This window comes from Phasianus colchicus, unplaced genomic scaffold (genome assembly GCF_987193195.1).
Source record: "Phasianus colchicus unplaced genomic scaffold, bPhaCol1.hap1.1 HAP1_SCAFFOLD_48, whole genome shotgun sequence".
NCBI classification, from domain to species: domain Eukaryota; kingdom Metazoa; phylum Chordata; class Aves; order Galliformes; family Phasianidae; genus Phasianus; species Phasianus colchicus.
Window position 1 is genome coordinate 816,379 of NW_028325226.1, and position 70,220 is coordinate 886,598.

General features: G+C 49.8%; 2 protein-coding genes and 2 long non-coding RNA genes across 38 annotated transcripts in view; 1 reads left to right on the top strand and 3 right to left on the bottom strand.

Moving 5' to 3' along the window:
• Positions 1-12,663: 12,663 nt before the first annotated feature.
• Positions 12,664-17,934, bottom strand: LOC149911988 (zinc finger CCCH domain-containing protein 11A-like). Its single transcript, XM_090132905.1, has 7 exons — positions 17,118-17,934; positions 16,350-16,540; positions 15,938-16,061; positions 15,451-15,513; positions 14,512-14,826; positions 14,108-14,181; positions 12,664-13,650 (listed from the first exon to the last, which is right to left on the bottom strand). Exons 2-7 carry the CDS (start codon positions 16,401-16,403, stop codon positions 13,594-13,596), a joined length of 687 nt encoding a protein of 228 aa, XP_089989031.1. The 5' UTR covers positions 16,404-16,540; positions 17,118-17,934; the 3' UTR covers positions 12,664-13,593.
• Positions 17,935-17,953: 19 nt separating this feature from the next.
• Positions 17,954-23,702, bottom strand: LOC149911989 (uncharacterized). Its single transcript, XR_016462601.1, has 3 exons — positions 21,878-23,702; positions 21,101-21,409; positions 17,954-18,833 (listed from the first exon to the last, which is right to left on the bottom strand). It is a non-coding gene; the product is annotated as an uncharacterized LOC149911989 (long non-coding RNA).
• A 7,015-nt stretch (positions 23,703-30,717) lies between these two features.
• On the bottom strand, positions 30,718-48,312 carry LOC149911990 (uncharacterized). 16 transcript variants are annotated; one of them, XR_016462563.1, is made up of 7 exons: positions 47,062-48,312; positions 44,699-44,995; positions 41,246-41,743; positions 39,754-41,040; positions 38,985-39,108; positions 31,394-32,283; positions 30,718-30,875 (listed from the first exon to the last, which is right to left on the bottom strand). It is a non-coding gene; the product is annotated as an uncharacterized LOC149911990 (long non-coding RNA). The 16 variants fall into 16 exon arrangements; XR_016462568.1 differs by lacking the exon at positions 31,394-32,283; XR_016462561.1 differs by lacking the exon at positions 30,718-30,875 and having other exon boundaries at positions 31,155-32,283.
• A 19,279-nt stretch (positions 48,313-67,591) lies between these two features.
• LOC149911991 (uncharacterized) overlaps positions 67,592-70,220 on the top strand; it is a 17,180-nt gene continuing 14,551 nt past the window's right edge. For 9 of the 20 annotated variants that reach the window (XR_016462534.1, XR_016462535.1, XR_016462543.1 and 6 more), the window contains exons 1-3: positions 67,655-68,227; positions 68,992-69,144; positions 69,795-70,025. The gene's annotated coding sequence lies outside the window, so the exon portion shown is untranslated. The other 11 variants (XR_016462539.1, XR_016462537.1, XR_016462541.1 and 8 more) reach the window with 3 other exon arrangements.

Here is a 70,220-nt window from a genome sequence, read left to right on the forward strand (position 1 = left end):
TGTTGGAGTGGGTCCAGAGCAGCACCACCAGAGTGCTGGAGCACCTCTCATGTGAAGATAGGTTGAGGTCAGTCTGGAGAGAGTTCTAGAGAAGCCTCACTGCAGCATTTAAATAATTAAAGAGAGCTTATAAACAGGAGAGAGACCAACTTTTTGCTTAGGAAGAACGTGATACAAAATGGGGCAACATTTTAAACCAAGAGACAAGACATTTGGATTATACAATAGCAGGAACGTAGTTACTCAGGGAGTGGGAAGGCACTGGTACAGAGAAAGAGGGCAATCTGGAGGTCCTCAAGGCCCGGCTGGATTCAGCCCTGGGCAACCTGATCTAGTGGGAGGCAACCCTTCTCTTGACGGGTAGTTAGGAAGGAATTGTTAAGGCCCCTTTCAACCCAAGACATTCTATGGTTTTATAATACCAGAATAAATGCCACCAAGAAAGGAGCTCTTGGTTCAGCACTCAATCACTTCCAGATCACCTGGGCCTCTCAGCCTGTGTCCTTCAGTCTGTGGAGAACGCCAGCAAATAAAAAAGAAAAGAGCAACTCTGCAACCACAGGACTGCCACTGTGAGATGCAACAGGACTGTTGTGAAATGACATGAGACCCGAGGGCTACCAGGAGTGTAGAGGTACAGCATGGGTACAGGAGTGTAGGAAAGCATGGGAGTGGAAAGACCAGCACTCAAAAGACCACCTCCTGCCCCTGCCCATCGCCATGGCCCCAGCAAAGAAGCAGCCCCAGCTCAGTGGGCACAGATAGCGGGAGACAACCAGGCAGTGAGGAGCATCACCCAGGGACACCAGGGCTGCTGTTCCATTTGGCAGCTGGGCTTCTGGTCCCTGAAATCCTCCTGCATAACAACTTTGTTCCACCAGGTCCAGAGCAGAAGGAGAGAAATGGCTGCTGGAAGAAATGAACTTCTTCTGGCTCAGTTATAGTGTTTATCTACAGAGGAACCCTACCTCTGTAGGTACATGAGATGACTGGGTCAAAATAAACAACTAACAAGTGGGAGGCTTAAATTCAAAATCCAAGTTTTAAGAAATAGCAACAAAGAAAAATAACAAAATATTGTTATAATAGTTTCTGAGCTACTGTGGGATTCTTCTAAGAGTCCGCAAAGCGTCCTTGAGCTCCTGGTTCCTCATGCTGTAGATGAAGGGATTCACAGTGGGAGGTAACACTGAGTACAGAAATGAAACCATCAGGTCAAGGGATTGGGAGGAAATAGAAGAGGGCTTTAGGTAGGCAAAAATCACAGTGCTGACAAACAAGGTGACAACAGCCAGGTGAGGGAGGCACATGGAGAAGGCTTTGTGCCGTCCCTGCTCAGAGGGCATCCTCAGCACAACTCTGAAGATCTGTGCGTATGACACAACAATAAAAACAAAACATTCAAGGACTACAGAAAAAATAAAAGCAAGAATCCCAGTTTCCCTGAGGATGTCTGATTCTGAGCAGGAGAGCTTGAGAATCTGGGGGATTTCACAGAAGAACTGATTGATGGCACTGCCTTGGCAAAGAGGCAGGGAAAATGTATTGGCAGTGTGCAGCAGGGAATAGAGAACCCCAGTGCCCCAGGTAGCTGCTGTCAAGGTGGCACAAGCTCTGCTGTCCATCAAGGTCCCGTAGTGCAGGGGCTTGCAGATGGCAACGTAGCGGTCATAGGACATGATGGTGAGAATGAAGTATTCTGCCGATATCAGAAAGACAAACATAAAGGTCTGTGTAGCACATCCAGCATAGGAGATGTGTCTGGTGTCCCAGAGGGCATTGGCCATGGCTTTGGGGAGAGTGGTGGAGATGCAGCCCAGGTCAAGGAGGGTGAGGTTGAGGAGGAAGAAGTACATGGGGGTGTGCAGGTGGTGGTGGCAGGCTACGGCTGTGCTGATGAGGCCGTTGTCCAGGAGGGCAGCCAGGTAGATGCCCAGCAAGAGTCAGAAGTGCAGGAGCTGCAGCTGCTGTGTGTCTGCCAACGCCAGCAGGAGGAACTCACTGATGGAGCTGCTGTTCGGCATCTGCTGCCTCTTGGGATGTAGTTCTGTGCAAGGATAAGACATGAAGATTGTGGAAAAAGTCTTCAGAAGAGTCACTCTTTTCTAAATCTCTCGGGACCTGGAGGTTTCCACCAGAGTCTTCTAGATTTGAAGGGGATGTTTTCTGCACCTGGATCCCTGCTTTGAATTATTCAGTTTCTCTCCAGTGGCTCTGTTTATCACGAGTCATGAAATTGGCACATTGTCCATCAGTCTGCGTAAGAAAATGAGATGGGATTCTTCTTATCCTACTTTTCTATCCTTCAGAGATGGGTCCATAGAGTTAGAATCACAGAGCTCATGCTGATATGCTGGGAAAGGGAGAGAGAGATGCTCATGAGATCAGCACTGAACGAAACCTCTTCACATTTTGCGATTTTGATACGGGAAAAACCTGACTTCAAATCAATTTGCAGAATGCAGATTCTTCAAATTCTATATGAGTAATAGGATGAAAAACCTTTGTTGTGTGCAGTCTCCAAATGATTAAACTTCACACCTGTTTTTGGATTAGGATTCCCCACAAAATAAATTGTGAAATTGTTAAATCAGTTTGCTTTCCAGGTGTAAGCATAAGTCAGTGCACAGATGTAAAACCCCCTCACTGTCACTAAGAGAAGAGTCAAGCTGCTCTGTCCATCAGGCTTGTTCCTACCTGCCCCGTGCTGCCCCTTGCTCAGCTGGAGGATGGCTGCACACACAGGTTGCTCTGGAGAAGAGCCCGGGCTGTGCAGAGGGCCAGTGCCAAACTGCTGTCTCTCAGCTCAGCTCTGTGGGGGAGGAGGAAAGGGAGATGGTGAGGCTTCTGATTCACATCATAGGAGCAAAGGCTCTCAGACTGGAGGATGGGAACACAGGAGCTGTGCCCATCTTGGGGCTTGCGGCAGCTTTCCAGGGCACCGCCACAGTGGTAGCCTCGAGCTGATGTCTCCTGCGGAGAACAAGCTCATTCCTTAATCAGAAAAAATCTCACTGCACCAATCGTCAGAAGTGTTAAGGGGAGGGGCAACATGGTCTTAAGACAACTCCCCTAGGACAGGATCTGTAGCAGAACTGGAGCTTAACATCCCCCATCAGCAGTGCGGTTACAGGGGGCACTCCAGGAAGCCTGCTCCTTACCCAGCTGCACACACACCTCCCAAGCAGCACAGTCCAAAACCGCATTGCAGAGCCTTACTTCAAAAGTTCCCTATCTGTCTGTGCCCATATTTACATTCTGAAGCTGTTCCTTACAGGAGCTGCTTCAAATATCTCCTTCTTGATGCAAGAGCCTCAGTGATTAATTCAAACACATTTGTGCTTTCATTTAGGTGAAAAATAAAACTCATACTCCGCAAGGTCCTTATGTGAAAGATGGATACATGGAAAGTCTCCACAGAAGTGTCAAGAGCCCCTACCTCAGGCAGCAGCTGTGGCAGCAGAAGGCTCCTGCCCTGCCCTGCCCTGCCGGGGGCTCCTTCCCCCCCACGTCTCCCCACAGCGCCCTGGGCAGCTCCCCGGGCAGGCTGAGTGCTGAGTGCTGAGTGCTGAGTGCTGAGTGTGGAGTGCTGAGCCTGGCAGGTGGCAGAGTCCCTGCCCCGGCACACAGCCCCTGGGGCACAGCAGGGACCTGCTCTGCAGGACAGCCCTGGGCACCCGGCTGCAGCCCCGGCTGCACAGCCTGCAGCCGTCCTGGGACACGCAGCCCTCAGGGCTGTGCTCTGATGCTGCAGCACCGAAGCCCTCAGCTGGGCAGGTCCTGCTCTGCAATAAAGAAGCATGGAGTGCCTCCTGACTGATATGCTGGTCTAACAGGACCAGGAGAGATTGCATGGTCTTGTGTACTTTGCCCTGCCAATGTAGACTTACTGTGTTAAGGTCTGCGAGCATTGATCCTTCCGTGAACTCAGCCTTCTCCCTTCTACACAGCGTGTTGCATTTCTCTCCCTTCTGTCTCCTCATTGTCACCTACAGGTCATGTCTTCAAAGTCCTGCACTGTGCAGAGAAGCTGCTCCTGTACCAGCAGCTGTATGAGCTCCCTGTGTCCCAGAAGCCCAGCCCAGCTCAGCAGCAGAGGCATAAGGGATCCCTTTCTCCATCCCTGTGGGCTCCCTGCAGATGTCCCTAGGGCTCCACAGGATGATATGTGGAAAAATACTGAAGGAGTCCTTGATGTTCCTTTCCTCTGTGTGGGAGAACACTTTCCTTCCCAGCAGTGTCACTGCTCCTGTCAGAGACAGAGTTAAGTGGAAAAGCCACCTTCCCTTGTCCCAACACAGACAGGACACCTGGGCAGTGACAGGCAGGGATCACAGGTGCCCAAGCAGAAGAAAATTACTCAGATGAGTTGACTGAGGTACCTCGTTCTGAATCTGGAGATATTCTTTTGGTGGGAAATCTCTATAAGTTAAGTGAAAGATACCTATGTGGAGTCAATTGAACCTCTTCTCTACTCATTTTGTGCAAAACAGCACCCAGAAATACAGAGCTGAGAAAATGGATTCATGTGCCATAAGGAGAACTAAGTCTCTCTCTCTCTTCAGCCCAAGCTGTATTCCCCAGCTGCCCTGGGGGTAAAATGGTCTCTGTCTCATGTACATCCTTCATTGCCTAGCCATATTCAGGGTGGCTGAGTATAACACACATGCCTAAATACTGTTCCATATTGCCCCTCTGACTAAAAGCCAAATATGGCCTGCACTCTACTGCCAGACGGGTGGAGAAAAATGCGCTGCCATTGTCATTGTGACATATCACTTGGCTGCCTTTGACTCCAGTTCATACTGGAATTCTAGCATGCCTGGCACAGCAGTGCTTAGCAAGGGCGTGACTTCATTCCGGCCATGATAGTCCTCTCATCCTCTATTCCCCATTAGACTATTGGGCCAAATAGGACATTAGTGAGTCTAGACGACCAAATGGGTGAGTGAATCTTGCTGATTACTCCTTGATTCTGCAGGTGGTGAATCAGATGATGAATGAGAAACAGGGAGTCCCTGTTGATGCAATATTGACGTCAATATGCCATTTCAGCAGCGATCGGCACCTGCTGTTTTTCTGCTCTTAGCAATCCTGCAACAGAAGGGTCCTCTGAGAGACCAGACAAGCTATACAGCTGTTTAATGCCCTCCATCTCCAAGGCAGCTGTACTGAAAGCCCACCAATACTCTTTTTGGGTCCTTGAAGTGCTATCTCCCAAAGCAATCTGGAGCAGGGATGCACAGAGCCTCTGGGCCAGTCACAATGGTAATCATAAACATTCTTTTGCCACTCATTTAGTTAGGCTCACTTTGGCCTCTAGCAGAGTTAACTCTTGTGTTCCCCTGTCACTCCTGAAATACAAATCGGTTTTGTTCCTTTATAACTTGATGGCATTAGAGTACATTGTGCACCAGTGTCAGCTGGAGCCTCCTATTTCCATGGCCCTGATGTGCCAGGCCATTGAATCCATGCAGTCCAATAAACCCAATTGCCCCTTTCCTCTACCTAGCCGCAGGCAGGGCTCCTCGAGTTCTGATTTATGTATTCATAACTCATCTTTTGTGTGTAGAAACCAGAAGGCGCACTGACAACCTCAGAGATAAGATCAGTCCATCAGGCTCACTGGAAAGTGGAGCTGCCATTTTCCTGGAAGGAGCCTTTCTTGTGATTGTTTTCCTTTGCACTTCACATACCCATGCCTGTAGGGCTGAGGTGGGTTTTGCCATCCCACATCCTCATACCCTCTCCATGGTCACGCAGGTAAAACCACAGGATGGTACATAGCTGTTACCTTGAAGCGTGGGGCGAGTGACACTCTGCACAGTTCCAACGCCATTTGTGCTATCCTTTTTTTTTTTTTTTTGTCAATCATGAAATCCCAAGCTGTGAGGTGTGGTTGACACGACCATGGATGGGAAGCTGGACGTGAGCCAGCAATGTGCCCTCACAGCCCAGAAAGCCAGCCGTACTCTGGGTTGCTTCAGAAGAAGCGTGGCCAGCAGGGTAAGATAGGTGATCCTGCACCTCTACTGTGTGCTGCTGAGAATTTACCTGGAGTACTGCATCCAGATGTGGAGTCCTCAGTACAGGGGAGACATGGAGCTGTTGCAGCACATACAAAGAAGGGCCACAAAACTGATCCACAGAATGGAACACCTCTCTTACGAGGACAGGCAGAGAGGTGAGGCTGTGCAGCCTGTAGAAGAGAAGGCTGCAAGGCAACCTGAGAGCAGCCTGTCAGTATCTAAAGGGGAGCTACAGGAAAGAAGGGGACAGAATCCTTAGTAGCTTCTGTGGCAAGGGCAAAGGGAAATGGCTTCAAACTCAAAGAGGGTAGATTTAGGTTAGATATAAGGAAGAAGTATTTTACAGTGAGGGTGGTGAGGCACAGGCAGACATGGACCACTGATGTGGTTGATGCCCTGCCCCTGGAGATTTTCCAAGTGAGGCTGGATCAGGCCCTGGGCAGCCTGATGGAGCTGTGGTGACCTTGTGCACTGCAGGGGAGTTGGGCTAGATGACCTTCAGAGGTCCCTTCCAACTCTAAGGATTCTATGATTCTACAATTCTAAGACTGGGCCAAGTAGGAAGGGGTTTGTTGGGTATGCCACACTCCCTGCTATTCTCAGGCTAAGGGCATCGCTGAACACACCAACTAGTTGGTTAAGTTTCTTTCAGAAATACTTGAATCTGGGTGGTGTTTGCAATTGTATAATGCTGCCAACCAATTAACTAATAGATGAAGTAGGGGGTGGCTGCCTCAACATGAAAGCCATTTGTCTATCTGTGAATACAACCATCCTAGAAGTTCATACCAAGCCAGGAAAAGATCCTATGGGATTTTGCAACAACCTGTACTGCTGAAAATGCCTCAGATTGGAGCAATATCAGTGGTACTATCTATACCCAAAAATCGCTAAGTGTGAGAAGCAAGAAAGTGTTTGGTAAAGTTATCCTGAATAAGCACCTGATAGATGTCACCTTTTTAATGCTTGCAATCAAATGTGACTGAGTGCATTTTCTTTCCTTTTGTGTCTACAGGAGACTTGAATTACCCACATGTGGACAGACGGACCTAGATTTCAGGATGACCCAGCAGGTTGAATAATGATATTAATAATCATAATAATGATACTATGTTTTACCATGGTGCAAATACAATCCTCTTTCATTTGTGTCCAGAAGGGCCCAGAATGGCCATGGGCCTGTGAGAGGCAGATTGGTTTTTTTTTGCGGTGGAAGTTTCAGTATTTTCTGTATATAGCATAGGATAAGAAACCTTTTACAAAGAAAACTCCTGAACAGAGTCAAGTTGAGACTGGGGCGTTTCAACCTAGGAAGAATTGGTACACGCACTAAGGTAAAGAAGAGACAGAACAAGTGAAAATATTGTCCTTCTATCACAATAAAAAGTCCAGAATATTCCCATAGACAATGGATTGGTAGCAGACATTGTGTGGAAGTGTAAACGTAGCTATGGAAGTGTAATGTAGCTATGGAAGTGTAATGTAGCCATAGTGTTAGAAGATTGTGAGCCTGAGATGTTCAACCAATGAGTGCCAGGAGAGGCTTTACTTGTGTCAGACCCAGGGTACATAACGGGATGGATTTTGCTGACTAGTTGTACAATTTCTCCCTGGTCAATAGGAGCTGTGCGCCCATTATTGCAATAATGAACAAACTGCTCTTCACAGAGATCTTTGCCTGATTAGAAATTGTTGACCTTGAGCATGTTTCTTACAGTATCTAAGCGTAAGATACACTTGCTGCTGTTATGAAGATCTGTTTTGAAACTTGCTTGCCTTCTAGCCAATGGATTTTTAGTGGAAATGTCCTGAATACACGTGTTAGACTACAAAAGCCTTGCATGGGAAAATAAAGGGGAATTTTTGCACAAGAACCCTGTGTCGTGTTCCTAGTCTGTGACAAGCAGCCCCTTGTCTTATGGTGCTGGCAGCAGCGAGACAAACACTGACACACTGGTACATATTGCCTGTTCCTGCCTGCTACCTCATTGCTACTGGGTGCCACTGGATGCCACTGTGGAGACAACAGGACTGCTCTCAATTCATGTGAGACCCGAGGGCTGCCAGGAGTGTAGAGGTACAAAAGGAAAGCATGGAAGTGGAAAGAGAGCAGCACTCAAAAGACCACATCTTGCCCTTGCCTTGATTGCCGAGGATCGCCGCTTCGGAGCTGGTCCAGCCAGAAGCGCAGCGACTGATGGCGAGGTACAAGGGGGTTTCGGTCGCTTCCCTCACTCAGGGATCCCGGAGAGAGCAGAGTAGCCGGGCAGCTCTCGGCCGGGCAGTTCTCGCGAGAGCGGACGTCGCGGCGGGGGCGTTGCCAGGGCAACGGTTCCGCACCCACCCCTTCTTGCTTTAAAAAGCCTCGGGGAGCGACACGTCGCTGCCCACCAGAGAAGGTGTGTGGGAAACACCTGGGCTTATCTGTCGAGGAGATTCAGTAAGCCACTCCTGCACGGAACTCCCCAGCAGGGACGGTTGTCATTGCCAGGGTGAGTGATAAGTGCGGGGCTCCTGTTAACGACCCGGCAGCGGTGCGGGGCAGTGCCAGCACTACCGGCAGCAGGGCGGGCCTGATCAGGCACACCCCGTTAAGGCTATCTAATAGTGTTGGTGTGCCTGCTGGTTGGCAATGCCTGCACCCCGGAGGAAGGCTAATAGCACAAGAATTGTGGAGTCCCAGGCGGAAGTCCCATGCTCCCGCAGAAAAAAGACTGCGGCCAAAAAGAGTGTGGAGACTCAGACTGAGGCCCCAACGCGAGATGCTAGTACACAGGTCGCTGGCTGTCATGAGTGCCAGAGCCTGGCCTTTGCAGTGCTGGGTGATGACAGTGGTAGATGTATAAGATGTGACCAACTGCATGACTTACTCAGCCTTGTGGTTGACCTGAAAGAGGAGGTAGAGAGGCTGAGGACCATAAAAGAGTGTGAGAAGGAGATTGACTGGTGGTGCCAGTCCCTATCGGCCCCGAGATCTGGGCGCATAACTGAGGCATCATGTGGAGCACGTCACCCCCCCTGCCTCGTAAACAGGTGGGAGAGGGGAAGCGGCACATGGGTGAGGGGAGCCGGCGGGCTGACGGTGCTGCAGTGAGCCTCCTGTCCTCTCCTCCTCCTATGAACAATTCAAGAAAGGGGGAGGAGTGGAAACATATACCGGCTCGACAAAGTAGGCGTCCCCCATCCCGACCATCCTCGGCTCCCCAGGTGCCTCTGAGTAATAGGTTTGAGGCCCTGGAACTTGAGGGAGAGGTGAGTGGGGATGTAGGGGGAGGTCAACCTGTGAGGTTGCCTTGGGAAAAGCACTTGGCCCCACGCCTCAAGACTTCCTCTGCCCGGAAGGACAGAAGGGTGGTTGTTGTAGGAGACTCCCTGCTGAGAGGAACGGAAGGTCCTATATGTCGGCCTGACCCTACCCGCAGGGAGGTGTGCTGCCTCCCTGGGGCACGGGTCAGAGACATTTCTAGGAGACTTCCTGGTCTGATTCGCCCTTCTGATTATTACCCGTTATTGATAATCCAGGCTGGCAGTGACAAAGTTGCAGAGAGAAGTCTCAGAGCTATCAAGAAAGACTTCAGGGGACTGGGGTGGGTAGTCGAGGGAGCGAGTGTGCAGGTGGTGTTTTCTTCCATACCTTCAGTGGCAGGGCAGGATACCGAGAGATACCAAAAAACACACCTCATAAATAAATGGCTCAAAAGTTGGTGCAAATCCAGGGATTTTGGGTTTTTCGACCATGGGGAAACTTACTCAGCACCTGGCATGATGGCAGCAAATGAAAGTAGTCTGTCTCTGAGGGGGAGGAGGATCTTAGCTGAGGAACTAGCAGGACTCATTGACAGGTCTTTAAACTAGGTATGAAGGGGGAAGGGAGCAAAATCAGGGATGTCGAGCTTGAGCGGGTCATTCCAGGGCTCGTACCGAACCTGCTGGGCGACGACAGTCAAGTACGAAGGGATGGACTGGGGCAGGGGGGTGTTGGGGATGCTGCTGTTCTAGGGGAACCTAGACCATCTATAAAGGCGGTGCGACGGAAAGCCGAGCTGAAGTGCCTTTATACTAATGCACGCAGCCTGGGAAACAAGCAGGATGAGTTGGAAACTGTGATGTGCTTAGAAAATTACGACCTTGTTGCTATCACAGAAACGTGGTGGGATGGTTCCCATAACTGGAATACCACCATTGAGGGCTATCAGCTCTTTAGAAGAGAGAGGCTAGGTAGGAAGGGTGGGGGAGTAGCCCTCTATGTCAAAGAGTGGATAGACTGTGAGGAGCTTCCTCTGAGAAACAGTCATGATCAGGTTGAGAGCCTGTGGGTTAGAATTAGGAATGGGTCTAACAAAGGCCAGCTGGTGATAGGAGTATACTATAGGCCACCTGATCAAGGGGAGACTGTTGACGAGGCTTTCTTTCTTCAGATGTGGGAGGCTTCGTGCTCACGGGCTCTTGTCCTGATGGGGGACTTCAACCATCCGGATATCTCCTGGATAGATCACATGGCGAGTTGCAAGAGGTCAGGAGGCTCCTGGAATGTGTTGATGATAACTTTCTGGTCCAGGTGTTGGACAGACCGACCAGAGGTGAAGCGCTGCTGGACCTGCTGCTCACCAATGTGGAGGAAATAATTAATGGTGTTAAGGTTGGAGGCAGCCTGGGTTGCAATGACCACACTCTGGTTGAGTTTGTGATCTCGAGAACTGTGGGCCTGGTGAAGAGTGGCATCAGGACCCTGAACTTTGGGAGAGCAAACTTTAAGCTGTTCAATAGACTGTTGGCCGAGATCCCCTGGGATGCTCTCTTTAAAAACAAAAATGCTGAAGAGAGCTGGTTACTCTTCAAGGACGCCTTCCTAAGAGCGCAAGAACTCTCTGTCCCACTGAACAAGAAAGCGGGCAGAGGAGGGAGGATGCCGGCGTGGCTCAGTAAGGACCTGCTGAGGGAGCTGAGGGCGAAGAAAGGTGTGTACAAACTCTGGAAACAAGGGCGTGCCACCTGGGAAGAATACAGGGATGTTGTCCGGACTTGCAGATGTGGGATCAGGAAAGCCAAGGCGCAGGTGGAACTGAACTTGGCGAGGGACATGAAAAACAACAGGAAGACTTTCTATAGGTACATTAGCCAGAAGAGACAGGCCAAAGTGAGTGTACCTCCTTTGGTAAATGTAAAAGGAGAACTGGTTTCAATGGACGAAGAGAAGGCCGAGGTACTGAATGAGTTCTTTGCCTCGGTCTTCACTTGCAGCCAGGACTCCAGTACTCCTTCCGTCCCTGAGCCCTGCATCCCTACACCTCTGGGTGGGGACTGGGGTGGTAAATCCCCCCCCGCTGTGAGGACAGAGCAGGTCCGAGACCGCCTCATGAGATTGAATGTGTACAAGTCTATGGGGCCGGATGGCGTGCATCCCAGGGTTCTGAGGGAGCTGGCTGAGGTGGTTGCCGAGCCGCTCTCCATCATATTTGAGAAGTCGTGGCTGTCTGGTGTGGTCCCAGATGACTGGAGGAAGGGTCACGTCACTCCCATTTACAAGAAAGGGAGCAAGGAGGACCTCGGGAACTACAGGCCGGTGAGTCTCACCTCTGTGCCTGGGAAGATCATGGAACAGATCATCCTAGATGACATGCTTGATCACATGAGGAAAGGGCGTGTGATCCGAGACAGCCAGCACGGCTTCACCAGAGGAAGGTCATGCTTGACCAATCTGGTGGCCTTTTATGATGGAGTGACGGCATCGGTGGACAAGGGAAAGGCGACCAATGTCATTTACCTGGACTTGAGCAAGGCCTTTGACATGGTCCCCCACCACATCCTTCTCTCCAAACCGGAGGGATGTGGATTTGATGGGTGGACCACTCGATGGATAAGAAACTGGTTGAAAGGCCGCAGACAGAGGGTGGCCATCAATGGCTCCATGTCCAGGTGGAGGCCAGTAACGAGCGGCGTCCCCCAGGGGTCTGTCTTGGGACCGGTGCTCTTTAACATCTTTATCAATGACATCGATGATGGAATCGAGTGCACCCTCAGCAAGTTTGCTGACGACACCAAGCTGAGTGGTGTGGTTGACACGGTTGAAGGACGGGATGCCATTCAGAGGGACCTCGAGAGGCTAGAAAGGTGGGCCCGGGTGAACCTGATGAGGTTCAACTCGGCAAAGTGCAGAGTTTTGCACTTGGGCCGGAGGAATCCCAAGCATCCCTACAGATTGGAAGGAGAGGTCCTTGAGAGCAGCCCTGTGGAGAAGGACCTGGGGGTCTTGATAGATGAAAAACTTAACATGAGCCAGCAGTGTGCCCTTGCGGCTCAGAAGGCAAATGGGATCCTGGGCTCTATCAGAAGAGGGGTGGCCAGCAGGGACAGAGAGGTGATTGCTCCCCTCTACTCTGCTCTTGTGAGGCCCCATCTGGAATACTGCGTCCAGGTCTGGAGCCCCCAGTACAAGAAAGACAGGGAGCTGTTGGAGAGGGTCCAGAGGAGGGCCACGAAGATGATCAGGGGACTGGAGCACCTCCCCTACGAGGACAGGCTGAAAGAGCTGGGCTTGTTCAGCCTGGAGAAAAGAAGGCTGCGGGGTGACCTCATTGCAGCCTTTCAGTACCTAAAGGGAGCCTACAAAGAGGAGGGGAATCAACTCTTTGAAAGGGTGAGTGACAGCAGGACAAGGGGAAATGGTTTTAAGCTGAGGGAAGGGAGATTTAGGTTGGACGTCAGGGGGAAATTCTTTACGGAGAGAGTGGTGAGGTACTGGAACAGGCTGCCCAGAGAGGTTGTGGATGCCCCGTCCCTGGAGGTGTTCAAAGCCAGATTGGATGGGGCCCTGGGCAGTCTGGTCTAGCATTAGGTGGAATGGTTGGTGGCCCTGCGTGTGGCAAGGGGGTTGGAGATTCATGATCCTTGAGGTCCCTTCCAACCCTGGCAATTCTGTGATTCTGTGATTCTGTGATTCTGTGAAATCGCTAAATGGTGCTGCAAAAGAAGGCTGCAACAAGGGGCACAGCAATGGAGGGGTTGTGCACGAAGGAAGCAAAGCCTCATGCAAACTGGAGGGCTGCGGGGGGTGGCACGCTACTGGGGCCAAAGCAATGGGGGGGCGGGGTGGGGAAGGGGAAGCAGGAATGGGATCTGGTGGGGGGAGGAGGAGGAAAGCCATGTGGCTGAAGTGTGCAAGATGGGATGGTGCGTTTGCATGGCAGGTGGAAGGGTGGTGGGCTGCACTCGTGTGTGTGTGGCACAGGGGGTGGAGCAGAGTGCAGTGGCCAAGTCCTCCCTAGGCAACGTCAGGTGTCAGCAACAGCAGGAGAACCTCCAAGTTCCACTGCCTCCAAGAAGAACAATGCCAGGATGGCAGCTTGGTGGTCCGAAGCTGCATAGTTTCTACTCTGGACCAGCAGTAGTGCAGCAGCTCATGGAATGCCACTGGACAAATCAGGCCGTGCGCTCTTTGTCAATCTCTAATTGTGACTATTTTTTATTGACTACAACCAAACATGGAGTGCCAAGTTGGGTGGCACTCAGAACACTGCCCTGTAACTCTGCGTGCTGCAGCCGCTGCCTTCTGATGCTCTTCCTCTCAGTCCTTCAGCTGCAGCTTCTGCATCATCTCCACAAGGGTGTTCATTGCGGATGACTGGAAAGAAATAAGGCAAGTATAGAGATAGGACAGAAACAATCTAGGGCGATCTCATTAAGAAAGTCTGATCAGTAAACCTTCCAGAACGGCCCCATGCAGCCCAGCACGTTCCTGCCATTCAGGTCACTGACATTCCTTCCCATAACACGCTGCCTATGGTAAGATTCATGCTCTGCTGGGGGAACGAGGTCCCAAAGGTCGCAGTGCCCGACATGGCAAGGCTCTTTATCACAGAAAAACCCTCCAGCCATTACCAACAGTGTCCTTCTCAAGCCAGAGGAAGGCATCCAAGCTCCCCTAGGCAGCTGTCACTGACAGTGTGATTTCCTTAAACATACAGCTGGGTGTTTTTCTATTACATTGCTTGCCTTGGGATTCTGCAATATCTTTCATGTCTGACAGGCAGAGGCACTGAGAACAACAAGAGCCGTGTCTGTGCTCACCAAGGACTCACCTCTGCACGTGCAGCGGCAGCTCTCAGAGAAGCCTTCTTCAATTCCACTCTTCTCTCTTTTCGTTGTCTTCTTGCTATAAAGCAAGAATAAAACTGAATTCGTTCTGTCAGCAGCAAAACTGCAGAAACATGGGTACCATAAAAACAGATGGCAGAAAAAAGACAAAGGAAATTGGAAGCCTCTCAGTGAATGACATTTCCAGTGGAAAGGTGCAGAAGACTACCATGGAGTTAATGGAGTCGGGGTTACATACTGTGGCACCTCACTGCCTTTGGACTTTGTAGGCTTCAACTCTTTTCCCCTCTGCAGAGAAGGAAAAAGCAAAGCAAACCCTATGCAACTTCAGTGTGCTTGATAAGGGCAGCACCTACCCTACAGGGTGGGTACCACAGCACCTTCTTACCTCTTAGCTTGGAGCTCCGTGCTGCAGCAGGCCCAGGCTGTGCTGCTGGAGCCGGCACGCTGTCTCCGCTCTGACCCCTCGCTCTTTTGGTAGCAGGCAACTGCGCTGCTGTTTGCTGCTCTTCTTCCAAGCCCTTGCGTTTACATCCAGCCAGGGACTTGGAGACAGAGCGGGGGCACGCTGCAGGGGAAGGTCTTCTCCCTGAGCTGGGACCTGCTGTTGTAGGAAGCCCTCCAGCCTGGAGATGAGCTCTCTCAGAAAGGACTTCCTGCACCGCTTTCGTGTAGATCTTTCCATTGGGCTCAGCACCTATCTCTGGCAAGAAAGAAGAAGCAAGAAGATATAACAAGAGTCCAATACTACTTTCGGTCTGCAAAATGGGTCACAATGCTAGCACATCTCATCTGCAGTGTTCACAGTCACGGATCTTAGGATCGTGGATGAACTGTGGGTTTGTATTTCAAATCAGCACAGGAAAGGTAACTATAAGTCCCGGGGATTAAGACCCCAAGCAACACGCAGTGAGAACAGTCCCAGGAAGAACAGACAGAAAGCCTAGTTAGAAAGACAGTGCACCAAACCCAGATGCCTGTTGTGCGTCTGTACCTCTCTTGGGTGCCATGTCATGGTCTGTAGCTTCCCCCTGCCTTTCTGCAAGGCTGCGCTTCAGAGGAAGGCCACTGGCATCAGCTTCTGACAGAAAGGAAACAAGAAAGACATGAAGAACATCTCTTTGGAGGAAGACTTTAGCACAGTCAGACACAAATTTCTGGTCTTCAAGCATAGTTTCGTCCATTTGCCTTTCTGCTGATTCAACACTGTGCCATTTCTGCAGTCAACACAGATCTGCAGTGTCCTTTCCTCTCCATCACACACAGCCCTGCATGCAGCCCTATTTAGAGGCAGGTACCCACACCACAGCTCACAAGAGCTGCTTACCTGCGGAGGCTTTCCGCTTCCCCCCTTGCCCAGCACCATTCCACAGATGCGCAGGCTCCGTCCCTACAACAAAATACAATTTGCTGATTTAACAGAAACCAGTAGCCTGTAGAAGTATTGTCCTGTCAGACCAAATCCATCCCCAAAACAACAAAAAACCAAAAGTCTCATTCTTGCTCAGATGACAGCAGAAGAACCCCAGCCTCCCTGACAGCTCTACATTTGACAGAGCAGAGGTGCATCACCAAACAAAACACTATCAGGTGCAAAAGTTGAGACACATTTTGTGGCTCTAAAAGGAATTCACTCGACTCTAAGCATTTATATGCAGACTTCTGCCTCACTGCTGCCACCAACTGCCGCTGTCGGTCTCTCCAACACTTCCACAGTGGCTTATTTGACATCCCCTGCAGCACTGCACCCACTCAGAAGTAATACTCAAAATTCATTCCTCCATCCTTCATAACAGAGGCCTCAAGAAACTCACTTTTGCGTGGCAGTAAGGACGCTCTGTTCCCGTCGCGTCCCTCTGCGCGCTGCAAGATGCGGTTGGATCTCCGGCAGCCTGCTGGCTGCTGCTCCCAAACACGGGGAAGCGCGCTGCGCTGCTTCTGGGGAGAGAAAGGAAGAAATGTCAGTGGGAACGGGCAGCCAAGGTTTGCAGAGAGGTTCCAGATTGTGCCAGAGATAGATTATCAGAGTGCTGAGAGATTAATTATCACTAAGGGAAAATACAGCCTAAGCCATGTCCACGTCATTAGCCCAGACTGTCAGCAGGGAGCGCAAAATCCAAGTGGTTTTTGAGGTGACAAAGGACCAGTAGGGCTCCTCCTGCTCCACCCCTTCCCTTAAACATGGGAAAAAGAAAGAAACATCAAGCAAAGGAAACCCAGCCATACCTTTCCTCTCACAGAGCAGGAATTAGAACCACGGTCATCTCCTTGCTGAGCCATGATGGCTGAAGTGTCAGAGGAAGACTTGCAAGGTCTGAGGGTTCTCTCCACAGGAACCTCCTTCGCTCTTAGAAGGAGCTGGCTTCACTCGTTCTTCAACTGCCTTGATCTCCGAGTTCTCCTTTTGGACAGGAACCCTTACAGAAAGTATCAGCAAGTGAAAAATCATGAGGAAGAAGCATTTTCCCAGCTTTCTTCTGCTACGCAATGTAGTCTCTTGAGGAGGGCAATGCATGGACCTCAGCTGTCTGCAAGAATTGCCCATCACTAGCTGCAGCTTGTGTCTGACTGCCATGGCTTCTGTCAGCAAGTGCCCCCAGGTCCCCTTTTCCCCCACAGGTGTGCTGACCGTCCATGTGCCCAGCTGAGCACCCGGCTCTCTGCCGTGACTTCAGCGCGGTTTGCTGAAACACCTGCTGGGTATGGCACACCAAGCAATCCATGGAGCAGTGAGACACAAGTTGCACTCTATGAAGTCTGCACTCTGCTTCCCTTTTTAGGTCTGACATGAAGGTGGGGGCCTGGCAGCAATTTTCCAGGGGAGGAATGACATTTCGTCATCCTCACCGAAACATGGGATGGAATCTCAAGAAGAACATGTTTCCTCTGGAAACAGCCATTCAGAAGGGCAGCGCTGGAGCTGAGAACTCCTCCCCAGCCCAGCTTTTCTGCTGAGACACCACTGGCAACCACCCAGCACCAAACCCAGCTCACCTGGTCAGCCTGCTCAGTCTGTGCTGTGCCCAGCTCACACACACCGCAGTGGTGCTTCCAATGGGCTCTCACAGGGTGATCTCTCTCAAGAAAAGCACAGAGCTCAGTCTCCGTGTGCAGCACGCTCACGAGAGCACCAGCTCTGCTCACCAGCTGTGGCACAAACGCTCCCACCCCAGCAACCATTGTGACCTCAGAGAGTGCCTGCATCACTTCTGTGCTTTCATCATAAGCAAAGGGAGTGGTCACCTCCTAGATCCAAATTTTAGGAAATCAACACCAGGGTCACCCAGTGGGGTGAATGGGGTTAACTGAATGGGGGTTAATTGAAGTAAAGCAACAGAGAAGTGAACATGACTCTTATGCAGCCCAATAAAAACTCAATATGGCCTCGTTGTGGTCAGTAGAGTCCCAGAGGAACTAGTAGGAACTGGGAGGAGTGCACACCAGTATAGACCAGAAAAGTCCAGTATGGCTAAGTAAAAACCAGTAAGGACCAGTATGGCCTCAGAGTGGTCAATGGAGTCCTATAGGAATCAGTAGAAACCAATAGGAAGGCACATCTGTGTGCCCTGGGGCCGGAGCTGGCCTGTGCCTCTGGCTTTGGGCCCCAGGGCTGGTGCCGGCCTCTCGGGCTGCAGATGTGGCTTTAGGCCCTTGGCCTGGTTCCGGCCTCTCGGGCTGTGGCTGCACCTTCAGGCCCCGGGGCCGGCGTAGGCCTTTGTGGCTGTGGTTTAGACCCGAAGCTGGTGCTGGCCTCTTGTGCCTGGCTTTAGGCCCTGGAGCCGGTGTCAGCCTTTCAGGCTGTGGATTGAAGTCCTGGGGACAGCGCCGGCTTCTCCAGCTTCGGCTTTAGGCCACAGCAGTGGTGCCAGCCTCTCTGGCTGTGGTTGTGGCTTTAGGACCTGGGGCCAGTGCAGGCCTCTCCAGCTGTGGCTTTGTCTTTAGGCCCTTGGCCTGGTTCCGGCTTCTCTGGCTGTGCTTCAGGCGCAGGGGCTGGTGCCGACCTTTCAGGATTTGGCTTTAGGCTCCACAGCTGGTGCCAGCCTGTTCGGCTGTAGATGTGGCTTTAAGCCCCATCTGGTCTGGTGCTGGCCTCTGTGGCTATAACTGTGGCATTATGGCCCAGGGCTGGTGCTGGGCTCTCTGGCTGGGGCTTCAGACTTCAGGGCCAGCGCAGACCTCTCTGGCTGTGGCTTTATACCCCAGGACTTGTGCCAGCCTCTCTGGCTGGGGCTGTGGCTTTATGCCCCAGAGTTGGTGCTGGCCACTCTGGCTGTGGCTTCAGGTCCTGTGGCCACTGCCAGTCTCTCTGGCTCTGTTTTTAGGCCTCAGGGCCAGTCCTGGCTTCTCTAGCAGCATCTTTAGGCCCCAGGACGTGTGTCAGCCTCTCTAACTGGACTGTGGCTTTAAGCATTTGGACTGGAAAGCACTCTATGGCCAGGCGCTGCTCAAATACTGGGCCTCCATTTCCTCCTGGGCATCCACACGTGCTCTGAGTCTCCTGCAGCTTTCTGCAGGGTTTGTAGCTTCCTGCTGAGGAGCTCCTCGTGTTCTTCTGCAACTGCCCCCCAACATCACTACTGCCTCCCCTGGTACCGTACTGGGAGATGCTTCAGAGTCCATTAGCCTGCACTTCCTTCCTCCCATCAGCAGCTGCTCCTACACAAACCTTCATTCACACTGGGATGCCGTCCACTTCTAGCACCAGCTGACCTGCAAGACAGAGGATTAGCACAAATGCAGAAGCCCAAGGCTGTGCCACCACCATGTGCTGCAGCCTTGGGAAGTCAGCTACAACTGCAAACTTTGTTAAAATTAAAACAGGCACCGTAAATTAAGTATGACTTCTGAACTGAAGTAATTGCCACAATCAGAAATAAATACTGAAATCGCTTACTTAACTGTAGGTGGTTACTTTTGAATTCTTTTGTTTTTGGGAAAATATGAACTTGGAATTGAAGGATACAAGAAAAATGAGGAGCACTTGGCAACTCAGGCAAACTGAGCAGTGCAGGGAAGATTGTTGCATTTCTTCTTCTCCTGGCCCAGAAATGAATTTTCCTAGCTTAAAATGAAAAGAGAAGAAGAGCCTGACATAGAGTAGACACAATACAGTCTCACATCACAGGTAGAAACTGGAGAGCTCTTGTGGCACAAAGCTCAGGACTGTAGAAATTAAGGTTGCCTCTAAGCTTTAAAAGAAGATGAAAGACAAGGTTAAATGCAAAACATTAGCAATTCCTGCAGAGCACATCACACAGCTGTAGGCACCACCTGAGAGGTAACAGTCAGGTGAGAAAGGAAAACCTTACTATGTGAACACAGGGACAAGCTACTCTCTTCTTCTGGGCCTTTGTTCCCAGTGAGGATTTCCCTCAAGAGCGCTGCTCAAGCTGCTGCTGTCTCCAGCTGTTGGTCACTTCTACCTGCTGGACGCTGTGCCCACAGGTCATTCTGCTTTGGGCAAAGCCTGCTGGCTTAACTCCAAACCAAGGTCACAGGCCACGTTAATCCAGCTGGTTTATCTGAAAGGGCTCAGAAGCCATGCATGGGATCCTTTCTGCTGGTGGTTCTTTCCAGGCAAGAACCTCCGCTCTCAGATCAACAGCCAAGAGCTGGAAGGCAGAAAAAGCTTTCCAATTCCCATGGATGTGGCTTCTGCAAAGACAACAGCTGCCTACTCTTCAGCAGGGTGATGCCTACCCAGCAAAGCACTCAGCCAGCAGATGCCTTTCCTTACACTGACAGAACTGTCCCACATTTGTGCAGTCCTTGGCATTGCATTTCCAATCCAAGTTCACATATACCTCAACCATTCCTGCTGTGTTAGTTTACTTGGATCCCCAGTTGGGGCTGTAGCTCAAGAGGTCAACGCAACAGAAATAACACAACATGCAACTGGAAAACACATCTCAAAGCCGAGAAGAGCCAACTCTCTGACCTTGGGCACAACTGGGCACCAAGAGCCAGGCCTTGCAAACTTGGCTGATCTGAGCATGCGGGAGGGGGCTGGCAATCAGACCAGGAGTCTCCATTTCAATTGCAGTTCCATGTAGAGAAGAACACCAAACAGTAACAGGTGTGAATGAATTCATTCAAAAGCTGCACAATGAGTTTGTTCTTTATTAAAAAAAGCATGCATTCCAAGTCAAAAAGTAACCGCGGGAGTTGATATCAATGGAAGCTGTTCTTATTCCTACACCTCATCCTCTTACCACAACTTTCCTTGCCTCATCCCTTACCCCAGCTCCTGGAAAATGCCCACAGACTTAAAGTCAACTCTCAAATCCATAGGACTCCTTTCACATTACTCCATTAATAAAAGATTGCAGACTTGTTTCATGCACTCAAACTGATCGAGCAGTGGTATCACCATCACTCGTAACACACGGAAGCATCCAAACCCTGAGGATTTTTTTCCCCTCCACCACCAGGTTCTTCTTAGCACACAAGACTTCTCTTGCTCCTATCAAAACAACAGCCAGCAGTACAAAGCAAGCAGCCACCAAGGACTTTAAAAACAAAGCCTGATCCACATAGCATATCTGAACCTCACAAGAGGCCGACTGTAGGCAGACCTGGAGGGGTGACAAAGGACAGCAAGAGGCTCAGTGACAGCATGGTGACAACGCAGGGCTTGCGGGGCCGGATGACAGTCGAGTCCCACCCTCTGTGTGGTGCTCAGTGTACAGGGAATAGTGTCATCCAAGACATGGTGACACACAAGTGATGGTGACACCAGATGACGATAACAACAGTGACAGCCAGGGATGGGGACACTGCGTCATGGCTGTTCCACATCGAGGTCACCTTGTGTCATGGTGTCACCTGAAGACAGTGACACTCAGTGACACCCAATGGCATCCAGTGAAGGTGACACCCAATGATAGTACCACCAACGATGATACCACCAACCCCATGTCACACCCCATGTGTCCCCCAACTGTCCCCCGCTCCCTCCCTGTAATCCTCCTCGTCACCTCTTCAATGAGGATGTCACCATGCTGCAGTTGTGCCACCAAGGCAGGGGGGACAGCTTGGGACAGTCATGGACAGCCAGGGTGACAGCGTCACCAGGCTCCAGGAGCTGTAGGACGCTGATGGGGCTCTCGAGGTAGACGGGTTGGTATGGCCCCAGGTTCCACGGTTACAGTGACAGTGAGAACTTCGGGGACAGGTGGTTGTCCCGGTGCCGACACTGCTGACGGTTGTCCTGGTGTCACCTGGTGGCCTGTGGGGAGTTGTTTCTGTGGAGCTTTGCACGGAGATTTAGCGAGAACCATCCATTTCTGAAAGGAAGTGGCGAAAAAAATACAACAAAATTGACATAGTATTTATTTTAATGGAAACAGATATTTTTGGGGACGATCCCATGGGGACAAAGCAGCATAAGAACGTGTCACTATGTGAGGTTGTCCTCAAAATCCCCATTCGAGAACTCTGGAACACTACAGGAAACCCTGGGCACCCTCTGGTCACCCCAACAAACCCTCTGGGACATCTCTAGACCCTTCTGGATGAGTCCAGGATCCACTAGACACCCCAAGACACTTCAGGAACATTTCCAGACCCTTCCAGAAGACTACAGGACCATCTGAACCCACCGGAGGATGCCCCCAAAGCGTGTTCCAAGAAGGGCAACACAGCTGGTGAGGGGTCTGGAGCACAGGCCTGATGGGTGGGGGCTGAAGGAGCTGGGAGTGTTCATTGTGGAGAAGAGGAGGCTCAGGGCAGACCATATTGCTCTCTATAACTACCTGAAGGGAGGCTGTAGTGAGCTGGGCTTCGGCCTCTTCTCTCGTGTAACTGGTGACAGAACTAGAGGGAATGCTTCAAGCTGCACCAGGGGAGATTTAGGCTGGACGTTAGGAAATACTACTTCTCTCAAAGAGTGGTCAGGCAGTGGAATGGGCTGCCCAGGGAGGTGGTAGAGTCACCAACCCTGGAGTTGTTCAAGGAACATTCGGATTTTGTGTTGAGGGATATGGTTTAGTGAGAACTATTGGTGATAGGTGGATGATTGGACTGGATGATCTTGTAGGTCTTCTCTAACCTTGGTTTTTCTGTGATCTTCTGTGATCTTCCCAGTCCCCAGTCCTGCCCTGTGCTGGTGTTCTGCAACAAACAGCAATCCAACACACTGTGTCCCTGTAGAATCACAGAATCGTTCACGTTGGAAAAGACCTTCAAGAGCATCGAGTCCAACCACAACCTGAAGTACCCCAACTCTAACAACCCTCCTCTAAATCATGTCCCGGAGCACCACATCCAAACGGTTTTTAAACACGTTTGGGGATGGTGACTCAACCAACTCCCTGGGCAGCCCATTCCAGTGCTTAAGAACCTTCCTGTAGAGAAGTTTGTCCTGATATCCAACCTAAACTTACCCCATGTCTGTGTGTTCTGTGGAACCCCACAGATGTGACAGTGGAGTCTGGTTCTGCACTGGCTTCTCAAAGAAAACCAGCGCACGGTATCAGGAGCGGAGGAGGAAGCAGATGATTCTGCCACTGATGCTGTCATTGCGCGTCCCCCCCAGGACTCCCACAGCTTCCTCTTCCCAGCCCCGCTCAGCTCCTCGCGGGCTGCAGACGCTGCTGAGGCTCTCGCACTCCACGGCCGTCATCTTCTTCTCGTGCTGCCGGACCGCTCTCTGCAGGGCTGCGCTGAGTTCCTGCCGCTGCAGCCAGAACCGCAGCTCCCGTGCTGACGGATGGAGGAGCTTCGTGCCGGCACCCACAGCACGTGGTCCCCGGGCTGCCGGTGGCAGGGCAGGATGCTCCCCTCCCTGTCTCCCATCGCCCCTCAGCTACGGCATCCTCCTATAATCTGCCTAAGGACCCTGCAGAGGGCTACAGACAGGCCGATCGATGGCTGATGCCAACGGCACGAGGTTCAACACCACTCAATGCCGGGTCCCGCACTTTGTTCACAACAAGCCCAGGCACCGCTGCAGGCTTGGGGCAGAGCGGCCGGAAGGCCGCGTGGAGTAAAAGGCTCTGGAGCTGCGGGCCGACGCTCGGCTGAACGTGAGCCAGCAGCGCGCCTTGTGCAGGCGGCCGAGAAGCCCGCTTTACCGGCAGCAGCGAAGGCAGCAGGAGCAGGAGGCGATCGCCCCGCGCTCAGCCCCGCCCCGCACAGCGCCGGCCTCGGGCCGGCACCGCGACCGCCTGGAGCGGAACGTCAAGGTGCCCCGGAGCCGCTCGTCTCCAGCGGGTTCCCCACGCCACCGCCGGGCCGCGCCGCCCGCCCGGACGCCCCGCTCCCCCACCTGCCGGCGGCCGCCAGCCCGCGCTCGCCGCTCTCCCGGAAGGCCCGCACGGAGCGGGACGGGGCGGCGCGGGCCCGGCCCCGCTGAGGTCCCCCACATCCCCGCCCTTCTCCTCCCGCAGCCGCAGCCGGGGCCCGGAAGCGGAGCGGGCGCACGACGGCAGGCATCGCGAGGGCAGCGGGGCCGGGGCCACGGGGACGCGCGCGGTGATGTCGCAATGACGGCGCGCCCGTGGACAGAAAGGACCCCGCGCGGAGCGCCCGCCCCGTTCGGCGCACCGACCAATGGCAGAGCGGAGGAGGCGGGGCCGAGCGCGGGCTCTCCGCCAATGGCGGCTGCGGACGCGGGGCCGCCGCCATGGAGATGCCGATGGCGACGGCGGGATGGAGGAGCCGCGGGGCTCCGCGCGGGGAAAGCGGCGGTCCGCCGCCCCGCGTCCCCGCCGCCGCCCTCCCCGTGCCTCAGGGACGCCGGGCGGTCAGGGGAAGGCGGCGCGGGGGCACCGCCGCCGGCCCCGTCCGTCCCCCGTCAGAATCCGGCTGCCCTCGGAGGGGGAACCGAGCCGTCCTCCGTCGTTGCGGCGAGGCGCTGCCCGGCTGCGAGAAGCGGCGGCTGACCGCGAGAGGCGGGACCCGCCCGGTGTCCGGGAGCGGCTCCTGGCTGAGCCGGGCAGCCCCGGAAGAGAGGGAGCGATCGCGCGGATCGAGGCGCGTTCGAGCCTGGCACGGAGTCCGGCCAGCGCCTTCGCTCCTCGTTCGGCTCCAGTCATCGGCAGCACTGTGCTGAGCTGCTGCCCCGCAGCTGCAGTCTCCAAGCGCCGTTTTCCATCTGATGCCGTGGCGACGGTGCGCCCTCCCTCATTGCAGCGCGTAAAGCCATCCTCGTGACGACAGCGCATGCGTGATGGCGTCCCCATGGCGACAGCGCCTCAGCGCGTGCGCCGCTCCGTCGCTGTGGCGCCGCGCTGTCCCCGCTGAGTGACGTCATCAGCCCCGTGACTGAGGAGGAGGCGGAAGTGGGGCGGGACACCCCGGGGCTCCGAGCGCCGCCTCAGCTTCTACAGGTGGGTGTTCCGGGGGGGGCCCCGGGGTTAAGGGGGCTGGGGGCCACGTGCCGCTCTGCGTTGGCCCCGCGGGGTCTCTGTGGCGCTCGGGGCTTCCGCTCGGCGGGGGCAGCTGCCCTGTGTTTCCCCGCCTCCCCCACCCCGTGTATTTCACTGCCCTCCTCCCCTCCCCCTGCCACTGGTCGCCCACAACCTCCCCCGTTGCTCTGTGTGACCCCCGGGGTTGCGCCTCCCCTCCCCTTTTTCCCCCTTTCAGTTCCTCCATTCTGATCACTGTAGTCCTCTTCCACCCCTCCTGTCTGTGCCTCCCCCGTTCTGACCCCCGGGGTTCACCTGCCTGCCCCCTCCCCCTCCCGATCCCTCATTGCCACGTGAGCTCAGGTGCCTCACCAACTGCCCCAGTACTTTACCATCACCCAGACCCGCAGTCACTGCGGAGCTTCGTTTGCAATGAGGATCTGGAGAACCTCTCCCAGCCATGGGAAAGTTGCACAGCAATGCATCCATCCCACGGTGAGGCGTCCAGAGCCGCTGCAAGCAGCTCCAGCCTTTCTCGCACGGAATAAACCAACGTACGGAGCGGTGCGGGGGGACAGCCGCTGCCCTCTTTCTCCTCGTGGCTTTCTCCCCGCAGCCTGGCCAGGGCTCAAGGGGAACGAAAGGAGTCGTGCTGTCAATCCTGCTCTAGCACGGGCCTCTTTAGCAAGACTGTCTGCCCAGCCCCTCTGCGTCGGGCTTCATCGGGTAACGAACACAGCAGCAAAGCTGCCCTCGGCTCCTCGGGGAGGGCCCGCCGTCCTCGTGGAAACGCAGCGTGACAGCACGCGGGTTCCAGCAGCACCGGCGCTGTGACTTCCTCTGCCCGCCCTGGAGCCGCAGCCCGCGAGCTTTCCCGGCCTCGCACACTGAGCAGCCGAACCTGCCGTGCTGCACGCGGTCCCTCCGGGCAGAGGCCCGCCAGCTCTGAGCCTCGCCCGGCCGCCGCTTCAGCCGTGGGGAACGGCGGCACGCAGGCTGAGCCGGCCGCCATCGGCGCGGGGCGACGGCGAAGGCCCGGCCTCTCATTGGTCAGCGCCGGCGCCGCCCCGCCACCGGCCTCCCTCTCATTGGTCAGCGCCGGCGCCGCCGGCTCTCTTCTCGCTCCCCTTCCCTTCAGCTCCCTTGCGGTGTCTCTCCCCTGCCCCATTCCCGTCCCCTGCCGTTACCTTGCAGCATCTCCCACCAGTTTCCTTCCCTTCCCCTCCCTTGCGGCGTTTCCCCCCAGTCCCCTTCCCTTCCCGCATCTCCCTCTGGTCTCCTTCCCTTCCCTTGCATCATCACCCCGGTTTCCTTCCCTTCTCTTCCCTTGCGGCATCTCATACCGGTCCCCTTCCCTTTCGTTCCAGCCTTTCCCCCTGGTCCCCTTCCCTTGTAATGTCTCACCCTGGTTTCCTTCTCTTCCCTTCCCATGTGGCAAATTCTCCCAGTCCCAATCCCATTCCCTTCTCTTCCCTTACACAATTTCCCCTGTCGCCCTCCCTTCCTATACGGCATTTCCCCACAGTTGCCTTCCCATGCCTTCCCTTCCCTTATGTCATCTCTCCCATTTCCATCCTTTCCCTTCCCATGGGGTGTCTCCTCCTGGTCTCCTTTCTCTTCCATTACCTTGTGGCATCTCCCACCAGTTTCTTTCTCTTCCCTTCCCTTCCCGTTGCCCCTTGTGCAAGTCATGGAATCGTGCACCATTAAGTTTCATTATTACCATCAGAACACGCTGGATGTGAGAGTCACCTTTTTTGCCCCGTTAGTAGGCCATGACAGAATTGGATCTCCTCTGAAAGGACTCTGGGTTCCCACTGCTGCTGTGTGTGTGTCCCTGCATGATCCCTGCTGGATCACAGAACCCACAGGGTAGGAGGAGAGAAGCTTCAGACGAGACAAGGGGCATCGAGGTCAGCTCCTGGACATCAAATCACGTGCCTCAGAGCGTATTCCTCCAGCATCTCTGGATGCTGCCTTCTGACTGAGAGAACCACCAGGGAGTGTGTCATCAGTGACAAAAAATACAAAATGAATGTCTTCTGGTATTGCTGGAATACAAAAAAAGCCAGAAGGGGCAAGACAAGAAGCTAGACGAGGTAAGGGGAGGCCAGAAGAGGATGGCAAAAGAGGTGAGGTGAGATGAGGGGATGCCAGAAGGAGAATCCAAAAGAGGTAAGACAAAAGGCTAGAGGAGACAAAGGGGGATGAGAAGGGGATGAGAGAAGGGGGTGCCAGAATGGGACACCAGAAGGGGGTCAATAAGAAGTGAGATGAGATGACACCAGATAGGGATTCCAGAAGGGGACACCAGATAGGGCAAGATGAAAGGTGAGATGTGATGAGGGGAGGACAGAAGGGGGCACCAGAAGGGGCGAAACAAAAGGCAAGACAAGACAGGAGGTGAGGCGAGATGAGGGGACTCGAGAAGAGGAGTTGGCAGCAAGGCTCAGCTTGAAAAAAGGACCATGAGCCCAGGTCCTTTTTTCAGCCGTAGTTATTTAACTCTTGAATAACTTCCCAAATGCCCCTGGGCTTGGCAGAGTCCCCTGGCACAGGCTGAGCCTGGTTTGCAGCCAGCTCGTACTTCGGCCCCAGGGCATGGGAAGGAGCCGTGGATCAGGGGACAGGCACTGAGTGCTGGGAACCCAATGGCACCGAGCCCCAAGCCACCAAATCAAGCATCTGGTACTTGCCTTCTGTCTTCCAGGACCACCTGGAGATGGTCCCTATATCAAGGATTTGTCCAAGTAGGTATGCCAGAGTCCTCTTAAGTCCTGTGAGGCACCAAGGTGAGAGACCGATCCCTTGGGGCCCTAGGAACATGACATCTGGGGACACTGAGAAGTGAGAGGCCAATGGGGACATGGACAGTGGGGACATCATGGTGACACGGGGACATCGTGGTGACATGAGGACAGGGGGACACATAGAAGCAGGTGGGTGACAGGGACATCAGAATACAGGACAACAAAGACACGCGTCCCTGGCAGTGTCCACTCAGCGCCCTTGTTGCCAAGCAGGAGATCGGGAGTGAATAAAAATCTGGCAGTGGCAGCTGGGTTTCCTTGTCATTTACTGCTGCAAAACCCAAAGACCATGACTTTTAGATCTTTGAAATCTCAGAATCGTGGGGTCTTAGACTCATAGAATGAACAAATCATGGAACCACAGAATCACAGAATCACAGTATCGTAGAACTATAAAGTCAAGGAGTCACTTGGGTGTGACAAGACCCCTACAGTCTCATCAGGAGACACGTCATGTATTTTCTGCTCATAACCAACATCAGGAGTCACCACGTTACATCCAGAAATCTGCATCGTGAATCTGAAACGGCAGTAGTGCTGCCTCTGTCCATGAGGACAATTTGTCCTTAGGACACGCAGCCAGGCAATCAAAAATTTGTGTTGGGGTTTGGAGTCACTGGGCTGTGTGCCTGAGTTTCAGCAGAACAAAAGGTGTCCTACTGGTTTTGTTCCCGTGATGGTCCAGCCTCCTGTCATGGCTTCAAAGAAAGTGACTCTTGTTTTATCCAGATGAAAAGAAATAATAAAACACTGATAAATGGCTCAGAACTGTAAATGGCTCAACGGTTCCTCAAGGAAAAGCGGTGTGCTAATTTTAAGTGTTATGTCTGGCAGAATGGATAGCTGGTCACGGCCTTGTGGGACGTTTCCCATAGATAAGAGAGCTGCTGTGCTCTGAAAAGATCACTTGAATGTCTGCTTTGGAAATTGCCCAGAGAGCAGTCAGCTGGAAGAGTTTCCTTTGGGCTGCTTCTGCTCTGCAGCGTTTGTCAGGGAGCTTATCAGTGCTGTGTTATTTGCTGTATTTAAATACAGACTGACATCACACTTAGGTGAGGTGAAGACTGTTTTTAAGATAAAGGCAAAGCAGGTGGGTGATACTTGGTAGTAACTTCACATTAAAGGTTCCACTCAGGAAAACCCTCTTTGCTGGTTTGATGATATCTAAAAAGGAATCCTAAGTTCTTTGTGACTGTACAATGCTGAAACGTAAAGTGTGATGGGGTCCGAGGTTCTCAGGCTGCTCAGCCAGCAGCTGAGCATGGAATCATGGCTTCTTTTAACTTGGAAAAGACCTCTCAGATCATCCAACCATTAACTCAGTGCTGCCAATTCCACCGCTAAACCCACAGCCTGTGACATGTCACCATATCTGCATCATGTCACCCTGCTGGGCCCCGGGCTTGTGGTGCTGGGGAGTAGGTGTGGGGACAATGGCATGGCACATCCTTGGTTGGGCTTGATGTTCTTAGAGGTCTTCTCCAACTTAGTTCTTCCGGGATTCTAGGACAATAGGACTCTGGGATTCGGGCATGATATTAGGATTCCCCCCTTTGGGGCTCGGTGCCATTGGGTTCCCAGCACTTAGTGCCCTTCCCCTGATCCCTGGCTCCTTCCCATGCCCTGGAGCCAAGGTAGGGGCTGGCTGCATGCCAGGCTCAGCCTGTGCCAGGGGACTCTGCCAAGCCCAGGGGCATTTGGGAACGTGAGGGGGGTCCCAAGAGAATAAATGCAGTCCTGGCTTCTTGCAGCCTCACCCAGCTCCCAGCGTACAGTGGAAGATGAAAGCAGTTACTGTCATCGTGCTCCTGCTCCTCGCCTCCATGTGCCTCCAGGCACAGGCTAGGGTGTGCAGACGGGTTCTTGGTAACGGGCTGGCTCGCAACCACTTTCTCCTTGGGTTCCCTTGCTTCCTGCTCTTTGGGTCCCCTCTGTCCCCTTGGTTTGCTCGCTTTGGGTTCCTTTGGTTCCTTCTCTTTGGGTCCCTGGGTTCACTTGGTTTCCTCTTTGTGAGTCCTATTGATTCCCTTTCTTTGGGTCTTCTTGGTTTCTTCTCTTTGGGTTTCCTCTTTAGGTCCCCTCTGTCCCCTCTCCTTGGATCCTCTCGGCCCCCCTTCTTGGGTCCCCTTGTTTCCTTCTTTGGATCTCCACCTTCTGGTCTCCACCCCCAGCCGATCCCCACATTCCAGGGACTCCAGATGACATGTGGAAGCAATTGGGTCTGTGGGAACCAGTAGGGATTTTCCCTTTAAGACCAAGGGGAGGCCATATGGGGTTGTTGCGAAGGCATCACCCGCTGCCATATGCTTTCCTATTAACTCCAACCCAAACTGTCCCTCATCCTCCTTCCTCAGCTCCTGGATGACTTCGAGGTGGGAGCAAGCGGAGCTTTTGATTTAGGAGTGAGTACTACGGTGCCCTCAGGAGGTGCCTCCCATTTGGGGAGCCCCAGGTCCTCAGTGGTTTTTGAGGAGGTTCTGGTGCCCACTGGGATCTCCTCATTTCTCCCACTGCAGCTTAAGTTGCTACGAGGAAAGCGGAACTCCCATTCCCTTCCCCCTCTGCTGGCGCTCCCAGATCCCGTGGTTGTGAATCTTCCTATCAAGGTGAGTGACACTGGGGGACCCCTGTATCCTGCAGGGTCCTGGGCTGTGGGGGGACCCCAAATCCCTCTGGACTGGGAGGTGTGGAGGAGATCAAAAAGGATCCAAGAAGAACAGTGCCATCCCTGTAAGGTGCAGGTGATCGTCGTGGTACCATAAGGACCCCATAAGGTCACCCAAAGAACACAAAGGGTTCTGGTGCCATACAGACCAAATAAAGTGACCATAAGGTCACCGCCTGCACTTTGACTTTCAGGATGAAACACTGGTGCTGTCCCCACCATGTTCCATAAGGACTTGATCATCCCTGCATATCGCCACCAGATCTTTGAAAGAACACAGTCTGTTTTCCCATAAAGAAACACCAATAAACACCGCCAGCAAAGCTCCTGCGTCTGTGTGTCCCTCTATTCTTGCATCCATCAGTCCCTTTGTCCTTTTGTCCATGTGTACCCATTATCCCTGCAGTAACTCCATTATTCCACGATTCTGTGATATCCAGTGGGTTGAACACAGTACTGAAGTCGAGGAGATGGCACTGAGTGACGCTGGGGGGGACAGCCCACCAGAGGTAGCACCCAGTGTCCTCTGGAGCCCTCAGCACAATTTCTGACTCCTTTTGGTGCCGTTTGGATGCATTCTGTCCCTCCTGCACTCTCCCTGTGGGGCAGCTGCAGCCCCTGCCCTCTGCTTCCCTCTCCCTCCATCTCTTCTTCCCTCCATCCCTCCCTCCATTCTTCCTTCAATTCCTCCTCACTTGGCCTTGCCTTCTACCCGCCCTCCCAGCCAGTGGCAGGGCACCCAGTGCATTTGAATTGAAGCCATAAGAGGGTGCTGTAGTCCTGGTGCTTTATAATCCTAACAAAGCTTTTTCATTTTCCCCTTGATGTAGCCCACCAAAATCTTTCTCCATTGCAATTAATGATCCCTTTAAAGGCTGTGATCTGGGGAGGTCAGCCAAAATTTCCTGGTGTATCCGTTGTTTCATACCTACAGAAAAGGAGCACCTTTTACTAAGTCAAGCTTATGCAAAAAATAAAGAAGTGTTTTTGAGGTTGCTTACATTCATTTTCTTCCTGACTAATATATATATTCTATATATTATCTATATTATCTATCTATATTATCTATATTATCTATATTATCTATCTATATCTATATATTATCTATCTATCTATATATTCTATATATTCTAATATATTTAGCTTTTTATTCCCTTCAATCCTTTCTACAATATGGCAATCAATGCAGAAGAGAGAAAAAAACACATTTGAAATAAACAGAGAAAGACAAGCTCATTGTCACTGATGTGTCGTTTTGCTGTTGTGGCATGCCTTCTGGTATTCTGCCTTCTCTGTTATCTGTCTATACTATTAGCTTTTTGGATCAAAGCCATTTTCTCTACACATAGAGTTATATGAACGATATTGTAGAGCCTTTGGTTTCTCAGCACTGGCATTTGTGAAGGGATAAATGGCTACTGCCCCGTTGCAAAAAGGAACTAATACCAAGATGCATTTGTTGCTCTGAGCTGTCGTGGGCTGGAGTCCTGCAAAGTCAATCTGCAGTCATTCCCCTGGGCCTTCGGTACACTGGTGCTGGCCTGAGGCTTTTACTCCAGCATAATCAGCACTGGTCAGGGCACAAGCATGACAGTTCTTACATCAGCAATCTACTGTCTTCCTCATGTTACGTCACAAATCAGTGTCCTTCACTCCGCTTAGACCATTTGTTTTTGCTCATGGGTTAAGTGGATTAGACAGCTTTTAGTAAATTGAGGCACAGTCCAATAATGTTTGCCTTCTGCCACTATAGCACAATACATTTGATTTTCCCTTACTCAGAGGATTGGCCGGATGGATCTTTTCACACTGTTCCACTTAACTTCCCTAGCTGGAAGGAGATGTTCTCCCCAAATAATGGATTCTACCACAGTTACTTGGCGTGACCTGCACTCGACTCTTTCAGTCTGAGTTTGCCACAGATAATCCAGGACGTTTCGCGGATATCTGGATATCTACTAAGAACCAGGAAGAGTTTCTTGGATTCCAGTGGCCACTTCAACTGTGGATCATCCCCAGCAATCCACTGTCTTATTGTGGGGGGGAGGATTTAGTGCCGGGCTGGGCTGCAGTACAGGGACAAAGACAACTGCTAGCAATCAGATCCCTTGGGGCTCTCCTTCCAGGCTCCATCTGCAGTCCCAAAGGGCTCTGGTCTCCTGCAGGTTCTCTCTGACAACTGTTAGTCCCAGGCAGGTACCTCAGGAACACCAGGGCCTATCGAGATGGCACCGGCTGCTTGTGGTCACACGGTGGAGCTCTGCTTGAAAACCTGAAGTCATCTTCAGTGTTTTTCAAACACTCAGCACCTCCTCATGAGCTGCCCTGGTTCAATCCTGTCAGTGAAACACGCACACAATAAGTGGAATTTCTATCATGAGAAAACGTGACCTTTCAGGATGGATATTCACAGTATGGAAAGAAATACCAATCTTCCGCTGTTCTTGCACTGACAACTCTCTCTCATTCTGTGCATGTAACTGCCCTCATTTTACAGGTATTTCCACCTGCCCTGATTAGGCTGACCACGTTGGAAGCCACCTTTCCAGCTGCCTGTCTCAACCTTTGCAGTTTCTATTGTTATCCCAATTTCCTCTCCCCTTAATCTCTGATCATTTATAGCCCTTTTAATGAGTGCAGTTCTTTGAGTTTCAGGGAGCTAATGTTTGTCCCTCCTTAGCAGTTTGTCTCACTGTGTCCTTAGCCAGCTAACTGTTTAATTAATATGCCTTTCATATTAATATTTATCATTTCCTATCTATGTACGTGACATATTTCTTGTACAGTCATCTTTTGGGAAGGAGAACTTCAGTGGAGGCATACAGCTGAGGAGTACGTTCTATTTCTTGGTAACCTGTGTTACGCTTTGTTACGCTTACTGTTCTTTGTTTAAACGTAAGAGAAACCCTTCTGCACCCGTGTCCTCTGAGGAGAGCAGGTGGCAGCTGCTACAAAGGATCTGAAACATTCAGTGCAGACTTTAGAAGAGAAGTCTGATGTAAGGAAAAGCAAGGCAAGTGCCAGGTGGCATTAAGCAGACAGGGCTGGGGAGATGGGCAGTCACGTTGTCCATGCAGTGTCAGATTAAGCAACTGCTCTTCCTGCCTATGCAGGTCTCCTTAAGGGACACCCTGGATCCACCCTGGATCCACATCAATTGGAGAACGATGCTCCAGAGCCAATGGAAGAACATTATGGAACAGACACAGCTCACTGTAACCTTCTGCACTTTAGAAAGATCCACAGTATATTTAGTGCTACTTCTGCGAACGTAAGGTACTGAGAGGAGAATCACGGAATCATTAAGGTTGGAAAGCTCATCCAGTCTAACCATCCACCTGCCACCAACACTGCCCAACAAACCCTGTCCTGAAGTACCACAGCTACCCTTTCCTTACGCACCTCCAGAGACTCCACCGCTTCCCTGGGCAGCCTGTGCCAATGCCTCGCCACCCCTTCTGGGAGAAACTTTTCTTACTATCCAATCTGAACCTCCCATGGTGCAATGTGAGGCCATTCCCCGTAGTCCTATTGCTATTTACCTGGGAGAAGAGGTCCCATCTCGCTGTAACCTCCCTCCAGGTAGCTGGACGGAGCGATAAGGTCTGCCCTGAGCCTCCTCTTCTCCACACGGAACCATCCCAGCTCCCTCTCCCACTCCCCGTTAAGTCTTGCGCTCCAGACCCCTCCCAGCTTTGGTGCCCCTCTGTGGATACACTCCAGGGCCGCCATGTCTTCTTGTAGGGAGCGGCTGGGCTGGGCTGGGCTGCAGTTGATGGGACAAGGACAACCGCTAGCAATTTAGATCCCCTGGGGCCACTGGCAAATCACAGCGACGATCGCATCCCCGCTCCTGACTGCCCCATTTCAGGCTGCCATTGGGCTCCTTGGCCACTGGAGGGCACTGCCGGCTGTCACCAGCACCCCAGACCCTTTTCGTCCGTGCAGCCTTACAGCCGCTCTGCCCCAAGCCTGTAGTGACGGTGCCTGGGGTTTCTGTAGCCGAAAAGCAGCACTCAGCTCTTGACGTTCTTAAAGCTCATGCAGTTGCAGTCAGCCCAGTCATTCAGCCTATCTCAGTCCGTCTGTGGGACGCTTCCTCCTAACTTGGTGTCATCTGCAAACTTACTGAGGGTGCACCCAATTCCCTCATCCGACTCGTCAGTGAATACACTGAACAGGACAGGCTGCAGCGCCGACCCCTGAGGAACGCCTCTCAGAACTGGACTCCATCTGGATCTCTCTGGGCCTGGCCCTCCTAGCAGTTTTTTACTCAGCAAAGAGTGTACCCATCCCAGCCATGGACTGCCAGCTTCTCCAGGAGAATGCTACAGGAGGCGGTGTCAGAGGCTTTGCTCCAGTCCAGGTAGCTTCCACCCACAGCATCTCATCCACCAGGTGGGTATGTAGTCATAGGAGGACATCAGGATGATCCTTCTCGTAGATGGGCACCACATTAGCAAGTATTCAGTCACCTGGGAACTCCCTGATTGATTAGGGCTGCTAGGATGCCACGTCCACCAACTCCCTCAGTACCCTCAGGTGGATCCAGTCCAATCCCACGGATGTGTGACAGCCCGGGTGGAGCAGCAGGTCACGTGCTGTTTTATTCTGAATTGTGGAGGGTTTATTCTGCTCCCCACCCTGTCTTCCAGTTCAGGGGGCTGAGTACCCTGAGAATAACGGGCCTGACTATTAAAGACAGATGTAAAAAAGGCGTTGAGAACCTATCTGCTTTTCCTCATCCTTTTTCCTTGCACTGGGGTGGAAGGGGATCCATCCTGTGCCAGCCACGTGCACTTGTGTTAGGCTGTTAGGGTGCCTTGGCATGTTTATACAGATATTTATTTGGGTCCCAGATTGACCAACTGAACTGAGTTAGATTCAGAGAATCATAGACTGGTTTAGGTTGGAGAGATATTAAAGATCATACAGTTCCAACCTCTCTGCCATGGGAAGGGTTGTCATGCAGTAGATCAGGTTGCCCAGAGCCACATCCACCCTGGCCCTGAATCCCTCAAAGGATGGGGCAATCCAAAACCTTTCTGGGGGACCTCTTCCTGTGCCTGACAGCCCCCACAGTGAAGAATTTATTTGATCACCAACAAAGATATTAAAAACAGCAGTCCCAAGATGGAACCCTGAGGGATTCCTTAATATAACCACTTATTGTTAGCCTCCACCTGGACACAGAGCTGCTGACCACAACCCTCAGGCTGCAATCATACAGCCAGCTACTAATCCACTTTTCAAATCCACGTATCTCCAAATCAGAGATAAGGATGTGGAGTGAGACCATATCAAAGCCTTGCACAAGTCCAGGTAGATTACTTCAGTGTATGGGAACTGCTGAGTCACGGCCTGAACCTCTGATTAGTCACCTGAGGCGAGCAATGAGGCAGCCCTGGGAGCACAGGTGAAAGCAATTCACCTGTGCTGCAGGAAGGGGTGGAGCCTGGCTGCAACTCTCCTAGACCCATTCAAGAGCTGACTACCAGTGGGGAAGGATCTCTCTCTCTCTCTTTGGAAGATCTACTCCACTGGTCTTTCCTGAGCGAGCCCACGACACGGGTGAGCCTTCTATTTATTCTCTTTGTCTCGCTGTGCCTAACTCTCTTGTTTATTTCATTACTATAACATCTTAATATTATTAAATTATATAATATTCCTTTATATAACTTTCATTGATTATACACTTGGCAAGCCAGGCAGGCAAGCCGAATATACTGAAACTTACACTATGTCCTTTCTTTGGAATTTCTGTAAATGGTTCAAGGGGGAGAACACTACCCCCCTAGATAAGATAATTCCAGGGCAGATCCCAGGATTTGCGGGATCCCCTTATTATGAATTGGCAACTATCATTGAAAAATGGGGTCCCCTAAGTGTTGTGGGAAACGTTTCCCCATATCGCCTAGTGGATTACTTTCAGGGACTAGTCAAAGATATATTAGTCACTAGAGAAAGACAATTAGCTGCTTCTACAGTGGCATGGCCACTATTAAATGCTTTAAACAATGCCGAAATAAGGAATAATACTTCAGTGAATGAAAATGAACTTTTAAAAGATCGTATTGAAAAGTTAGAACAGGAACTTGGCCTATTAACAGGAAAAAAAACCAATTCTACGTCTTCCAATAGGTCAAGTTCGTAGTATTTCAACAAACAATGACCAGGCTCCTGAATCAACGGACTGTGTTGATCAGGAAAATAAACCATCTAAATCGGATCTTGAATCCCCAATTTTGACGGACGCACTAGAAGTCCGTCCTGTTATATCTCAAAAAACAAAAAAGGTACAGGACAGACCAGCAGGGGTGCCACCTGATCAGTGGCCCCCCGCTCAAACCCACTTGCACGTAACAGCCCAACCGTACACGGCAACAGAACTGATGGACTTAGTCCAACGATTCAGGCAGAAACCTAGAGAAAGTGTGCCGGCTTGGTTATTAAGACTATGGGATTCTGGGGCAGAAAGTGTTCTGGTGAATGGCCTGGAAATAGCCAAATTGGCCACAATGACCGTCCATCCTGCTCTTAGACAGAGATTATATGCAGGTAATCAATATAATGATGAAAACCATTCAATAATAAAATGGTTAATGGCGGCCTGCCGTATGGTATGGCCCAATAAATCTGATGTTCCTTTACATACAGGGATGTGGTCCTCCATAAAACCAGGTAATGGTCACAGGATGTGCATTTTCAGTAGCCTAAGCGTAGCCTAAGTTGCTTAAATATTGCAACATATTGACATTGTGTGTTTATTGCTGTCTGTTTTTCAGGGCTTGCAAGAGTCAAAATGGAGCATGAAAACTGTAGTTAGAGAGTTTATTCTGCTAGGATTGTCTCAATCCCACAAAGTCCAGTCAATTCCCTTCTTCTTCTTCCTCCTGTTCTACATCATAATTCTCCCAAGCAACATCCTTATCATTCTCACAATTCAGGGGGATTCCCAGCTGGGATCACCCATGCATTTTTTTCCTGGCTAATCTGGCATTCTTGGATATCTGCTACTGTTCTGTGACCCCACCCAAAATGCTGGCTGACTTTTTCTCAAATCCTAAGATCAACTCCTACAAGGCCTGATTGACCCAGCCTTTGTTTCTTCACTTCCTGGGAGCAGCAGCAGCTTTCCTGCTGTTGGCCATAGCCTGTGACCGTTACGTTGCTATTTGCAAGCCTCTCCACTACACCATGCTTGTGAACAGGACTGTATGCTGTGCCCTGGCTGGAGCTTCGTGGGGCGGTGGCTTCATTCATGGCATCATTCTATTTGCTCTCACCATCAAGCTCCCCTTCTGTGGCCCCAACGTCCTGGACGACTTTGTCTGTGATGTGCGTCAGTTGGCGAACTTGGCCTGTGCTGACCTTACACGGCGGAACTTCTGATGTTCCTCAACAATGGAGTTGTCATTGTCATGTGCTTTGCACTTCTCCTCATCTCCTACATAATCCTCTTGCTGAAGCTCCAGACACACCAAAACAAAGAACAAAATAACCTCCACCTGCATTTCCCACATCATCATTGTTTTTGTCATGCTTGGCCCAGCTGTCTACATATATGTCCTACCCTCTGAGGCTGTCCCAATGGCAAAGGTTACCATTGGGAAACCTTTCTTTTCCATACTGTTGTCTTCCCTTGACTAATCCCATGATCTACATGCTGTAACAAGGAGATCAAAAGCTCCGTGTGGAAGTTGGTCAGCAAATACATATTTAAAAAAAAAAAATTTGAAAGAAATAAATGAAAGTTTATTTGTTCCTCGTTTTGTTCATGCAATTTTCTTAGGAACAAATCCACACTGTACATTATGTAAAAGCATAATGTACAAGTGATAACCTTCAAGAAGTCCTTTTCTATCAAAAAAATCCCTAGAGTGATACTAAAACCTGTATGGAATAAGTTAAGGAAGAACCAACCTGTGTAAAGGAACCAACTCATGCAGTATGAAGTTAGCATTAAGAATCTTTTAAATTCATTAGAAAGTATCTGGTAGGTGTTGAGACTTCATAGAACTATTACTGGACTACTGGTTCAGCTTCAACCATGGTAATTCATTATTTCAGTTTATAGTCAAACTTTCACTGTTGATGCTGCCTTCTCATTGGACTCATTCATGATCCCACTATTGAATGAGTTGATTACATTTCCACAAAGGGAGAGTGTGAAAGCTGCTGGATGATCCAGCTTGCAGGCAAGCTTTGCAATTCATATAGCATAGGTAAGACATTGCAATCTTTTAAGTAAAAATCAAAGACAATGTAGCTATAGCTTTACAGGACGTGCAGATCATAAACTTCATCCATACAGTTACAGACATTTGCAGCACAGATGTCTGTCTGAATTAGTCACTAAGGATTCCAGCAAAACTAACAGGCATTTCCAGGGAGAAGTTCAGCTAACCCTTTCTTAATTTCTACTTTGAGAAGTAATAAACCATGCCTTAGGCGTTTTTGTCTCGCCCCTTGTACTTGCCCTGTAATCCACTTTATAGTTTGACCCCAAGGTGGTCAGCCAAATAATTCTTCTCAATGGGAAACTGTGCTTTCAGAGAGCATGGTTTTCTTACTGCAGTGTAACTTCCTTAGGCAGTGTAGATGATGCAGAGTGAGCTAAACACATCTCCGTCCACAAAGTCCTCCAATAATCTCTCAGAAGACATTGCATCCTACAGGTCACGGAGTTCTTGGTTCTCACATAACGCTCTAGCATGCTGTAAATATCCAAATGCAGTTGCCCTTGCAGTAGGGTATTTTTGTTCTTGTTGTTCCTTTCTTCACTAACTTTCTACATATCACTAGGTGAAAGAAAACGCCATAAATTCAAGAGTGCCTTTCTCAGGAATGCACTCAGCTCTGAGCACCACCACTTATACACGGCCTTCTGTCACACTGCTGCCATCAGCTGCCGCTGTCGGCCTCCCCAGTGCTTCCACCATGGTTACCTGACATCCCTACAGTCCTGCACCCACTCAGAAGTAATACTTAAAATGCATTCTTCCATACTTCATGACAGAGGACTGAAGAGACTCACTTTTGCGTGGTGCTAAGGATGGTCCATCCCCAACACGTCCCTTTGCGCGCTGCAAGGCCCAGCTGGCATTCTGGCAGCCTGCTGGCTGCTGCTCCCTAACGCAGGGAACCGCACTGTGCTGCTTCTCAGGAGAGAAAGAAAGGAGGGTCCATGGAAATGGGCACCCAACATCTGCAAAGAGATGCAGCGTTCCAGATCATGCCAGAGACAGGATATCACAGTGCTGAGTCATTAGCTACCACTAAAGGAAACAAACATTTGGGAGAGTATTCACAGCAACTGCTGCAATTTCTGGGCATATCCCAGCTTTCTTACTATTCAGGTGGAGAAGACTGGCGCTCACAGACATCAGTTCAGTGGGTTAAACCAACACACCTGCAAAATGCCAGCATTATTCAGGAAACAGTCTTCAGGTGCCACAGTTCAATCCACGCAAAGTTATTGTGCAGAGCCTTAGCTCTTGACTTCCATTTCTTCCCTAAATTTTACTACTGCAAGCAGCTAGAACAAACCTTTCAGGTGAAATTCAGGGCAGCAGGGACCTGGCAAACCATAACTAGGTGCAGCTGGCAGGAGGGCAGTTCACGCTCTTTGCTCCCACCCTGCCCCAGCAGGTTAAGGAGCCTGGCAATGCTGTCCTGTTGCAGCACATGCAGAATCCAACCGGTTATGGAGGTAACAAAGGACCAGTAGTGCTCCCCCTGCTCCAGCTTTTCCCCTTCAAAATGAGAGAAAGGAAGAAAACCCAAACAAATAAATCCAGCCATACTTTTCCATATGCAGAGCAGGAATGGGAACTGCGTCTGTCTTCTCATTGAGACAGTGGTGGGGAAGCTCAGTTCCTGGGGTCCTCTCCACAGGGACTGCCCCCTGGCTTCACTCTTTCTTCAACTGCCTCAATCCCCAAAATCTCCTTTTGGAAAGAATCCCTAAAGAAAGAATCTGCAAGTGAAAAATAGTAAGGAGAAGCATTTTCCCAGCTTTCTTCTATCATGCACTCTAAAGTACTCTTGAGTAGGACAGTGTCTTAAAATCAACTGGTTACAAGAACCATCCCCAAAATACAACTAGATTCTGTACAGCTGCCATGATTTCTGACAGCAAGTGTTCTCCATCTCCTCAACATTTATACACCTTGAAGCAAGTGGCTGGTGTTGCTGTCATGAAGAAAACTCCCTTTGTCTTCCACCCCTACTTGTATATAGCTGCACTGGTACGATCCACGTGTTCAACAGACCTCAGCTCTGCCTTAGCCAGGCACAGTGGCTGTCCTTCTCCCTCCCAGCTCACACACCAGAGCACTGCTGTGCCACATGGTAAGAGCAGCAGTGACAGTGGGCAGCACCCATCAGCCTCCACCCTGCTCTCACCACCAGCTGGGACAAGGGCTGACACAGCGGGCCCACCCCAGCCCAGCTTTTCTTCTGAGACACCTCCCAGCAACCACCCAGCACCAAACCCAGTTCACCCACTCGGCCTGCTCAGCCTGAGCTGTGCCCAGCTCATGCACGTGCTGCAGCAGTGCTTCTGACGGGTTCTCACAGGGCGATCTCTCTCAAGGAAGGCCCAGAGCCCAGTCTCTGCGTGCAGCACCAGCTCTGCTCACCAGCTGTGGGACAAATGCTCCCACCCCAGCAACAGTTGTGACCTCTGTGAGTGCCCACATCACTTCTGGGCCTCCATCAGACGTAATCCAAATTTTAAGAAACCAACAGCAGGGTCACCCAATGGAGTTATCTGAAGTAAAATAACAAAGAAGTTAAGATGACTCTTGTGTAGCCAGCTCAGGTCCCCCTCTTGCTCAGGTGCTGCATGATCGGACAAAGGAGATGTTGCCTCTGAGGTGGAGGCTGGAAGGGTCTGGGCTTTCAAACTGTCAGCAAGCATTTGGATGAGCCACCTTCCTGCTGAGGAGCTCCTTAACAGCATTCCTGCCTCCTCCGGTACCGTACTGGGAGATGCTCCAGAGTTCATTAGCCTGGACTCCCATCAACAGCTGCTCCTGCACTGACCTTCACTCACACTCTGATACTGTCCACTTCCAGCACAAGCTGACCTGCAAGGAAATGTGGGATTAATGCAAATGCAGAAGCCCACGGCTGTGTCACCACCACGTATTGCAGCCTTGGGAAGTCAGCTACAACTACAACCTTGGTCACAATTAAAACAGGCACAGTACATTAACTGTGACCTCTAAACTGAAGTAATTGTCACGATCAGAAATACATACTGAAATCACTCACTTAACTATTGGTGGTTACCTCCAAACTCTTTTGCTTTTGGGAGAATATGGACTCAGAATTGAAGGATACAAGAAAAATGACATCTGCTTCACTGGAGGTGGTTAAGCTTGGAAGTAGGATTCCAAAATGAAAAGGTTTTCAACTCCTTATAAGGCAGAAAGCGATGGGATGATTGCTGACGCCTGCAGAAAGCCTGATCTGCTCTGCCACAGGTGGCTGAATGACACAAAAGCTGTGCTGCTCATTCAGAAGTGCGTGGGGCATGGGGTGGGCATGGGGCACCAACACACGGGATGTCAACACTCCTCGGGCACTTTCCCATCAGAAGGGAATTCCCTTCTCCCTGCCATGCCATGTCCACACCACTCCTAAGGGCTGTACTGACACAGTCAGCACAGAATCCATGCAAACGTTCTTTTCTCATCGTGGTGGTTTTTAACAGATGCAAGCAATGAGACATCAGGTCACTGTGTGGGCTGCTGGGTGACACTGCCATCATTTCCAAGCCATTGCTTCCTAGGGGCAAATAAAGTAAAATACTTTAAGAAAATTTCACACAGAGATTGCATACTATACTATTCTTTTACACAAAGCAGAAGGACAAAACAGGAGATACGTGCAGCTGCATCAACACCCCAGTTGCTGAAGGAATGGAAAGAGATCAAATGACAATACGTTATTCTCATACAAGGACTGCTCATCAGCACCCACTGCCCAAGGAGCAATGCAGGGAAGACTTGCATTTCTTCTTCTCCTAGCCAGAAACTGTTTTTCCTACCTTAAAAAGGAAAGGAAAAAAAGCCTGACATAGTGCTGACAGGGCAGGCAGATGTGGCACACCAAGGCATACTGAATCTGCAGAACATTTGAAACTTTCACCTTTCCTCCAAGAGCAGTCTAAACCTTCCATACCCACTCCTACTTTCACCACTATTCTTACCAAAGCTGCTTTTTCAGCTGGGGCTCCTCTCTGTCCTCAGCAGTATGACTCAGCACACAGATGCACCTCAGCTCCATTTCGTTTCCACACCCACTTTGTGGGACCGTGGGTTTCCCATCAGAAGGCTTCACACACACCGTGCGTTCAGCTCAGTGAAAGGAGACACAGCTGATACAGGCTTGTTGTGCAAGAGAAATCCAGGTTCTCTTCTCATTCCCACAATCCTTCCAGTAGTTCAGTCCATTTGGTACATTACCATGTCCCGGATTCTCAGCTGTGTTTTCCACACACTAATCTGTCTACCAACAATGCATACACAGGAACCAAGAAACCAATAGCTACACTCAATCATAACCCAGGGCAAGGAAATCTCAGAGCAATCCTAAGTGAAATCACCACTTTTCTGAAACTCTGCCTCAAGCTCCTCACGCTCCCCCTCAACTCTTTTCTCAGAAGCCCACTCCTCTGCTTTTTCCTTTTCCTCTGAATGCTTGCATTTTTGTGCAGCCAGGACTTGGGAGAAAGCTGGGATGCAAACTGCAGAGAACTGTCCCAGCAATGAACAAACAGAAAGCCTGGGCAGAAAGACAGTGCATCAAGTCCAGATGCCTGTTATGTATCTGTACCTCTCTTTGGTGCTTTCTCCAGCTCTGTCTTCTTCCCCAGCCTTTCCGCACGGCCATGCTGCAGTGGAAGGCCACTGGCGTCAGTTTCTCGCAGAGAGAAAGCAGGAAATACTTGAAGAGCAACTCTTTGGAAGAAGATTTTAGCACAGCCAGCCACTAACTTCAAGTTTTCAAGCACAGTTTCTTAAATTTGCCTTTCCACTGCTCTAACATTATGCCTTCCTTACAGTCAACACGAGGCACTTTTCTCTCTCCTCCATCACACACACCCTTTCACACAGTCCTATTTAGATGAAAGTACCCAAACTACAGCTCACAAAACATTCTTACCCACAGAGGCTTTCCATTTCCCCCTTTCTCAATAAGAGTCAATAGAATCTCATGCTCCATCCCTAAAATAAAGTACAGCCTTTCCATGTCACAGAAAGCAGTTGCCAATAGAATCCTTGTCCTATTAGCCCACATCCACCAAAATCCCTCCAATACACCATTTCTACAGCCAAAACAAACTCATTTTTTCAACTGAAATGCATTTACAGAAAGTATTACTAGTCTCATTCCTGCTGAGTGAGTGGCAAATGAATCCACATCTGTCTGACAGCTCTACAATGCACAAAGCAAAGCTGCACAAGCAAACACAACGCTGTCAGGTGCATGAGCTGAGAAACACTTCATTCCTAAGTCAAACAACTGTGAGTACAAGTACCTCCACACTGTTTGGCCTCTCCAAGGAACAGACACAGCTCTAAGAACCATTTAGACACAGACTCGGATCGCTCTACTGCCACCGACAGCCACTGTCAGCCTCTCTATTGCTTCCAGTACAGCGCTGCCATCAGTCACTCTTTCCTCTCAAGACTCTCTTGTTTTCTCACTTACCTCCTTAGTTGCACTAAGGAAATGGTTTTGCCATTAGCTACGGCATCCACCCCCAACCAAACCAACACATCTATCAGTCAGCAGGGTTGCACCCCATGAGGCCAGGCCTCATGCCATGACAGCAGAGGAGCAAGGTCCAAGGCTGCAGCAAGGGAGAATTTGCTCAAAGGCAACAGCCGTGGGCACAGAAATCAAGGCAAGAAGCTGCTTATCTTCAGAAGGATTCAGGTAGGCAGGGATCTCCTTTGCCTACACTGCCAACCCTTCAATGAGGGCTGGGAAGGGGTGGATCCTGGCTCCACCCCTTCTGTCATTCTGGAACATTGCATGCTCTGGGTTGGCCCTGCCTTTCTACCAGGTGAAAAATCAGGTTTCAAGCCATGTCTCAGCATTTACACTACAGCATCCCTTAGCATTAACTCCACAGGACAACCCTTAACCCTTTACCTTAACCTAAAAGGCTAATCCTTAACACTCACCCCAAAAGATACTCCTCAGCCCTAATCCAAAATGCTAACGCTTAACCCTCATTCCCATCTCAAAAGTGCTGCTGTTGTCCCTAACAAAAAGGACAAGCCATAAACCCCCAACCAGGTGGGCACACCCCCACCATCACTAACATCAAGTGTTAAGCCTTAACCTTTAAACCTAACAGAAAACAGTAACATGAAACCCTAACCCCAAAGGGTTACCCTCAGCACTTAGCTCTAGCACTAAACACTAACACTTCATCACAATCCACAAGTGTAAACCTTAGGATCATAGGATCACCACGGTTGGAAACAACATCTAAGATCATCTAGTCCAACATTTCCCACTAAATCACATCCCTCGGTACAACACCTAAACACTCCTTGAACACCTCTGGGGATGGTGATTCCACCATTTCCCGTTCCATAAAAACCTAACCCAAAAGGGTATATCCCATCACCATCACCCACAAGGGTAACTGCAGACAAAGGCAATAGCAAATACAGCTGCTTTAAACCAGTCCTAAATTACCCAAGAAAAGTAAAGGACACAAACCTGTAAATACAGAATGAGCCAGCAGGATGAGGAAATGAGCAGAGATTTCAGAAACGCGTCTGCTGTCAGGGAGGGGAGTTCAGGCCTGCCCCAGCACCACAGATCTCCATGACACGACACAACATGGGGAGGTGGCAAAGGTGACAGGGCTAGGAGGAGAGCTGGCGGAGGAGGAAGGTTGGATGCCTGGCAGTTTGAGAGGGACTGAGGTAGCCTCACCCATCACAGACGTGGTCAGCGCAGACACTTTGGTGTCCGACATGATGTAAAGTGTCTTCGTAGGGCTGGACGTGGTCACTGCAGAGAAGGAAAGAACGTGGTCAGCAGTTGTGGGGACAGGGTGCCTACCCTGGGCTGCAGCCCCGGCAGCAGAGTTGCAGGGCTTCAAACTGCACAGAAAACCCCCTTGTCTCATTTTGTTTTCAGACTGACTCCAAAATAAACCCCAGCACTGCCACAGCCTGCGCAGAGCACAGCAAGGGAGCCCCAAACCTTTCAGCTCCCTTTCTAGACCCCTCAGAGTCTGAGAATCCTCCCTCCCTTTAGTGATCTCACTCTCTCCCCAGGGGGCTAGGACCATAGGCTTCTTCCTTGGCCATCCCACTCTCAGAGCTGTCACACAGCTCGTGCATCTTCAACTCTGACCCACCAGCACTGAAGCGCACACACCACCTGACATGGCTTCACAAGCAACCATCTGCCTTCGCATCACATGCCTCTACCTGCCTTTGCTAAGCAAGCACGCACCTACCTGCCTTTGCTTTGGAAGCATGCACACGCTTCCCTTTGCTAAGCAAGACCACAGTCCCTTTTAATCTCAGGAGGGAATAAAACAGCCCGAACAAAAAGGGTACAGCAAGGCTCTCTCTAGGACGCCTGTTGTCTCAGCAGAGTTGACAGTTACTTAAAATGCACAAAGTACCTACAAAACCATCACACTCAAACAAGGAAAGTAAACAAGTCCAGGATGCCGTGAAGGGTTCCTAGCTCTTTGTAGGTAATACCTGCTCCGTGGGCACAGGATGCGCACAAATTGCCCCTCATCTCTTCCCCATCCCCTTGCCCCCCCCACCCCCCGTGATTTCCACAGGCATTTAGAGACTCTGTGGAAAGGCAACATAAGGCTCATGGAGAAGACTGGATGTACATGAGGTTTTTCCCTTCCCTGGTGCTAGAGCACTGCTTGTCTAGATGATGAATGTTTTTCATACAAGCACCAACCAAGCGTGGCAACAAACAGCTGAAATGGCATTTCCCCTGCAAAACAACCAGCCTGTCTAAAGACCTCACCTCAGAGACTTGCCAGAAAGGCCAGAACTCCCTTTTGGCAGGCTTACTCACAGAACAGCAGGCTTCTCTTCACCGTGCATCACATGGACACAAACAGGCTGTTTGTGCAAGGAGGGCAATTTCACCTGAGCACCTCACCATATGTGTTCCCTCCACCCTGCTTTTCTGCAGAGATACAAGGATAAAAACCTCAGTTCCTCTGAGCAACGACTGGAAGGAACTCTGGAAAATTCTCCATTCAAAAGCAGCTCCTCTGTGGTCTTGGTTCCTGAGGGCTCCTTTGGATCACCTTTCAGGCAAAGTGTAGGAGGTTCTACTGTACAAACCTATGTACCTTGGTACCTTTTTCCACCCCAAAACTAATTCTGACAGAGTTGTGATGCAGACATTGGACACGGAGAAGAAGAGAAAAAGAACAGAAGAGAGGATAAAATTAAGGATACCGGTAAGGAAGAAGCGCAGAAGATGAAAAGCACAATAGGATACAGGCAAGACAGCAAAAGAGATGAGCAGTAGCGGAGAGAATAAAGGGAAGAGACGCTGAGAAGGATAAGAGCAGAAGGAGAACAGACAAGAAAGAAAGAAGAGCAGAGAAGAAGAAAAAGGATGTAGGTAAGAAAAACAAGCAGACAAGGAGAAAAGCAAAAGAGGTATTAGCGTATACAGAGCGTATACAGAGAAGACAAAAGCAGAAGTGGAGAGAAGCTGAAGAGGAAAAGCGAGAAAGGAAGTCTGGCAGAAGTACAAGAGACGGTAAGAGAGGAAAGTGGCAAATGAGAAGAGCAGAAGAGAAGTGAGTACAGAAGAGCAGAAAACGAAAAGAGCAGTAAAGAAGAGCAGATCGTGCTATGAAGAGAACAGTAAAAGGAGAGCACATGAAGAAAGAGGAGAGAGGACAGTGAAGAAGGAACTGCAGAAGAGGACAGTAGAAGAAGGTGTGAGGACTGGAAAGAAACAAAGTGAGTGTAGTAACAGGACACCATTTCCCTTGGGACTCTGCAATCTCTTTCATTTCTGACAGACGGAGGCGCTGAGAAGAACAAGAGCCATGTCTGTGTTCACCAAGGACTCACCTCTGCACGTGCAGCGGCAGCTCTCAGAGAAGCCTTCTTTAGTCCCACTTTCCTCTCTTCAGGTCCTGGCAGGCATGGGGAGGAGCCTGACCACCAATGAAGACCGAAGCAAGACACTTATTGAGCACCTCAGCTCAGCTTTTTCCATGTCTGAGGAAGCCAGTTCTCTGTCCTCATTTATCAGAGGGGGAACGCTCTCCTTGGCCTGTCTTCTGCCTGCGTACCTGTAGAACCCCTTCTTGTTATTTTTCACATCCCACACCAAGTTCAGCTCCACCTGTGCCTTGGCTTTCCTAATCCTATCCCTGCACACAGACAGCAGCCCTGGCAGGAACGCAGCGCTGTGGCAATTTGCAGAGCTTAACATGCAGTTCCATCAGCGCATTGTGTTTTCGCACTCAGACGTTACTGGCTGCCGAGCGAAGCGGCTGATAAGGCCATAGTGAGCCACTTTTTCCTAGCAGTGTATGTGGGACCTGAGGAAAATGTCCTCGCGCGTGTTGAGGCAAAAGATAAAAGTATTCTACTGGGACTCTGGTGCTTCTCGTGAGGCACAGTCATGGAGGCAGAAGGTAGAAGTATTCATTTGTGTCCCCATGCAAAGTTATTGAGGAGGAACAAGGCTGTTCTCCCACTAAAGCTGAAAGTTTCAGAACGATCACTCATGGATTCCTTTTGCTAAACTCATGCGCTGGTTCTTAAACTGATGTGCTAATCCCTGCTGCTGAACAGAGCACCCCACATCAATCCCCCCTTTTCCTTTGAGGATTATGATGTTCACATCCTAATCCTCACCACCTTTGACCTTTCATACTTAGAGATACATCTCCACAGTCCAATCACACTACAAGGAAGGATGCATACATACAGCGATTACACACACCATCCCCACAAATAACTTCTTTAACCAGTGCAATTTGGGAAGCCAGGAAGTCACGCTGGTTTCAGCTCACATCGTCTTATGTTGTGCAGTATTTCACTTTGGTGCCATATCTTCTCTCCATCTGCTTCAATTCTACCACTCTGACCTACATGAACACAATATCATTTATTGCTGCATGAACTCCTTCTTGTGCACCTAACAAGATACCTGAAGCCCTTCTACATTGCAATACCACCCAGGCCAAGCTCTGGACTTTTTCCCTTTTCTTCTTCCTTTCTGCCCCTCTTCCCCTCTCTCCTTCTTCCTTTCCTTTCCTTCTTTTCCCTTGTCCCCTTTTTTTCCCCTTTTTCCATTTCCCTCCCTCCCTCCCTCCCTCCCTTTCTTCCCATTCCTCCCTCCCTCGCTCCCTCCCTATCAGCCTGGCTCTCACGCTGATGTCCAGATGCCCGTCTTCCTTTTCCCACACCTCCATGCTCTGCCCACATCCCCCTGTTTGGCTGCATCTCCCTGCGGATGTCCCACCCCACAGCCCCACTCACAGCCGCCATCCCCGGAGCTCTGCCCTCCCCCAGTCGCTCCCCCACCTCCCCAGGAGATCCCTGAGGGCTCTCCGTTCCCCCCCCACCCTTCTTCGCCCCCCGCTGCCCCTCGAGCCCCACTCGGGCTTCAGGCCGTGCGTGCAGGCCGCGCTGCCACGGCGACAGCGCGCCCCCCCTCCTTGCGGCGCGGGAAGCCGTCCCCGCGGCGACAGCGCATGCGCGGCGGCGTCTCCATAGCGACAGCGCCCCGGCGCGGCCGTTGCTCGAGCGACGCGCCGTCCCCGCTCCCCGCGGAGTGACGTCATCACGCGGCGACGCGAGGACGCGGCCACGCGGAAGCGGAGCGGGGCCCCGCGCTGCTCCAGCGCCGCGGCGCAGCCCCGGGACTCCGAGCGCCGCCTCAGCTTCTACGAGTGGGTGTTCGGGGGCGGCGGGGGCACCGGGGGCACCGGGGCTGGGGCCGTCCTGTCTTGGCCTCGTGGGTCCTCTGCTGCTCAGGGCCTCTGCTCGGCGGCGGGAGGTGCCCTGTGCCCCCCGCCCTTCCCCCCCACCCACGGTGTTTCACTGCCTTCCCCCCAACCCCCGCCGCGGGTCGCCCACAACCTCCCGAGTCCCTCAGTCTGACTGCTGGGCTTACGCTCTCCCCCCCAGTTCCCCGCCTCCACTTCCCCCATTCTCATCGCTGGAGTCCTCTTCCACCCGTCCCCTCAGTTCCTCCGTCACTGTCTGTCCCTGTTCCCCATTCTGACCCCCAGGCTTCCGTGTCTGTCTCTCACTGATCCGTTGTGTCCCCATTCTCTCCCCCGACCCCCCCAAGTCTTCGCATTTTCTCCCCTAGATTCATCCCCCTCCCCCGTCCGTTCTGTCTGACCCCCAGAATTCCCTGTCCCCTCAAGTTCCCCTGCTCCAATTCCCCCATTCACATCATAGAATCTCCTACCATTCCCCAGTCCCCTCTGTTTGCACCCCCAGGGTCCCCTGTCTTCCCTTCCTCCCCCTGCTTCTGACCCCATTTTCTGACCCCTACAGTCCCCTGTACCCCCATGCCCTCCTCCCTGCCCTCTGGAGTGCATTCCCCTATGTTGGCCCCCAATTTCCCCCAACTGGACCCCCTTCATGTCCCATAGAAGCCCCCCCACGACCTCCAGTTCTCCCCTCCCACCCCTCCCTCCACCCCCAGAACCCCTTTCCACTCATGTGGTCTGCCTCTCCTCTTTACCCCCCCTCCCCAACTGGCACTCTCTCCTCCCAGACTCCCTTTACACCCCACAGAAGCTCCACACAACTCTCCAGTTTCCCTCCTCCACCCCTCCCTCCATCCCCAGACCTCCTTTCCACCCCACAGAAGCCTCACTAGCTCATTTCTCCCCCTCCCACCCCCTTCTGAACCCCCCTTATCCCCCGTTGGAATCATGCAAAAGGATCTGCAGGAGAAGTCCTGGAGAGGTCTGGGGGCATCCAGGGGGTTCCAGACTCATCCAGAAGGGTCTGGAGTTATCCCAGAGTGGTACTGGGGCATCCAGAGAGTCCCCAGGTTGATCCCGTGGGCCCCTGGAAAGATCTGTAAGCTCCCACTAGGAGTCCAGGAGCACTGAGAAGTCTCTGGTTGTGAGAATCTTTCTTTGTTTTTTGGCTCAAAGCTTGCTTCCTGAGGTATTTCTTGTGATAAGACTCTGATTGATTTGTTGAGGAGGCAAGAGATGGGTGCTACCGTGTGACAATTGATATCCCTCTGGGAACATTTGAAAGCCCCTTCCTCCAGAGTTGCTTACCTCTGGAAGAGAGTGCTCAGAAGTGCTTACTGGCGGAAGATCTGGCCTGTGACTAAATAGCTCCAGCCTTGTATGGGAAAAATGGGGAACGATACCATCGTGTCCTGTGAAAAACAGGATGCAGATGGGCATCTCTGCTCCCTCTTATCTGCTGGCAAGGCCCGGAAGGTGGGAACAAAGGAATTTCTGCTGAGATCCCAGAGCCAGAAACTGCCACTCCAAGGAGAGCTGACTCAACCACTTTGGATTTGAGCTGTCACTCCAAAGACAGCTGACTCGACCACTTTGAAAGCATTGGAAAAGGGCCATCATCACCATGGTCACCGTCATCGTCGTCGCCATCAACAACAATGCCCTATCACCCACCACTACTGAAGATCAAAGGCTGAACTACGAACCACGCTGGATCCATGGTGGTGACTATGTCCCTCTTTCTTCCTATAAAGACTCCTTGCTTCTTCTTTCCTACCTTTTCTATCGCCCTCCTTTCCTTCCCCATTACCCTAATTCATAATAGCGTCCGTCCTCCCCTTCCCCATCTCCCTAATTAAGATCTGTAATAAACTGGTCGGACCAACATTTGAACCGTTGTTTCTTAATCTCACGCCGGGTATACAGATATTAAAAGAACCTCCTCTCCCTCCTATAAATCGGAGTGAGACACTGGTCTGATCTGAAGATGTCCCAGTAGAGTCTGGTACGGTGCAGGGAGTCCTCATGAGGGTCTGAATGGTCCTGGAGTCATCCAGAATGGTTTGGGGATGTTCCAGAGAGGACTTGGCGGGTCCGGGGGGTCCTCATGTTGATCCATGGGGTCTGTGGGTTCATCCAGAAGGGTCTGGAGATGTCCCAGAAGGATCCTGTGGGGTCCAGGGAGTCCCAGGTGTGTCCAGGACATCCTCAGAGGGATTCAGAAGGGTCTGAGGATGTCCCTGAGAGGACTTGTAGGGTCTGGGGGGTCCTTAGGTGGGTTCCAAGGGACCTGTTGTCTACTGGAAGGGTCTGGAGATGACCCAGAGGGGCACAGGGTGACTGCTGTCACCGTCATTGGGTGTCATTGGGTGTGGGCATCACTTGGGTGTCACCGTTACCACCATCTTTGAATGTCACCGTCATTGGGTGCCTCCAGGTGTCATTGGGTCTCACCGTCAACAGCTGTCACCATCACTGGGTGTCACCATTGTGACTGTCTTCAGGTGTCGCTATCATTGGGTGTCACTGCTTTTGGGTGTCTCTGTTGTCACCATCGCTGGGTGCCACTGAGTGTCACTGTCCTTGGGGTGTCACCATCATTGGGTGTCACTGTTGTCTCTGTCATTGGGTGTTACCATCACTCTGGTGACACTGTTAAAAAGGTGACTGCATGTGACCTCAGTGTGGAACAGCTGTGGCACAGTGTCCCCATCACTGGCTGTCACTTTTGTCACCATCACTTTTGTATCACCATCACTTGTGTGTCACCATCTCTCGGGTGACAGCATTCCCTGTGCTCTGACCACCACATGGGGGCAGGCACAGGTGGCCCCACACAGTCACCGTGCTGTCACTGAGCCTCACACTGTCCTTTGTCACCCCTCCAGGCCTGCCTACAGCCGGACCCAGTGACACCGGCGCCCTCTGGTGCTGTCACCATCGTCTGTCACGAGGACAGGGATGCACACAGTGGTGAACTCTGTGCCACCACCAGAGGGGACCAGGGGTGACATCAGTGTGGAACAGCTCTGACGGGGTGTCATTGTCATTGGGTGTCATCCTCATGAAGAGGGGACAAAAGGACCCCCCTGGGGACATTCTGTCGAAGTTGGGGACAGCATGAGCAGCTTGAAGACTTTCCAGGGGAAGTGGGGACACCGCATCACGGTGTCACATCCCCAAAGTTGGGGATGCCTCCAGAGTGTGACGCCCTGAAGTTGGGGACTCCCCTATGTCATCCCCACAGTGTCACACCCCAAAGCTGCGAACAAATCTGTGTCACCCCAATGGTGTCACACCCCAAAGTTGAGGACACCCCCACAGTGTCACACCATGTAGCTGGGGACACCTCTCTGTCACTCCAATGGTGTCACACCCCAGCATTGGGGACACTGCCACAGTGTTGAACCCCAAAGTTGGGGACACTTTTATGTCACCTTGACAGTGTCACACCCCAGAGTTGGGGACAGTCCCACAGCTGGGGGCGCCCCCACATCCCCCCATGGTGTCACATTCCAAAGCTGGGGGGGCCCTTCTGTGTGTCCCCCACCACAGACCACACTGTTCCCATGGGGTGGGGGCAATATATATATGTTTTATACATATACATATGTATAACACATATACAGACCCTCATCTCCATCCCATACCCATATCCCAAATCCATCCCATATCTACAGCCCATCCCATAACCATCTCCCCTTTTCCCATCCCGTATCTCATCCTCTATCCATATCCCAGACCATATTCATTCCATGTGCACATCTAATCCCAAGTCCATACCCCCGTATCCTATCCCAAATTGATCCCATATCCATATCCCAAAATATAAAGAAACAACCAACAGAACAGCAAAGAAACAGGATTTAATGTCATGGCAAAGCAGAGATGACAACTGACAAAAAAAAAAAAAAAAAAAAAAAAAAAAAAAAAAAGAAAAAACAAAAAGCAAACAGAAAATAACACACAAGAAACACTAAGACACCATGAAACTACAAGCTGGAGGCATTGGCTCCAGGCCAGGCAGAGCACCAGCACAGAGCACGTCACAGCACAGATGACATCAGCCGGGCCCCTGGAGCCTTTATGCTGTCACAGTGCGTTTCCATGAGGACGGAGGGCCCTGCCCAAGGCAGCTGGGTGCAGGCACCTCCTCTGTGAGCTGCGCTGCCCGCAGCCGCTCGCCGTGCCCTGTGCCTCAGAGCAGCCCCGGCAGCAGAGAAGCTCAGCCTCATCCCGCTCTGGGTTGTGGCGAAGTGTTACCGTTTGTGTGATTGGTGAGTGCTGAGTTACCCTCTTGGGTTCGGCTTTCGGCTTAGGGCTTCCCAGATGGGGTTCTGCTTCAGGGTTACGTGTCAAGCGTTCTGCATTCGGGTCAGCTTTAAAGGTCACCCTTTTGGCTGAGGGCGAAGCGTTAAGGCAAACGGTTTGGGGTTTGTGTTACCGGTTTCTCTCTGGGGTTAGGCTTGTTATCAGTTTGGGTTCGGGGTTGTGCCGTTACGGAAGGGTAAAGGGTTACCGTGTTGGAGAAGCGGTAAGAGTGATGGGTACCCATTTTTGGTTTGGTTTAATGGTTACCCTTCGAGGTTTGGATTGCGGTTTAGGATTCAGGGATACCCTTTTGCATTAGGCACAAGATCTACCTTTTTTGGATGTGGCTAGTGGTTGCCATTTTGTGTTAGTGATAAGTGTTAAGGCTGACACATTTCTGGCATGTATAAGAGTTACCAGATCCACAGAACTTCGGAGCAATATTCATAGGAAAAAAAACGATGGAAAGAAAGAAACTGCAAGGAAGAAATCAACAAAAGTAGAGAAAACATTGGAAAGCAGTAGGAAAAACTGAGGGAAAAAAAAGCAAACAAAGCCTATGACATCCAAGGGAACAAAATACCCAACAGAAAATAAATAATAACTAACAAAACGAAAGAAAAACAGGCAGGAGAAAAAAAAGACTAAGAAAAATCAAAGCAAAACTACGAAAGGGAATGGAAAGAAAAGGCAAAGACATACAATGCTGTATCATGGCAAAGCAAAGGATTCAAACAACAAAAAATAAGCAAACTAATGCAAGAGGAAGTAAACGGAAAAAGAAACAGAAAAGAAAAAGAAAGGGAATAAAAGAGAACTAAGTAAAGCAAGCAGAATGAAAGGCCATGCAAAGGAAAGGTAGGAAGGAAAACCAAGAGCAAAGGAGAGCAAAGCAATGGAAAAAAGAATAAAATGAAAAGGAATATTCAGGAAAAAGAGAAAAGAAATGGAAAGGAAGAAACTGCCATGAAAATCCAACCCAAGTGAAGAGAACAGTGGAAAGCAAAGGAAAAAAAACAACAGGTAAGAAAACTAAGCAACAACAAAAGAAAGCAAACCAAAACAGAAAAGTAAAAACTAAATAAAAAAAAGAAAAAGGGAAGAAAACAGAAAACCTAAAAAAAAAAGAACAAATAACGGTTCAAAAAAAACCCAGAATACAAAAAGAGACAAAACAGGCAAAACATGTAAAAGAACAAAAGGACAAAAAATGAAAACACACACACACACAATGATATATTAAAAAAAAAAACCAACAACAACAAAAAAAGCACAAAAAGAAAAACACACACAAAAACAAAAAAACCCAAGAAAATAAAAAGCAAAACCAACATAAATTAAAAAAACCCCAAACTAAACACCAAACATACAAAAATTGCAACAAAAACACACAAGCATAAAACAAAAACCACAAATAAACAGAAAAAAATTAAAAAGAAAAGCAAAAATTAATCATAAAAAACAGAAAAGCAAAAAACAAAAGCACAAAAAACACACAAGCACAAAAAACCAAAAAGATGTAAAAACGAAAAAAGAAAAAAGCAAAAAATAAACAAGCATAAAATAGAAACAAAAAAGCAAAAAGGAACGAAACAAAAACCACAAATACAGAAAATAAGAAACCAGAATGAGCACAAATCACAAATCAAAAACCAAAAACAAACAAAAAAAAAACAGAATACAAATACCAACAATGCACACCACAAATACAAAAGTTACAATAAAACACACAATACAAAAATTACCATAGAACACACACACAAAATGAAGGAAAAAAAAAACAAAATGAAAAAACAAACAGGAAAAAAAAGAACTAAGCATAAAAAAAATAAAAGCAAAAAGAAATGGGCAAAAATGACACAGTAAAGAGAAAAAAAGATAAAAAGGAAAAACAATAATAAAAAAGAAAAATCCAACAACAAAAAAACAAACAAAAATATCCAAAGCAAACCCAAAAAGGGAAAAACAAAAAAAAAGCAAAGACAACAATATACAATGGTGAATGAAAGGATTTATACAGACAAAGACGGGGAAAAAAAAATGCCAGCAAACAACAGCTAAATGAGAACGCAAAAAAAAAAAAAAAAGCCAAATACATTAAAAAGGGGAGCAAAGAGAATAAAAGGGAAGAAGCAAAGTAGAAAGTAGGAAAAGCAAAGCAAAACAAGAAAACCAAAAAGCCAAGGAAAAGAAAGAACAACAAAACGGAAAGCAAACCAAAGGAAAAAATAAAAATAAAAATAAAAATAAAAATAAAAATAAAAATAAAAATAAAAATAAAAATAAAAATAAAAATAAAAATAAAAATAAAAATAAAAATAAAAACAAAAATAAAAATAAAAATAAAAATGAAATAAACTTTGGAAACCTAAGCAAAGAAGCAGTAAAGAAAACGAAATCAAGTGAACAAACGAGAGCAAACCAATGCGACCCAGCGGAATAAGAGACAAGGAACGGAAACAAAAAGAACCCACACCAACCAACAGAAGAGCAAAGAAATCTGCTCCTCCATTGGATGGCTAAGCAAAGATGACAAGAGACTGTGGTGCAGCCAGAAGCAAACCATCCGTGCCTGGGAGGAGGAAAGGGTAGCTACTGGGCATGCTGCGACCTCCACCAGAGATGCACTTTCTCAGCTAGCGCCCGTGCAGGAGTCCGCGGCTGCTAATGAGGACAAACCATCTCTCTGGAGGAAGGGAAAGCGCTCGTGGTCATGCCGAGGAGGAGGTAAGGGTAGCTACCGGGCACGGATGTGCCGGCCATCTGATGAAAGCCTCCAGTCCATGTCGAGGCATGAGGCAAGGACACCCAGGAGGCGGGAAGCCAGCTGAGCCACTGAGGAAGCACCAAGCAGAGGAGGAAAGCAGAGGGAGCTGGCTTGAGTTAAACAAGTCAGCAAAGGAAAGATAAAAATGAAGAATCCAGAGGACTAATGTCAGGTAAGTAAAGGCAATGTAAGAGGAAGCAGGCAGGCACGGGGACAAGGAAGGAGGAAGAATGTAATGAGAAAAAAAAAAAAAAGAGGAGCTCATGGAATGCAAAAAAAACTACATTGAAAAGAGGAGAAAAGAAAAGCAATACTTCTAGAACAGAAAAAAATAATGCAAAGGCATGGTCTGGAAAGAAAAAGAACCAACAACAAAGGAAAAGAAACAGCAGAAAGCAAAGCCAAAGGAGCAGTAAACAAATGTGAAAAGGAAAAGAAAAGTAGCAAAGTAAACCAAGGGAAAAAAGGACAAACAAAAAGCTAAGGCATAGACTGCAAGAATATGGCAAAGCAAAGAATTCAAGGAAACACTTGAGACAATAAAAAAGCTAACAAATTTAAGGAGAGTACATGGAAAAAAAAAAGAAAAAGAAAAAAGAAAACAAACAGGAATAAAAGAGAAGCAGCAAAGTAGAAAGCAGTAGGAAAACTAAGTGGAAAAAAAAGCAAACAAAGCCTATGACATCCAAGGGAACAAAATACCCAACAGAAAATAAATAATAACTAACAAAACGAAAGAAAAACAGGCAGGAGAAAAAAAAGACTAAGAAAAATCAAAGCAAAACTACGAAAGGGAATGGAAAGAAAAGGCAAAGACATACAATGCTGTATCATGGCAAAGCAAAGGATTCAAACAACAAAAAATAAGCAAACTAATGCAAGAGGAAGTAAACGGAAAAAGAAACAGAAAAGAAAAAGAAAGGGAATAAAAGAGAACTAAGTAAAGCAAGCAGAATGAAAGGCCATGCAAAGGAAAGGTAGGAAGGAAAACCAAGAGCAAAGGAGAGCAAAGCAATGGAAAAAAGAATAAAATGAAAAGGAATATTCAGGAAAAAGAGAAAAGAAATGGAAAGGAAGAAACTGCCATGAAAATCCAACCCAAGTGAAGAGAACAGTGGAAAGCAAAGGAAAAAAAACAACAGGTAAGAAAACTAAGCAACAACAAAAGAAAGCAAACCAAAACAGAAAAGTAAAAACTAAATAAAAAAAAGAAAAAGGGAAGAAAACAGAAAACCTAAAAAAAAAAGAACAAATAACGGTTCAAAAAAAACCCAGAATACAAAAAGAGACAAAACAGGCAAAACATGTAAAAGAACAAAAGGACAAAAAATGAAAACACACACACACACAATGATATATTAAAAAAAAAAAAACAACAACAACAAAAAAAGCACAAAAAGAAAAACACACACAAAAACAAAAAAACCCAAGAAAATAAAAAGCAAAACCAACATAAATTAAAAAAACCCCAAACTAAACACCAAACATACAAAAATTGCAACAAAAACACACAAGCATAAAACAAAAACCACAAATAAACAGAAAAAAATTAAAAAGAAAAGCAAAAATTAATCATAAAAAACAGAAAAGCAAAAAACAAAAGCACAAAAAACACACAAGCACAAAAAACCAAAAAGATGTAAAAACGAAAAAAGAAAAAAGCAAAAAATAAACAAGCATAAAATAGAAACAAAAAAGCAAAAAGGAACGAAACAAAAACCACAAATACAGAAAATAAGAAACCAGAATGAGCACAAATCACAAATCAAAAACCAAAAACAAACAAAAAAAAAACAGAATACAAATACCAACAATGCACACCACAAATACAAAAGTTACAATAAAACACACAATACAAAAATTACCATAGAACACACACACAAAATGAAGGAAAAAAAAAAACAAAATGAAAAAACAAACAGGAAAAAAAAGAACTAAGCATAAAAAAAATAAAAGCAAAAAGAAATGGGCAAAAATGACACAGTAAAGAGAAAAAAAGATAAAAAGGAAAAACAATAATAAAAAAGAAAAATCCAACAACAAAAAAACAAACAAAAATATCCAAAGCAAACCCAAAAAGGGAAAAACAAAAAAAAAGCAAAGACAACAATATACAATGGCGAATGAAAGGATTTATACAGACAAAGACGGGGAAAAAAAAATGCCAGCAAACAACAGCTAAATGAGAACGCAAAAAAAAAAAAAAAGCCAAATACATTAAAAAGGGGAGCAAAGAGAATAAAAGGGAAGAAGCAAAGTAGAAAGTAGGAAAAGCAAAGCAAAACAAGAAAACCAAAAAGCCAAGGAAAAGAAAGAACAACAAAACGGAAAGCAAACCAAAGGAAAATAAAAATAAAAATAAAAATAAAAATAAAAATAAAAATAAAAATAAAAATAAAAATAAAAATAAAAATGAAAATAAACGTTGGAAACCTAAGCAAAAAAGCAGTAAAGAAAACGAAATCAAGTGAACAAACGAGAGCAAACCAATGCGACCCAGCGGAAAAAGAGACAAGGAACGGAAACAAAAAGAACCCACACCAACCAACAGAAGAAAGAAAGATAAAAATGAAGAATCCAGAGGACTAATGTCAGGTAAGTAAAGGCAATGTAAGAGGAAGCAGGCAGGCATGGGGACAAGGAAGGGGAGAAAGAAGGAAAGGAAGAAATCTAAAAAATTTAATCAAGGTTAAAAATATATATATTAAAAAAAAAAAAAATATCAGAGCAAAGGAAAAAAAAGAGAAGGAGCAAACAAGAAAGCCAAGGAAAGCAAAGCAAAGAAAGAAAACTAAAGAACAATGAGCAAATTTGGAATGAAAAACAAAAGAGGAAACCAAGGGAATGGAAAAACAAAAAAAGGAACAGAAAGTAAAAAGTAATCAAAGTGAAAGATAGCACAGAAAAATCTTTTGAAAAGAAGGAAGATGAAAAGGAATTCTCATAGAAAAAGAACAATAATGGGAAGAAAGAAATGCAAAGAAAAAAAAAATGACAAAATGAAGAAAACAGTGGAAAGCAAAGAGAAAAACGCAGTAAGGAAAAATAACGGGAAAAAAAAGCAGAGAAAACCAACAACATCCAAATCAACATAAAAGAAATGTTAAAATGTTTTAGTAAAAATACAAGAGAAAAAAAAGCAAAGCAAAGCAACAACATCCAAAGCAAAACAATACAAAAGAAACAAACAAAACAAATGTTTGGTTAAAAAACAAAGAAAAATAAAGCAATAAAAAAAGAGCAGAAGAAAAGCACAGAAAAAAAAAAAAGACATGCAAAGAAAAATCAAAACCATAGAATGCAATATCATGGCAAAGTAAAGCATTCAAACAGAGAAAGGGAAAGAAAAAAAAACCTAACTAAAGCTAAAAAGAGTAAATGAAAAAACAGTGAGAAAAAAATAAAAAAGCAAAGGAAAGAGAACCAGCAAAGCTGAAAGGAAAACAAAGCAAAGAAAGAAAACTAAAAAGCAGTGCAAAGGAATGCAAAGGTACTCGTGACATTGAGACAGAACTGCAACAGCGCCAAGCACAGAAGGAAAGCACGGGAACAGGCTTGAGTTAAACGAGTCAGAAAAGGAAAAAGGACTCAACAGAACATAAAGTAAATTTAAAAAACTAAAAAAAAAGATAAAACAAAAGCAAAGGGAAGAAGCGGGAACAAGCAGAGTAGAAGGTAAAGCAAAGCAAAGAAAGAAAACTAGAAAGCAATGCAAAGCAATGTGAAGCAGAGGTGAAAAGGAAGAACAAAAGAGCAAACCAAAGCAAAGCAAGGGAAAATAAACGAAGCCTCAATTTTGGCAGCTTGATCTTCCTGACGGTTGTTTTGTTGTCCTTCATTGGCCCGACTGCTGAGCACATGAGCATCGCCATGGCACACCTTTACACCCGTATTCTTTGTTTGGGCAGCAATGTCTTTCCACAGCTCAGCAACCCAAATAGATTTAGCCCTATTTGGGCCGCCAGTTGTTTTCTTCCCACTGCTGGAACCACCCCCATAAGGCGCTTGCCACCATCCATGAGTCGTGTAAAGATGGAGCACTGGCCACCTCTCCCGTTCAGCAGCATCTGAGGCCAGCTGAACAGCCTTTACCTCTGCACATTGCCTTGATTCTCCTTTTCCTTCAGCGGCCTCTGCAGCTCATCATGTGGGGCTCCACACAGCAGCTTTCTGTCTGCAACGCTTCCCCACAACAGGACACAATCCATCTGTGAACAGAGCACATTTCTTTACATCCCACATCGTAATCTCAATCTCCAATCCCAATCCCGTATCACTAATCCTATATCCCACATCCCAATCCCACATCTTAATCTCAACCCCGAGCCACATCCCAATCCCGATCCCATATCCCAGTCCCACCTCCCAATCCCACGTCCGTAACCCAGTGCCATTCTTAATCTCAATCCCAATCCCACATCCAAATCCCACATCAAGTGCTGCTTGCTCCTGCAGCTCGGAAAGCAAATGGGACCCTGGGCTCCATCAGAAGAGGGGTGGCCAGCAGGGACAGGGAGGTGATTGTCCCTCTCTACTCTGCACTTGCGAGGCCCCATCTGCAGTACTGTGTGCAGGCCTGAAGCCCCCAGGACAAGAAAGACACAGAGCTGTTGGAGAGGGTCCAGAGGAGAGCCACAAAGATGATCAGGGGGCTGCAAAGACAGGCTGAGGGAGCTGGGCTTGTTCAGCCTGGAGAAAAGAAGGCTGCGAGGTGAGCTCATTGCAGCCTTTCAGTACCTAAAGGGAGCCTACAAACAGGAGGAGTCCACTCTTTGAAAGGGGAGATGGTTTGAAGTTGAGGCAGGGAAGATTTAGGTTGGATGTCCGGGGGAAGTTCTTTCCTATGAGAGTAGTGAGGTGCTGGAACAGCTGCCCAGAGAGCTTGTGGATGCCCCGTGCATCCCTGGAGGTGCTCAAGGTTAGATTGGATGGGGCCCTGGGGTTTGACTCTGTGGGGGTGCCCCAACACTGGGGTGTGACACCATTCGAGTGACAGAGAGGTGTCCCCAGCTTCATGGCGTGACACTGTAGGGGTGTCCTCAACTTCGGGGTGGGACACCATTGGGGTGACACAGGTTTGTTCGCAGCTTTCGGGTGTGCCACTGTGGGGATGACATAGGGCTGTCCCCAACTTCACGCTCTGGGAGTGTCCCCAAGTTTGGGGATGTGACACCATGATGCGGTGTCCTCACTTCCCCTGGGAAGTCCTCAAGCTGCTTCTGAATGCCTCCGAGGATGTCCTGGGCACACGTGGGACCCCCTGGACCCTACAGGGGTCCTTCTGGGACATCTCCAGACCCTTCTGGATGAACCCACGGACCCCATGGATCAACATGAGAACTCCCCAGACCCGCCAAATCCTCTCTGGGACATCCCCAGACCTTCTGGATGACTCCAGGATCACTCAGACCCTCATGAGGACTCTCTGGACTGTACCAGACTCAACTGGGACCATCTTCAGATCAGCCCAGGGACTTCTCAGTGCTCCTGGACACATAGTAGGAGCTCACAGATCCTTCCAGGGGCCCACAGGATCAACCTGGGGACTCCCTGGACACCCAAAACCCACCTGGGACATCTCCAGACTCTTCGGGTTGAGTCCTGAACCCCCTGGATGCACCCAAACCTCTCTAGGACTTCTCCTGCAGATCCTTCTGCATGATTCCAAGGGAGGATAAGGAGGGTTCAGCGGGGGGTGGGAGGGGGAGAAATGAGCTAGTGAGGCTGGGGATGGAGGGAGAGGTGGAAGAGGGAAACTGGAGAGTTGTGTGGAACTTCTGTGGGGTGGAAAGGGAGTCTGGGGGAAGAGAGTGAGGGGAATGAAAAGAGGAGAACAAGGCTGACCACATGAGTGGAAAGGGGGTCTGGGGATGGAGGGAGGGGTGGGAGGGGAGAACTGGAGGTTGGGGGGGGGGCTTCTTTGGGACATGAAGGGGGTCCAGTTGGGGGAAATTGGGGGCCAACATAGGGGAAACGGACTCCAGAGGGCAGGGAGGAGGGCATGGGGGTACAGGGGACTGTAGGGGTCAGAAATGGGGTGAGGAGCGGGGGGAGTAAGGGAAGACAGGGGACCCTGCGGGGTAAATTGAGGGGACTAGGGGATGGTAGGAGACTCTATGGGAATTGGAGCAGGGGAACTTGAGGGGACAGGGAATTCTGGGGGTCAGATAGAACGGACGGGGGGCAGACAAATCTAGGGGAGAAAACGAGAAGACTCGTGGGGGGGTGAGATTGGGGACACAAGGGATTAGAGTGGGAGACAGACAGACACGGAACCCTGGGGGTCAGAATGGGGAACAGGGGCAGACAGAGACGGAGGAACTGAGGGGACGGGTGGAAGAGGACTCCAGCGATGAGAATGGGGGAAGTGGAGGTGGGGAACTGGGGGGGAAAGCGTAAGCCCAGGGGTCAGACTGAGGGACTCGGGAGGTTGTGGGCGACCCGCGGCGGGGGTGGGGGGGGTGGGGGGAAGGCAGTGAAACACCGTGGGTGGGGGGGAAGGGCGGGGGGCACAGGGCATCTCCTGCCGCCGAGCAGAGGCCCTGAGCAGCAGAGGACCCACGAGGCCAAGACAGGACGGCCCCAGCCCCGGTGCCCCCGGTGCCCCCGCCGCCCCCGAACACCCACTCGTAGAAGCTGAGGCGGAGGAGAGGCGGCGCTCGGAGTCCCGGGGCTGCGCCGCGGCGCTGGAGCAGCGCGGGGCCCCGCTCCGCTTCCGCGTGGCCGCGTCCTCGCGTCGCCGCGTGATGACGTCACTCCGCGGGGAGCGGGGACGGCGCGTCGCTCGAGCAACGGCCGCGCCGGGGCGCTGTCGCTATGGAGACGCCGCCGCGCATGCGCTGTCGCCGCGGGGACGGCTTCCCGCGCCGCAAGGAGGGAGGGCGCGCTGTCGCCGTGGCAGCGCGGCCTGCACGCACGGCCTGAAGCCCGAGTGGGGCTCGAGGGGCAGCGGGGGGCGAAGAAGGGTGGGGGGGGAACGGAGAGCCCTCAGGGATCTCCTGGGGAGGTGGGGGAGCGACTGGGGGAGGGCAGAGCTCCGGGGATGGCGGCTGTGAGTGGGGCTGTGGGGTGGGACATCCGCAGGGAGATGCAGCCAAACAGGGGGATGTGGGCAGAGCATGGAGGTGTGGGAAAAGGAAGACGGGCATCTGGACAACAGCGTGAGAGCCAGGCTGATAGGGAGGGAGCGAGGGAGGGAGGAATGGGAAGAAAGGGAGGAAGGGAGGGAGGGAGAGAGGGAGGGAGAGGGGGGAGGGAAATGGAAAAGGGGGGAAAAAAGGGAAGAAGGGAAAAAAAGGGGAGAAGGGAAAGGAAGGGAAGGGAAGGGAATGTTGGTTCTGCATTTGATATTAAAAAGTAGCAATTGGTTTGAAGAAGTAGAACATAATGCATTTGTATTCTGTAACTTATCCTTGTTGATCTAAGAAGTAAAATACTGTATATGTTAGCGGCATGTTTTAGAAACATAATTACTGAATTACCTAACAAATTCTTCCTCACAAAACTGCAGTAGATTTTCAATGTTCTGAACAATGTGGGTGTGGAGAGCGTGATTGAGACCTGGCTGGCTGAGAAAGGCCACACAGACAGTATTCGGCTAATGAGACGAGAGTCCTTGAGCAATGTAACAGGATGTAAACAAGGCTAACGAGGAGAGAGTCCTTGAGCAAACTAACAGGATGTGTAGGAAGGTAGGAGAATGTAGAAATAAGAAAGATGAATGGCATGGTCTAATCACAAAAAGTACAAAGAAGGGCTGGGGCAACAAGTAGCTGAAGAGCCTATCAGGAGCTCGGGCTTTGCAATGTGTATGAGCTTCATTAGTGCCAACATAAATGCACGCAACCTTCTGATTAAAGTTGAGACTTTCTGATCAATTCTGTGGTCGTGTGTTTGTCTCCCGCCGAGCTCCAACAATGCTTGTGCATTGGGATGGCATGTAGCTCAGGTAGTACCCCTTCCTCCGGGGTGGACCAAGGATTCCCAAGGGATGCAATGTATGGTTGCCCTGTACCAGGAGAAAACAGCCTGGGAAAATGAAGCCTGAAAATCACTCTCCCTGTTGTTTCCCCGGATATCAGAGATAGATGACAAAATCCCTCCTGCATTCTCTATGGCCATACAGCTTGTCTCTCAAGGCAGGGTGTGAGGGCTATCAGGCCTATAGGGAATTTCTCACTGTGCAGTGGAACCTTGGATGTTACGAAGGATTTGGCGGGGAACTATTCAAGGCTGGGAATCCCCAGAGCGGATCTCTGGTGGCATTGCGGTGGGAAGATCTTACGGTCCACTCTCCCATCTCATTGGGGAGGTACCTGTGCACTTGTTCAACTGGCTATACCGTTCACTCTGGCATTTGAGAAGGATCTATCACACATTCGCAAAAGGAACAGAAGGAGCCTAGGGGCCCCATTTGATGATGATACAATATATAAAGACTCAATTGGGGTGCCCAGAGGTGTCCCTGATGAATTTAAGGCTAGAAATCAATTGCTGCAGGATTTGAATCTCTATTCTGGTGGGTGACAATTAACAAAAATGTAGATTGTATAAACTACATCTATTACAATCAGCAGAGATTTATAAACTATACAAAGGAGGCAATAAAGGGAATTGCAGAACAATTGGATGCTACAAGCAGGATGGCCTGGGAGAATAGGATCGCCCTAGACATGATATTAGCTGAAAAAGGGTGTGTGTGTGTGATGTTGGGCACCCAATGCTGTACCTTTATCACAAATAACACAGCCCCAGCTAGCACAATAACTAGAGCATTACGGGGGCTTACTACTCTTGCCAGTGAATTAGCAGAAAACTCAGGAATAGGTAATTCCCTCACTGGGTGTTTGGAGTCCTGGTTTGGCAAATGGAAAGGGATGATTGTGTCCTTATTTACTTCTTTGACTGTGGCAGCAGGAGTCCTGACGGCCGTCGGTTGCTGTATTATCCCCTGCGTGGGGGGATTGGTGCAGCGATTAACAGAAACTGCGCTGCCTAAGCAAACAGCAGTGGAACCACCACCGCACTCGGATAAAATGATGATATTAGACGAAATGGAGAATGAAGAAAATGAAGAAGTTTTTAGAATCGTACCTTTAAAAAAAGAAAAAAAGAAAAAAGAAAAAAAGGAATTGCAGAAATCAACACTTTGAAAGAAAAAGAGGGGGGAATTGTGGGAATGGAATGTTGTTTCTGCATTTGACATTAACAAGAGCAGCTGGTTTGAAGAAGTAGAACATCATGCATTTGTATTCTGTAACTTATCCTTAGAAATAGTTGATCTAAGAAGTAAAATACCGTATATGTTAGCGGTATGTTTTAAAACATTATTACTGAATTATGTGATTAATTCTTTCTTGCAAAACTGAATAGTTGTTAAATGGTCCAAACAATGCGAGTATAGCATGTTAGGGATTAGAAAACATACTGTAGAGTTGTTCTGTTAGATAAGAAACTGCCAGCAAGAGAAAAACAGATGTAGCAAACATCAGAGAAGCCAGGGCCTCTACACAAGGCCGGACTGTCTCACTCCGTGAGGAGTTGGGACGTGACAGGCAGGCGCCAAGATAGCACAGAAACATAAGCTCTTAGTTGTTTAATTACCCCTAGCATTTGTGCCCTTTACACTGGTCACTGTTCTGGTCATCCCTCTGTCCTCGCACAGAGATAAGCTGGGAAGGAGGACAGAGGGGAGTGTCTTGGAGCCCGCCTGCGGCACCCTGAGGTTCCCACAGAGTGGGACAGCTCTGCTTCGTGCAAAGGCCCTGGCTCCTTGAAAGCGTGTTCAATGTGTTTCACTTCTGCTGGCCTAACGAACCACCTCACAGCGGGTTTCCCAGCTCAGAACACTACACCCACATCGCTTAGGACATCTAGAGCCTACCGCAGCTTTGTGAGAAAGGATTTCTCACGTAACTCGGTAACTGCGTTTCTAAAACACGTTACTAAGGTGCGCACGGAACTTCTACTTTTCACATCAGCTGTTTCTAAGGATGCGCCACAGCGCGCTTCTTCAGATCAACCGCCCTTTCCAATACCCGACGCAGAAACGACGCTTCCGCTCTCCGCGGCGCGTCGCTACGGGTGAGGAGAGCGGCTCGGTACGCCTCACCGCGCCGAGCTCCGTAAGACGCGCGAGGGCAGGCCGGCCGAGGACGGGACCGGCGGCGCCCGGCAGCCCGCGCCGAGCGGCCCGACGTCCCGCGGCTCAAAGCGCCGCCGCGCGAAGCGCGAACCGGCCGCTCGGCGCCGCGCATGCGCCGCCCCGCGCTGTGACGTCGCGCGTCGCCGCGGTCGGCAGGGAGGGCGTTCCGCCGCGTCCGGCGGGGAGCTCCCTTAGCGGCGCGCGAGCGCCGGCCTTCCGCCGCTCCCTCTCGCTCGCTCCCTCTCCCGGCCATGGCACGGCGCACGAGGCCCGAGGCCCGAGGTGGAGCGGTACGTCGCCTCCGTGCAGGCCGCCGCCTCCTCTCCCAGAGCGGTGAGTGCTGCGGCCCGGCCGGCGCCGCCGGCGGCGCTCCCTCGGCCTTCCCCGGGCCGCGGTGGGGGCCGCTCCCCGCCCGCCCCGTCCCTCCGCCCCTCCCGCGGGTGCCGGGCCCGAGGGCGGGCTCCTCCGGCGGGGAGTCGAAGCCGAGGGAGGCTGCCGGCGGGCGGGCGCGGAGTCGCCTCCTCGGAAACGCGGTTCGCCGCAGCTGCGCGCCTCGGAAAGCCGCTGAGCCCTCGGCGGCTTCGGAAGGAGCCCGGCGGCGGGGCGGAGTTCGGCTCCCTCCCGTTCCGTGCGCACGGTCCCCGGGCTTCCGGCCTTCCCTCTCTCGAGGAGCCGGAATAGGGAACGCGTGCCGTTCGGCTTTGGGCTCGTTTGGCCGCTGTGCGGCTGCTGTTGCCGTGGGTGCGACGGCGTTGTGAAACGCCGGCAGGAAGAGAGGGAGAGGCGGGGGGAAATAGCTCTGCTGCCTGCGTTGGTGGCTGGGCAGCCGGGTGATCCCCTGCTCTCTGGAACGACTGGCTGTGGAGCGCGGTCGGTGATGGAAGTAGCTGCTGGTCTTCCTGTTGCGTTGATTTTGGAGAGGAGGGTTGTGCGAGGCTGCCGGCGTTTCTTTTGAAGTTCCTTTCCAGCCCCGTTTACGAGGAGGCGGGGCAGGCGAGAGAGGAAGGTGACAGAAGCATGGACAGGAGGAGCTTGATTTGTGGCATTTGTTTTCTTCTGCAACGTAGATAGGTTGCAAGAGAAACAGCTTGTATGTAGCTGACCCCATTCTCCTCTCTTTAGTCGGAAGTGTGCTTGTGAAAAGTAACAAGTGTGAGGACTTGCTTTGCTACTAACCTCAGTTTCGCTTTGGTAGCCTTTGCCAGTTACTGGGAAGAAATGTTATTTTCTTACTCCTGTGTCTTTCAAAAACAAAGCCCAGAGTACAAGGAGTGAACTGGAACTGATAACTGTGAAGACACTTTAGGAAGTATTATGCACCCCTGGAAAGAAGGGTCTCCCTACTCAATTACTTCAAAAGTACTGTATATTTAAAATGTACCTTTTGGTTTTTTTTTTCTCCAGAGATCTTTAAAAGGATTCTTTTTTGCTAAGCTGTACTTTGAGATAAAAGAATACGAACTTGCTAAGAGGTAATAAACGTTACGTATGTTGTTCTGTTCTTTAAAGTGTGATGGGAAAGCTAAATGAAGTAGAGTGGAGAAATGAAGACCGTTGTCATGCTGTTTTAAGGTAGCAGCAAATGGCAGAATGTGGTGCCATTTAAATCTTCCTAAAACAGCAACTTAAAGCATGGGTAGTTACGTGGTGCTGTAAAAACCCATCCGGTAGAAATGTCTTGTATGCCATCGTGTTACGTCCTTCCTACAGTTTCTGTGAGCTACTGCTTTATTTAATGAAGGCCAGTGCTTGCAGGCAAATATGCAACATCTGTACGTGTAGCAATAATGTTGTGCCTTACTTGAAGATCTAGATCAAGCCCCTTGAACTAAATACAGCTAACTGTCCTGTGTGACAGATTAAAGTCCCACGTTAGCTGCAAGGTGTGGGGGGACTTGTAATACTGAGGAATACTGATCCTTCTGGTTTTTCTTTCTTTCTTTATTTACTCTGTACATCTATTACATCTATTTATCTCAGTGTCCGAGAGAGAGATCCCAAAGCTCACAGATCTACGAGGCTCAGGATAACACGGAAAAAGCTTTTGGGTGTTACAAGGTAAGCACCTCACTCACCTCCCTGATGTCCTGCTTTATTCCTTTGTAAATGGACTTGATCTTTGTGCTTCCTGCTCTGATAGTCTTCTTCCCGCTGCCCTTTGGACTAAGAATATGTGAGCCCTGTAGAATTCTGCAGTAGGGATTATGGTGACAGCAGTAATCCGGCTGCTACTGAAAGACTGGACTGAGAGTGTTTTTCAGTTGCATTGTTTGTTTTCTTGTTAGCGGTGGGCTTTTTGTTTGTTTGTTTCCTCAGAGGTAGAGGGAACGGGGCAAATACAGTTCCGATTAGGTAAGCATATAAATGTGAACTTCACAGTCTGTGTTTCATTATTCGGGCACCGGGGAGGGAGAGGATACACACAAAAGTCTTGTTGCCAGCACAGTGACTGAGTGCCATCAGCCTTTGTGACTTAATTCTGTTTTCCGGAAGCCTCCGTATTAGGTTAGGCTAGAGATACCCCTGGTCTGGCTGTCTGAGTAGAGCAGCAGCGGGTGGTAGAGGAGCTGGTTTTGACATTGTTTCTCTTACGGTGTTCTGAATTCCAGCAGTTGTCTGGGTGTTACAAACCAATGGTGGCCTTTCAAAAGGGAGGCTTTTCTTAAAGCAGTGAGAAAGTATTTATTGATAGTTCTAATTTGACTTGCTGGGTCTGTTTAATGGGGGACATGTTTGACATGTTTTCTTTCTTGTTCTATGTTGACTGCAAGATCAAGTTACTAGTAACCTTTTTTCTTATGTGTATGCATGGGGAAAACCAGCGTTCTGTGGAGCTGAATCCAATGCAGAAAGATCTTGTACTGAAGATTGCAGAGTTACTATGCAGTAACGACATCGCTGATGGAAGAGCAGAGTACTGGGTTGAGAAAGCTGCCAGGCTCTTCCCTGGGAATCCTGCTGCTTACAGATTGAAGGTAAATTCCAGCTTCTGATCTCTGTTCTGTGCCTAGAAGAAACTTCAGTTGCGTCAAGCGATGGGAAAACCATGGTAGTAATATTATCCAAGAGGTCAAGATTAGATAGGTTAAGTATTGTCTCTATTACATGACTACACTGCTTTCTAGTTTTTTTTAATTTGAGTTGAAAACTGTCAAGTGTAGGAGATGCTGTTATTCCCTAATACTGTGTAAATGCTTTCAGTCATACAATCTCACTTTTGTACGGGTGTTAGTTTTCTGGAGCACAACTGCAATGAAATTGAAGTCTTGAGAGGCTTGTGCTTTGGGATTTTTTGTGTGGTTATGTTATTTTATTTTATTTTTTTAGACAAGCTGTTCTGTATTGACGTGTGGCATCTTTGAACCAGATGGTTTGACAGTCTTAACTTAGCATCTAACTTAGCATCTACAAGATGCAAACTCTAAAGCTTTGGGTTTTGGTTTTGTTTTTTTTTTTCCCTCACTTCTAAAATGTTTGTCAAACTCTCTGTAGCACCTACCAGCTTTCCAGAGCAGTTTGAGTAATGTAGCCTGTAATGGCAATGAGAAAACAGTCAGGTAACGTAGTTGCTGAAGAGGCTCTCGTAGAGAATGAAATTTTAACGTGTTGCCTTCGTATGTGATAGGAGCAGTTACTGGAGCGTAAAGGCGAAGATGGCTGGAATCAGCTCTTTGATATGACTCAAACCGAGCTCTATGCGAGACCAGACGATCCCTACCTTAACATCAGACTGGTTGCTCTCTACCGTTCAAATAACAGATTAAGAGATGCTGTGCTTCATTGTCAGGAGGCGGAGAGGAAAATACCTGCAGACTCCAGCTTGGAGTGGTGTTTGTGTGTCGTAAAGACATTTGAGGTATTTAATCATGTTTTGATCCTGTCATAATCTCCCATGTCCTTGAAACCGGTGTTATTCTCTTAGTATCGTTACAATGGCAGCTAATTCTCAAGTGGCTTAACTCCTTTAAATGTAATGTCTGCGGAAACAGTGATTTATTTAGGATTTTCTTAAGCCTTAAAGAGTTGTTTAGTTTCTAGCTGAGGTACTAAG

Coding starts and splice junctions, on each gene's coding strand:
- LOC149911988 (XM_090132905.1), bottom strand. CDS start 16,403: ATGGCTCAGCAAGGAGATGACCGTGGTTCTAATTCCTGCTCTGTGAGA. Junction 15,514..15,937: donor GTCCTTACTGCCACGCAAAA/GTGAGTTTCTTG, acceptor ATTTTGTTGTAG/GGACGGAGCCTGCGCATCTG. Junction 14,827..15,450: donor GAAGCGGAAAGCCTCCGCAG/GTAAGCAGCTCT, acceptor CTTTCTTGCCAG/AGATAGGTGCTGAGCCCAAT.